This window comes from Somniosus microcephalus, chromosome 2, assembly GCF_052327205.1.
Source record: "Somniosus microcephalus isolate GS21.2 chromosome 2, FLI_Smic_1.0, whole genome shotgun sequence".
Classification (NCBI taxonomy): Eukaryota; Metazoa; Chordata; class Chondrichthyes; order Squaliformes; family Somniosidae; genus Somniosus; species Somniosus microcephalus.
In genome coordinates, this window is record NC_140988.1 from 130161193 (window position 1) to 130233281 (window position 72089).

The following is a 72089-nucleotide window of genomic DNA, read 5'->3' on the forward strand; positions in this document are numbered from 1 at the left end:
CCCACACGACCCCAACCCACCAGTTTCTTTGGGTTAAAATCCCCCCCAGCAGGATTGGACTCTGGCCTTGATATTAATCCCTCCCCGCCCATGACAGGCGGGAGAGAGTCAGGGGTTAAAAAAATGAGAAAATGGGGAACACATCCCCAACCTACCGTGTATGCGCCCATTACTGTTTTTATTGCGGCGGGTTTCGAGATGGACGAAATATTTAAATCCGGCTCCCACAGTGCAATTGGGAGCCCAATTTAAATTTTACAGTTGCCCTGCCTGTTTCCAAGGGGTTGGGAAACCCGGCAGTGAAAAGAGGCAGCAGTTGTCAGCTCCACAAGGTAAGTGCCTTTTCAAGCACCCCTGTGGCCCAGGAGGAGCTGGAGTGCCCTCCCCAGCCCCTCAAGGAAACCTCTGGCCTCCCCTCTGCCGATTGCTGTCTCTCTCTTCACCCCTGCTGTGACTGGCAACTTCCCCCTCCAGCCCCAATGCCTCGTTCTCTATGCCGCGATTGTGGTTGACCTCCCCACCCAAGCCCTGAACACCGATCTTCCCCTCCTCCCACTTCCGATTTTCTGAGTACCGTCCCAAAGGGTCCCCGGCTGCGGCTTTCTGCCGCTGGTTTTTCTGCATGGCAGCCAGCCAGGCTGTCAATTTGGCTGGCAGCCTGGAGGGAAACGGGAAAAAAAATGATAATGAGGTCCTGTCATTAAATTCGGCAGGACCTCAGAGTCCCCAGTTTTACCAGGTTCTTCAGCCACTTTCAGCCTATCCCCCAACCTCCCTGCCTCTCCATAAATATCAGGGCCAAGCTGTCAACCGTAGCTCAATGGTAGGACACTCGCCTCAGTCATGGATCCCCTGCACAAAAGTATATAGAACAATAAGGTACTTTCCCATATGGTATTGTCAATATTCCATGTTAATAATGCTGATAAACCAGGTGTAAAACTGCAAGACTCCAGGCCGATAATCTCTTTATACTGTGTCTCCTTGTTAAGTCATGGGATCCCAGCTGTACCCTCAAATCGGCCAGGTTTTGATTTCCCAGGAGCCGGAGTCAGAAGGTTGTAGGTTTAAGTCGCACTCCAGAAACTTGAACAGAAAATCTAGGCAGACACTCCAATGCAGTACTGAGGGTGTGCTGCACTGTCAGATGTGCCATCTGTGGATGGGACGTCAAAACAAGGCCCCATCTACCCTCTCTGGTGGATTTCCCTCCATGGGAGGAGAGACTCGAAAAGACTTCCACCATGTCCCCAACCATCTTTCAGGTTCAGGGCTCATTGGGGTGAATTTTAACTCCCAGTGCCCAGCGAAAACCAGGAGGAACCGGAAAATTAAGGCAGTACACTTACCGCTCTGATTCCCCCTTTTTTGCCCCATTGTTTTCCTGAGTGTTTCAGACACTTGCCTGACTCAGGCGATCTCCTCATTAATATATGCAAATCAGGATACTTCACTTTGATCGCACACCAAAACCATTTAAACAGCTGAGTGGAGTATCCATGGATACTCGGCTCAGGCCAAGCAGTCTGACATGAATTGGAGGGACCAAAAGGGAAGTACAAGATGAATCTTTGTGGGGCCAGGAGGAGCAGGAGTGTTAATCCGAGGCCTACCAAGCAAGTTTAAGCTTTGCACCCTGATGTGCCAAATAACTGCCTGAATCCATGAGGTTACAACTTAAAACTAAAGGCTTTTATTAAGTAAGAATCTTGGCATCAAGTTAACACAGGGCAACTATCATTCATCACCGACCCAGCCCTTATGAGTAAAACCCAGCTCTTATAAATAAGACTCACACCAATCAGGAGGATTCATAAAGGCAGAGCTAGGGAAGAACATTAGTGGTTACACCTGTAAAACATTTACAGACATTAACAAGTACAACAACAGACAATCCAGAACACAGAGTTATTTCATCACATTCACCCCCTGCTATAGATTCAATCTGTCAGGAGGTCTGATAGTCCTCTGGGAACGACGTAACTCTTGCCGAGGCTCCTCCCGGAGTACCAACTCCAGTTCATCCGAATTCCCAGAATCATCAGTGTTTTCCACACTGAGGGTTTGTGTCTCTGAAGGTCCAATACCACGATTAAAAACTCTACTCTCAGAGTCGAACTCTTTTCGAGCTCCAGCAGGTGCAAGATCTTTAATAGAGACCGTATCCTCTCGCCCATCCGGATATTGAATGTATGCATACTGGGGATTAGCATGAAGGAGTTGTACTTCCTCCACCAGTGGATCAGTCTTGTGGCCTCTCACATGTATGCGCAACAGCACAGGGCCCATGGTCGTCAACCATGTGGGTAATGATACTCCATTAGTAGCTTTTCTTGGAAAGCTAAACATCCTATAAGGGGTGGCATTCGTCACTGTACACAAAAGAGACCTTATAGAATGTAACACGTCTGGCAGGACATCCTGCCAGCGAGAGGTCGGCAGGCCTCGCGACTTCAGAGACAATATGATAGCCTTCCACACAGTCGCATTTTCTTTCTCGACCTGCCCATTACCACGAGGGTTATAGCTGGTAGTTCTACTCATTGCAATTCCTTTCGATAGCAAAAACTGTCGCAATTCTTCGCTCATAAAGGAAGAACCCCTATCACTATGTATATAGTTAGGCATGCCAAACAAAGAAAACAGTTGGCAGAGGCATTTAATTACAACAGCACTGGTCACATCCGGACAGGGATAACAAAAGGGAACCGAGAGTACTCATCTATAATATTAAGAAAATAGACATTACGGTCGCTCGATGGAAGGGGACCTTTAAAATCGAGACTCAAACGCTCAAATGGTCGAGTTGCTTTAATAAGATGAGCTGGCTCGGACGGCTTATAGAAGCGGGGTTTGCATTCAGCACAAACACGACAGGTTCTGGTCATTGTCCGGACCTCCTCAATAGAGTAGGGTAGATTGCAGGACTTAATGAAGTGGTTCATTCTGGTAACCCCAGAGTGGCAGAGTGCATTGTGGAGATTTTGAAGCTTATCTATACCTAGACTAGCACATACTCCTCGTGACAAAGCATCCGATGACTCATTAAATACTCCAGGCCTGTACTGAATATCATAGTCATATGTTGACAGTTCTATTCGCCATCTTAAAATCTTATCATTTTTGATCTTGCCTCGCTGCTTAGTATTGATCATAAAGGCCACAGATCGCTGGTCAGTAATAAGTGTAAAACGTCGGCCAGCGAGATAATGTCGCCAATACCTGACTGCTTCGATAATCGCCTGCGCCTCCTTTTCCACTGAAGAATGTCGAACTTCTGGTCCTTGCAATGTACGAGAGAAGAAAGCTACTGGTCTACCAGCTTGGTTAAGAGTTGCTGCCAACGCAAAATCAGATGCATCACTTTCCACCTGAAAAGGGATCTTCTCATCCACGGCACATACCACTGCCTTCTCAGTGTCCCGTTTGATATTACAGAAAGCCTCCTGAGCTTCCGCTGATAGCGGAAAAGACGTCGACTTAATAAGAGGTCGGACTTTATCTGAGTAGCTAGCCACCCACTGGGCATAGTACGAAAAGAATCCCAGACACCTTCTTAAAGCTTTTACAGTATGAGGTAAAGGTAATTCCTTAAGTGGGCGTAATCTTTCAGGATCCAGCCCGATTACCCCATTCTCCACAACGCAACCAAGAATACACAAACGTGTAGTATTGAAGGTACACTTGTTTTCGTTGTAGATCAGGTTTAACCTCTTTGCCGTCTCTAGGAACTTTGCGAGATTTTGATCATGCTCCCGTTGGTCACGCCCACAGATAGTAACATTATCCAGGTACGGGAATGTTGCTTCCAGCACGTATTCATCCACCATACGATCCATCTCCCGTTGGAAGACGGATACCCCATTCGTCACTCCAAAGGGCACCCTAAGAAATTGATACAGGCGCCCATTAGCTTCGAAGGCCGTATAAGGTCGGTCTTCTATTTTGATAGGGAGTTGATGGTAGGCAGATGTGCCTAATAACTGCCTGAATCCATGAGGTTACAACTTAAAACTAAAGGCTTTTATTAAGTAAGAATCTTGGCATCAAGTTAACACAGTGCAACCATCATTCATCACCGACCCAGCCCTTATGAGTAAAACCCAGCTCTTATAAATAAGACTCACACCAATCAGGAGGATCCATAAAGGTGGAGCTAGGGAGGAACATTAGTGGTTACACCTGTAAAACATTTACAGACATTAACAAGTACAACACAATCCAGAACACAGAGTTATTTCATCACACACCCCGGGCTTCCCCTTCCCCCTCCCCACTTCTATGTACGCTGAACCCCTCCAACCCCCAAGGACTTACCTGAGTGGTCACCTGATATCATCGGCAGAATGCAGTGAGCTGCCTCTAGATGCCCGTTTTCAGCGGGCAGCTGACCTGCCGCAATGAAACGTTAAAATGGACCGGTCCTCTTACAACACCTCCCCGGAGATTGGCCCTCATGTTCTGCCAGTTTTCTACGCAGGAATTAAAATTCTATACAGAACAAATTCCCAGTGAGATCCCCACCACCAAGAAGGAGTCTGATGATACCATTTAAAAAAAAATAGGGGGCACCATGAAGACAAGAATGGCCAATTTCAGAGAGACTTGGATGGAAGTCTTTTAACCGGTCACCCACCTACCTACTAATTTGAGGATGATATGTGTTGAGAAAAAAGTGATTAAGCGAAATTAGAAAAAACACTTAAAAAAAATCATCATTAAAAAAAGAGACATGGTTTATGTTGCAAATATATTTATTACAAGCTATTAAATTGCAAATGATATTAACCAGAGAACATTAATGTTCAAATCTGTTTTCTTTTTAGAATTATTGTACTTGTGTTTTTTTTAACAGATGTGAGCAGCATTGATAATTAATAATCACTGGCCTTGTGCGTGATTCAGGCTGATTTCTTTTGGCTTCAATGCTCTACCATTTTGCAGTGCTTAACTCAAGTGCAGAAATGACAAGAGGTACTGGAAGGAGCTGAATATACCAGTGACCTTACTCGTGTCCTGAAACGTGATCTTTCAGGTTCTGTGGCATATTTGTTCTGCTAAGAGTTTATGACTTGATGTAGCTTGATGATTGATGGCAAGCAGTGATGAGATTTCGAGGAGAGCTCATTGCTTGCTTTATGAAAGAGCTGAGTAACTATGTATGATGCTGAACTTTCTGCACCCAGAAATATTGTGCAATAACAATTCAGAGGGGATGTAACAGTCCACCATCTTGTGAATAATGCTATTCTACTCCTCTAATCGATTAAATCTCTCCACAACAGACAGGAGAGGGTTGGGAATGGGGCTAAAAATTTTAAAATGCAGAACATGTCCCAACCCACTACATCTGTGGCTGCTGCCAGTTTTACAGCAGCGACAATGTTCCCTCTAATTTTTTGGGAGGGATGCATGACCCCTTTAACGGGCTGCGCGGCCCATTCAAAAATCAACGCGGGTTCCTCCGCGCTATCGCTCTCCCCCGTACCCTCCCCGACTCCCCGTAAATAATGGAGCTATGGAATTTATTCATTTTGTTATCAACAACTGCACAACCTTAATAAGGATCCAGTGTTTTACACTTCCCATGTCATCTCTCACAGTCTGAAGATCAGACCTGCCTGATTCATAAAACATTTTTGCTTCAATGTTATCTGTTTTGCTTGGTCTTCCTCACTGCACAGAAATAGTTTGAACAGAAGTCGTTTCAGACCAACTACGTTCTATTACAGGTTTCTTAATGTTCTCTGGCATTTCCAGCCTGCAAGACTTTATTTTGTTGTTGGTCAGTGACTAGAAGAAAACTTTGAGGTATTTGACGATTTGGTGCTTTTTTCATTATTTTGCTGGAAAACATTATTAATGTATTTTAAATACTTTAGAATCAACTCTTTCAGTGTAGTGACTTTGCCAATAGTATGGGTTAGATAAATGTAGTGCTAAAATGATAAAGATATAAAGGCAGTTAGGAGTGTCTGACCTTCAGTATAACTACATCATGCGACTAGCATGATTAACATGCTTTTTTTGGAGACCACTGCAGAATAATACCACTGCAGAATAATACTTAGAATATATATTAATTCTATAATGGTGACATCATTTCCTTCTGCCCCACTAATATTTTACTCCACATCTATTTGAAAGGTGACAAAAATGTCTTGGAACTGTGAAAACAGCTTGCCTGTAAATTCTCAGGACATTTGCATTGCTGTTAAGCTGTGGTTTTCTCCTATTACCACCCTATTTGGGATATATTCCACACTGATTTTGAGGAACTCTAGCTGAAATGCAAAGGCAACCAGTTGTGGTGCAATGGTCATTTTAATTGAAAGATGTTAGAAGTGAGATTTGTTTTTGTTGCTAATTTCCTGTCCATCTCAACTGGCTCCCTGTCTTCAAGTCTTTAAAATCCTCAACCTTGTCCATAAATCCCTGCATGGCCTTGCTCCACTCTATCTCTGCAACCTCCACCAGCCCTATACGCCCATCAACATTTTCCACTCCTCCAATTCTGGCCTCCTATTTGTCCCCTCCCTTTGCTTCACCATTGGTGGTAGAACATTCAGTCGCACTGGTGGTGCTCTCAGAAATGCCCTTCATCGACCAACCACCTCTCTTTCCACCTTTTAAAACTCTTCTCAAAACCCATCTCTTCAGACAAGCTTTCCACCCATTTCCTAACCTCTCTCTTCCTGGCTCTACATTCATTCCCACTGCCACCTGTGAAGTGCCTGGGATGTTTTCTATGCTAAAGACATTATATAAATGATTTGTTATTTCTTCCTGTGGGAAAAGTTATTGCAATTTGGAAGCCCATCATCTTGTTTTGATTTTTGGTGAGACTGTCATTTTCAATGTGCTGTTCCATGTTTCCCATTCCAGAATTATTCAGCACAAATCCTGTGGAGCAGGATTGTCCAGTGGGCATCGCCCATCACTCAGGATTGGCAGGGAATAGTTACATTCCCTCCCCCACCTCTATTTCCCCCTGTCTTTGGTATCTCAGTTTTCTGCCACACATTCTCAGGGATTTTTTATGTAGAAAATGTGGAATTCTGCCAGTGATCAAGGGAAGAAGTGTCATCCATGCCAGCAGTAAATCTAATTTACAATTAATAAAGACAGTCATGACTGGTGTATATTCATGAAGCTGGAGTCCTGCTTTACTGTGTAGACAATCCAACTGAGTCAAAATGGAGAACATTTAAACTGGGCTCTGTTTTGTTCTTAACATTGTACTATTGTTAAAATTCAAAATAAAGAGTGGGCATTAATTTCACCAATCCTCCCCTGATGACCATTAATCTGCCACATTCGTAATGAGCCATTAAGAACTGTGGATGCCCAGGGCAAAATGGTTATATTGGACACATGCCAATTAAACCTTTCACAAAATAATATTTGGCTGGTACAAATACCTTCAACTGGACCATCCAGCCCATAGTAATTCTTGGAACAAAGCGTTGGAAAGATTATCAAGTTACACTATAAAGAAAAGAAGTTGAACAAGTCGCATTGTAAAGGAGTTGAACAAGTCGCACTGTAAAGGAGTTGAACAAGTCGCACTGTAAAGGAATTGAACAAGTCGCACTGTAAAGGAGTTGAACAAGTCGCACTGTAAAGGAGTTGAACAAGTCGCACTGTAAAGGAGTTGAACAAGTCATACTGTAAAGGAGTTGAACAAGTCGCACTGTAAAGAAGTTGAACAAGTTGCACTGTAAAGGAGTTGAACAAGTCGCACTGTAAAGGAGTTGAACAAGTCGCACTGTAAAGAAGTTGAACAAGTCGCACTGTAAAGGAGTTGAACAAGTCGCACTGTAAAGAAGTTGAACAAGTTGCACTGTAAAGGAATTGAACAAGTCGCACTGTAAAGGAGTTGAACAAGTCGCACTGTAAAGGAGTTGAACAAGTCGCACTGTAAAGGAGTTGAACAAGTCGCACTGTAAAGTACTAGTTTGTGTAATCTCGCCTTGTAATATAACCCTTGGAGTCCAGGTGCCATTCTGGTAAACCTACACTGCACTCCCTCCCTGGCCATTATATCCTTCCTAAGGTGTAGTGCCCAGAACTGCTCACAGTACACCAGGTGTGGTCTAACCAGGGCTTTGTATAGGGCTTTCTACCCTTTGTATTGTAGTCCTTTAGATATAAAGGCCAGCATTCCATTAGTCTTTTTGATTATTTTCTGTACCTGTCCATGACATTTTAATGATCGATGTACCTGGACCCCCAAGTCTCTTTGGGCCTCCACTGTTTTTAGCTTTTCACCATTTTTATAAAGTACTCTGATAAATCCTTTTTAGGTCCAAAGTGGGTGACCTCAGATTTGCCTACATTGAAATCCATTTGCCAGTTTTGCCCATTCACTTAATCTATTACTGGCCTGGATTTTCTGGGGCCTATGATCGCGTACGCATTGTAAGTGCCCCTCAAGTTCTGGGTTTCCACACGCGATGAGCATGCGCGAAAACCCGGAACTTGCGATCTGTCAAGTTTCAGTTTGCATCCCTGGGAAATGGACATTCACTGGCGGAGAGTTGGGCTATTTGCCCAACAACTGCCCAGCGAATGCCCGTGAAACTCTTATGCCTGGTAAAAGCAGGTGTAAGGCCTTCTTTTACCAGCATAAGCGTTTAAATAAATATTAAAATAATTTAAAAAAATTATTTAAACATAAAAAAACCATTAAAATTAGTTTAGGTTATTTTTAGCTCCCTTAAAATGTTTACATTTATTTTTCAAATAATTACATTATTGCTTTAAATGTTTAATTTAATTGTATTTTAATTAATTTTGGACATGTAATGATTTTTATTTAACTGGTGTATAATTGTTTTTTAGGGATTCCTATTCATACTTATGGGGATTCTGTACGTAAATGAAATGTCCATAAGCATAATGGGGATCCCCTTTTTGATTGTTGGCCTGGCCCATGTGATCCCAGGGGCGCTTGTGAACCGCGTACTCCCTGGGATATGTGGGCCTTTACACATGTGTATGCGTAGAGGTCCAGGAGCGCAAGTGTTCGAACCTCCGGGACCATCAGGTAGGTTCGTACTTTTCTTGCGGTTCGGAGGCATTCGCCCACGGGAAGCCTCCGACTGCAAATTCAGGCCCAATAACTCTTGGTAATTTTATGCTTCCATCTACACTGCTTACAATGCCACCTATCTTTGTGTCATCGGCAAACTTGAATATGTGGCTTTCTATCCCATCATCTAAGTCATTAATAAATACAGTGAATAGTTGAGGCCCCAACACAGATCCTTGCGGGACACCACCAGTCACATCCTGCCAATTAGAGTACCTGCCCATTATCCCTAATCTCTGTCCCCTGCTGCTCAGCCAATTTCCTAACCAGGTCAATAATTTGCCATCAATTCCATGAGCTTCCACCTTAGTTAACAGTCTCTTATCATATATCTTCTGGAAGTCCATATAAATAACATTCATAGACATTCCCCTGTCCACTACTTTAGTCACCTCTTCAAAAAATTTAATCAGGTTTGTCAGACATGACCTGCCTTTCCCAAATCCTTGCTGGCTCTCTCTGATCAACTGAAAATTTTTGAAGTGTTCAATCACCCAATCCTTAATTATAGACTAATTATAGACAATTTCCCAACAACAGATGTTAGGCTAACTGGTCTATAATTCCCTGGTTTCCCTCTCTCACCTTTCTTAAATAGCAGAGTGACATGTGCAATTTTCCAATCTAAAGGAACAGTTCCTGAATCAAGAGAACTTTGGAAGATTATAGTTAGGGCATCTACAATGTTCTCATCTACTTCCTTTAAAATCTTGGGATGGAAACCATCTGGTCCTGGGGACTTGTCACTCTTTAGTGCCATTATTTTCTTCATTACTGTTATTTTGCCTACGTTAATTTTGGTGAGACTAGTGTGTGGGATGTCCCACATGCTATCCTCTTCCTCTACTGTAAATACTTACACAAAGTAATTATTTAACATATCTGTCATTTTCATATTTTCATTGACAATATCACCATTATCAATTTTCAAGGGCCCACATTGCTTCTGACCACCCTCTTTTTTCCTAATATAATTGTAAAAATCTTTTCTGTTGATTTTGATATCCCTTGCTAGTTTCTTTTCATACTCTCTTTTTGTAGTTCTTTTTATGTTTTGTGACGCTTGACAGTTCTTTGTATCTTTCCCATTCACCAGGATCTGTGCTAGTTTTTGCATTTTTGTTTGCTTTTTCTTTTATTTTAATGTTGTCCCTTACCGCTTTAGTCATCTATGGCTTTTTATTTTGACAAGTAGAGCTCTTGCCCCTTATATGGGTATAAACTGGCTCTATAACACGTTAAATTCTTTTTTGAACACCTCCCACTGATCTTCTGTCATTTTGCCCATTAACAGATTTGCCCAGTTTACTGTGAATAATCTCTGTCTCATTGCATTGAAGTCAGCCTTACCTAAATCTAGAATCTTAGTAGCTGTTTTGTATTTCTCCCTTTCAAACACTATGTCAAACTCGATCATGTTATGATCGCTATTAGATAAATGTTCATGCATTGTTAGGCTGTTAACTAAATCTGGCTCATTACTCATTACTAATCTAGGTACGGTATCATGGTGGTTATGTTACTGGACTAGTAATCCAGAGGTCGGAAATAATGATCCGGAGATGTGAGTTCAAATCATCAACACAGCAGCTGGGAAATTTGATTCAGTTAATTAAATCATTCTGGAATAAAAAGCCAGCATCAGTAATGTTGACCATGAAACTATCGGATTGTCATACAAAACCCATCTGGTTCACTAATGTCCTTTAGGATTATAATCGCTCAACCATTGGTGGCCGTGCCTTCTGTTGCCTAGGCCCTAACTTCTGGAATTCCCTACCTAAACCTCTCCGTCTCTCTCCTCCTTTAAGACACTCCTTAAAACCTACCTCTTTGACCAAGTTTTTGGTCACCTACCCGAATTTCTCCTTATGTAGCTTGGTATCAAATGTTTTGTCCTATAATACTCCTGTGAAATACCTTGGGATGTTTTACTATGTTAAAGGCGCTATATAAATACAAGTTGATGTTGTTGGAAATCTGCTGCCCCTACCTAGTCTGGCCCATATATGACTTCAGACCCAGAGCAATTTGCTTGACTCCTAACTACCCTCTGAAATGTTAGACCAAGCCGCTAAAAAAAACTATAAGAATAAAACCAGATGGACCAACCAGCATTAACCTAGGCACCGGCATCGGACACAACAACGGCACACCCAGCCCAGTCGACCCTGCAAAGTCTGCCTCAGTAACATCTGGGGACTTGTGCCAAAATTGGGAGAGCTGTCCCACAGACTAGTCAAGCAACAGCCTGACATAGATACCTTTCAGCCAATGTCCCAAACTCCTCCTTCACAATCCCTGGGTATGTTCTGTCCCACCAGCAGGACAGACCCACAAAAGGTGGCGGCACAGTGGTATACAGTCGGGGAGGAGTGACCCTGGGAGTCAGCTGATGAATCAGCACTCCTCCATGTTGAACACCACTTGGAAGATGTACTGAGGGTAGCAAGGGCACAGAATGTACTCTGGGTGGGGGACTTCAATGTCCATCACCAAGAGTGGCTCGGTAGCATCACTACTGACTGAGCTGGCCAAGTCCTGAAGGACATAGCTGCCAGACTGGGCCTGCAGTAGGTGGTGAGACAACTAACATGAGGGAAAAACCTACTTGGCATCATCCTCACCAATTAACCTGTCACAGATTCACCTGTCCATGACAGTATTGATAGCAGTGACCAATGCACAGTCCTTGTGGAGATGAGTCCCGTCTTCACACTGAGGACACCCTCCATCGTGTTGTGTGGCATTACCACCGTACTAAATGGGATAGATTCAGAACAGATCTAGCAGCTCAAAACTGGGCATCCATGTGGGGCTCTGGGTCATCATCAGCAGCAGAATTGTATTCCACCAGAATCTGTAACCTGGCATATCCCTCACTCTACCATTACCATCAAGGGACCAACCCTGGTTCAAAGATGAGTGCAAAAGCGCATGTCAGGAGCAGCACCAGGCGTACCTAAAAATGAGGTGCCAACCTGGGAAAGCTGCAACACAGGACTACATGCAAGCTAAACAGTGGAATCAGCATGCTATAGGCAGGGCTAAGCAATCCCACAACCAAAGGACCAGATCAAAGCTCTGTGGTGCTACCACATCCAGTTGTGAATGGTGGTGGATAATTAAACAATGGGAGGATGAAGGTCCATGAACATCCCCATCCTCACTGATGGTGAAGCTCAGCACGTGAGTGCAAAAGACAAAGCTGAAGCGTTTGCAATCATCTTCATCCAGAAGTGCCGAGTGGATGATCCATCTTGGCCTCCTCCTGAGGTCCCCACCATCACAGAAACCAATTTGATTCACTCCACTTGATAGCAAAAAATGGCTGAGTGCGCTAGATACAGCAAAGACTATGGGCCCCGACTACATCGCGGCTGTCGTGCTGAAGACTTGTGCTCCAGAACTCCCCATCCACCACCTTAAACATTCACTCCCTCCACCACTGGTGCACCATTGCTGCAGTGTGTACCATCTACAAGATGCACTGCAGCAACTCACCAAGGTTTCTTCAACAGCACCTCTCAAATCCGTGACCTCTACCACCTAGAAGGACAAGGGCAGCAGGCGCATGGGACCACCATCATCACCTCCAAGTTCCCTTCCAAGTTACACACCATCCTGACTTGGAAATATATCGCCGTTCCTTCATCGTCACTGGGTCAAAATCCTAGAACTCCTTCCCTAACAGCACTGTGGGAGTACCTTCACCACACAGACTGTAGCGATTCAAGAAGACGGCTCACCACCACCTTCTCAAGGGCAATTATGGATGGGCAATAAATGCTGGCCTTGCCAGCGATGTCCACATCCCAGGAATTAATTTTTTTAAATGGCCTGCCCCCTTGTTGGTTCTAGGACATATTGTTGCAGAAAACTATCCTGAATGCACTTAAGAAATTCACTACCTTTCTGAAATGAGATAGTCTGCTTATCCCAGTCTGTATGACAGTTAAAATCCCCCATTTAAACCTTTGCCTTTACTACATGCGTGTTTAATCTCTGCATTTATACATTCTAGTACTTCACAGCTGTTACCAGGGGGCCTATAAACAACTCCCACTATAGTCTTAAATCCTTTTTTATTTCTTATTTCTACCCATAAAGTATCCACTGCCTGCTTACTTCTCGTTATATCCTTGAGCAAGTTGCACTGTAAAGAAGAGTTGAACAAGTCGCACTGAAAAGGAGTTGAACAAGTCGCACTATAAAGGGGTTGAACAAGTCGCACTGTAAAGGAGTTGAACAAGTCGCACTGTAAAGGAGTTGAACAAGTCGCACTGTAAAGGGGTTGAACAAGTCATACTGTAAAGGAGTTGAACAAGTTGCACTGTAAAGGAGTTGAACAAGTTGCACTGTAAAGGAGTTGAACAAGCTGCACTGCTTACTGACATGTAAAAACACAGACAAACTGGTCCTAGTTAGAAATAACAACAGAAAACACTGGAAAAACTCAGCAGGTCAGGCAACATCCGTGGAGAGAGAAACAGAGATAACGTTTCAGGTCGAAACCCTTCTTCAGAGCTGAGGAAAAAAAAGCAGGCAATGAGACAGATTGAAAAGCGGGTTTGGGGGCTGGGAAATGGGGGAGGGGATGAAAGAACAAAAGGGAAGGTCTGAGAGGTGAAGAGACATTAAGAGATATTCAAGGCGAGATGAAACCTAGTTAGACTTAGCTTACTATTTGCTGATTGATACTGTGCTAATTTGCTCAATAGATGACAAGAACATCCCATTTAAAAAAATATAGGCCAAGCAGTATTTTCCCCAGCACTCACTGCATCAGAGCCTGTGCTGTGCATCCCCACGGGGCCTGCCCTGATTGATGCTTTTGTTTTGATTCATCTGAATTAAAAAAAAATGGAACAATTTTTCAGTAGTTGCTGACAAGTTTAAAGAATGTGCCAGGATTGAAAATGCTGTATAAAGATCTGGCATTCCTATCAAACAGTGTTTCTTCACCAAGTAAAAATGTTACAGATGTTCACTTTTCCCAAACAAGAAATCTTTCACTCATGAATTTCTGGGCGGTATGACTTTGCAAAAAATGTTTTTAAAGCGTAACAATGGTGGACAGGCTATAACGATTCAATTATTCTTAATTAAGAAAAAAATGGAAATCATAAATGTTTTATGTTATCCTAACTGTAATGAAGGGAATAAATTGTGTTCCATTTGACAGTTTGTTTCAATTAAATAGGTTAGGGCGGACCAGGGGTCATAAATTTAAGTTGTATAAGGCCAGATCTAGGTTAGATGTCAGGAGCTGGTTCTTTTCCCAGAGAATAGTGGACCGTTGGAATAGGCTGCTGTCTCGTGCGGTGGATGCTGATTCGCTGAATTCCTTCAAGCGAGAGCTGGACCTGTTTCTGGCTGGGGCGGAGATCACCTCTTACAGGAGGGAGGTACTGCAGGGAATTCAGAGCCAGAATGATCTCCTGGACTAGTTTCGATCGCCTAGATGGGTCGGAGAGGAATTTCCCAGATTTTTTTCCCCCAAATTGGCCTGGGGTTTTTAATCTATTTTTTTGCCTCTCCCAGGAGATCACATGGTTTCGGGTGGGGTGGAGTGTATATATTGTGGTACACAAGGTATCACAATTGTGTGGGACAGGCTCAATAGACCAGAGGGTCTTTACCTGTCTGTCATTGTTTGTATGTTTCCTATTTTTCGTATGTAGCACAATGATTTCATTCAGACACTCTGGATTATGATTATTATTTTGGAATTACAATTGTACAGAATGATATTTGTATGCATGTGTGATATCTGTATCTCTAAGGGGAAAACAAAAAGGGATTGCGGTGTTGTTGCATGTGGACATGGCACCAAGATGGGCTTTTAAAATCAATTCTATGATTTGAAATGCTGCTCCCAAGCAATATCAATATACAAGATGTATTCCTCATTCTTTAAAGTGCTTCCAAACTCTATACAGTTCTGCAGCTTCAATGATTGAAAATTGATTGTCAGTTCAAAAAGCACTGGCAGATTGATTTCAAACAAAGCAGGAAAGGGAATAATCTGAATGCTGACACACAAAAAAATTGATTTTCAGACAAGACTTTATCTCATACGTAACCTTGCAGGGTCAAACATTCCTTTAATACAATGAAGTTTTGCAGCTTCCATTTCCATTGGTGAATAATGGGTATGGAGGAATTATAGGGGAGATTTGAACTTTTCCTGATCGGCAGGAACAAAGTGGGGAGCAGCTAAAATGGAGTTACTCCATTTCCGGCTCTGTTCACACTGATCTGTGATTTTAACTTCACAGTTTTGGCAGCCACTGAACTCCGGCGAGAGCCTCATTAATAAATGCATATTGTGGTCCCATGAAGTACATGGCTCTTCGATGGAATTTTAACTTGCTCCTGAACGGGCTGCCCCTCCAAGTGATCCTGTCGGGACATCAGCGAGGCCCGCTGAGGTAAGCTTTAAATAAAAACTTTCCTTAGTAAGGCCTAGAGGAGCAGGGCTGCAAGGAAAGTCTGGGCTTCTGATGCCCTGGGCTCCTTCCCTCCCTAGCTGGGAGACCCTCTCAATACTTGCCAATGTAACATTGCTGCCAGCAACCTTCGGCTGATGCAGGTGGGTGATTTTTTTTTTGTCCTTCCCCATTGGCCAGCTATCGCTTTCCACCAGAAACAGCCAAGCAGTTAACTGTGGCATTCAAATGAGGCCCGGCAGTTAAAATCTGCAGTGCCTCCCACTCCCCCACGGGATTGCCATCCACTCCAGCCGGCTTCCTGCCGGGAGTTTAAATCATCCCCCTTGAAATTTTCAGAACCAGAGATAATTCATTTGCTTTGTTTCATTTATCTACTGAACACACTAATATTTTTATTTGGTGTAGAAATGCTACTAAAAATCTTATTATCATTAGGAATGTCTGTTCCTAAATTTGACCCAAATGCTAAGAAAAAATATATTTTTAAGTACACCTGAGAAGAAAGGGACATCTTGGATTTCCATTGATACGAATCTATTCATTCTTTAAAAATAAACACATATTTGCAACTGCTGCTTTAACAAGCTTTTTCACCCTGTATCTCGTTATATTTGGTGCGCTAAGTGCAGAGGGAGGCCCTGCCCTTCTGAGCAGCCCTCATTAATCTTTTACTGTTGGTCCTGTGAGGGGTACAGAGAAGCAAAAGTACCCTCTCAGATTGTACATCAATTTGTTGTTTATACATCACAAATTACTAACATTAGCACCATTTTAAAGTGTAAAGTGCCATCATAGCACTTGCTAAACTTTGTCCTTTTTTATAACTTAAATTTCTAAAGTGAACACTAACCCCAAACAGGCTTTTTGAAACGCAGTTTTGTGTTACAGATGTTACAGGCTCTGTCTCCTGCATTGTTATTAATTAGGTTATTTTCCTCTTCATCGCCATTATCCCATGGTACCCAAGCACCACCATTGAGGTTGGGGTTGCTCCTCGGGTCTTTAGGTGGGTACTTGACAGGAACAGCAGTTTTGTTATACTGAGCAAGTCTCAAAAGTAACTTCTTGACAACTTCAGGGTACTGTTGAGAAAGATCAACCCTTTCATACGGATCAGCTGTTATGTTAAAGAGCCATACTGATTTTCCTTTAGCCCATAATATTCTTTCAAGATTCCACCACTTCCCGCCAAAATTTGGGAATGTTTGAGGTGGGATCCAGTCACTGAAACCTGGATTCCCTGTCAGTAATTTCCAATCTCGAACTCGGATTGCTGCTTGGATTGCTGTGTCCCAAATTCCAAATCCATCATGAGGTGATCTGCTTTTAACACGTGTGTAAAGGGGATCAATGTTATGCAGTATATCAGTCCGTGGAGAAGGTTTACCTTCACTGATTGTCTCCCATATATCATATCCATCAAGATCCAAATTCTCCTCAAGTTCTCCCTCTGCCAGTGTCACTAGAGTAGGGTACCAGTCTGTGATGTGCATCAATCCCCGACTCACACTCCCTTTGTTTTGTATTAGAGGACTGTGCACAAAGCCAATACCACGAATTCCTCCCTCCCAGTAAGTTCCTTTCCGTCCACGAAGCGGCCAGTTGCTCCCCCCAGCCAATGGTTGCCCTCCATTATCTGAGGAGTAGATTATTACGCTATTGTTATAGTAACCGTATTTTTTTAATGCCTTTGTAATGTTATTTACTGCTTCATCCAAACACGTTACCATAGCAGCATATCTCCGCCGGCCTATATTGTCAATTGACATGTACCGGCCCAGGTACTTTTCGGGTACCTGCAGAGGTGTGTGAACAGCTTGGAAAGCAATGTACAGAAAGATTGGCTCCTTAGGATTGTGAGATGCTAAAATTTCCACTGCTTTTTGAGTATACAGGAAAGTGGAATAAGAGTGTGCCCTGTACTCCCAAGCCACATTTTCGTCCTTATGTAAGTCATAGCCACAAGTCTTAGGTCCATCGCAGATTTCATGGGTGTAATAATCACCACTGCCTGTAAGTGACCCAAAAAATGTATCAAATCCTTTTCGTGTAGGCAGACACTCCTTTTTATAAAATCCTAGATGCCACTTTCCAATCATGTGCGTTGAATAGCCAGCTTCTTGAAGTTTTTGAGGTAGTGTTACATTAGCAAGGGGTATACAGTTAGGCTGCCCAGCCCTTATAATAGAGTGCTGAAGTCCTGTGTGTATCTGGTATCTACAAAACAAAACAAAAATAATCTATCAATTAGTTTCATTGTGTAATACAATAACTTCAATTTATTTACACTAAGGGCCAGATTTGCTGTGAGCGTTGAATGATCGGCACTATGGGGTTTTGCACGGCATTTTCCTGTCAGCCAAACATCCAAACCACACAGTGCCCTCTACAGGGCATCTGGGATCTGTGTGAGCAGGGGAGGCAACTGTGTATCTCCTTAACCAATCAGATTGATTAATAAGCAGCGCAGAGTCTGAACCAGGAAATGTAAGTTAGAATAGTTAATTCAATGTCAAATCAGGTACAGAAAGTGAAATAAAGAGAGGTAAAGATTGGATTAAGAGAGAAAGATAAAAGCGAAAGAAAAAGTTACAATAAAAGTATATAATTGTTTTAAAAATTTCCAATAAGAATTAAAAGCTGAAGGAATGAGATGCCACACTTGTAAAAGTTAATTTTCAGTGCCAGAGAGGTTGTTTGGCAGTAATTAAGACTGACCACACAGTTAAAAAGGTACTTAGAATGGAATGGACAAGCCTGAACTTTCTATGGTGAGCTTAGTCCATATCTACGATGTCAGTACAGGAACTTCACGCCGTTCGATACATTTGAATAGGGAGCCAGACGGCGAGATGTCATTTTCGCATAGCTTACGAAGGAGCGGTGCATCTCGGACACCAACTTCTGGATTTTTGTGATTAATTGCTGTCGGAGTATGGTTCAAGATGCATATAGTCAAGTATCCCATCAGGCGCTGCTCCGCCTGTGCTTGCATAAGAATGGGAGCTGAGCTAACTAAGTTCAGGAGAACAGTAACTGTCTGACGAGCTAAGATAAAGATGGTGTTGCCACAATCATGTTGACTAAGCACATTCAACCCTTACTGCCAATAAACAGGACAGTTGGATAAAATAATTACAGGGTCAGAACATGTTGAGAGAAGAAGTTGCCAAATCAGGGTGACTAAATTAGCTTGCTGAAATGTGTGGAATGAGACAGCCAAAAGGAGGGCTCAGGTCACTTCGAGCTAAAGCAGCTCTTGGGCGACTGTCGGACGTCTACAGCCTACAAAGGCTAAACCTGATCACCTTGGGCCTGCGGGGAAACCAGGTTGTATATGTTCTTACTATATAACCATAATAGTTATTACGCTGTTGGCGTCTATGTAAAAAAACAATGTTCAACAACACACTCGCGCCTGAACTGTGCGAGGAATCATTTGTCTAAAGTCATAGATTCCTTACAACTGCACATGTGTGCTTGTTGTCTGATTTGCACATAAATGACACTGAGCACTGTAGCCTCACCATTATTTGCACAGCAAAATCCAGCCCATTGTGATCTGAGATGCTTAATCCAGTAAGAAACCTCCACTTGAATTGAATCTATGAGGGATTCAATTCTTCATTCCTGTTTCTTAGGATAGATATTTATAAACCATTGTGGCATTTCAGACCAGTTAGGAGTAACACAATTTTACAATTTCAGAAAATATTCTCAACGGACATAGGGAAGCCAGAAATTCATATTCTCAAGCAGGTGGTGTTCTGTTGCTTTAGCAACTCAGACCTAAATTCTCCACGTTAATAATTTTCAAGTCTAGAGCATAGGCGGAAGCTTTAAGAAAGTATTCTCAGCATGGAGGTATGCAGTTCTGTTCACAGTTATAAAATCATATGACATTTCTGTACTTGATCTGCATAAAATGGAAAGGAGCAAGATCAGGTAAACACAAATGGACTGACTGCCAAATGGATTTACAGGAAACTAATAAAGACTGCAATTTGGACTTTCATTTACTTCATATAGTTATTTTCAAAAATAAATCTGTGGTGTAGTACAGTCTTTCAAATGTTGATACTGAGGACATTAACCTCCTGCAGTCTCTAAACTCAGGCAGAATGCAACAGAGTTCTTGGAACAGTAAAAAATCTGTTCCAAGGGATGACATGAGGGATTTTCTTCATTTTACTGGCAATATTTCCTGTCTTCACCTCTGGGATTACATGTATGTGCTCAAAAGTAACAGTGGAGTCCTGCAGAGGTCAGCACTGGATGCCCTGGTATTTATGCACAAATGATACTTGGAGGGTATTTCTGGTGATATTAAATTTGTTGCTGACACCAAGCATTATGGCCAAATGATGAATATAATGAAATCTGACAGGGTTAAGCAGATGAGTGAGTGGATGGTGTTTATCCAGGCGGTGTGTCATTTCAGATGGCAACAAATAGAGTTGAAGTCCACCCCCAGATTGAAGCAAAGTGGGAGGGGTAACCCAGCCCACATTGCTGTCAAGTGGCTTCCAAGAACCAGTTATAGTGGAACTCTGGCTGGTTTTACATCCATCCCCTTTCTCAAGAAATTCTAACCTTGAAATTGTGCTGTGTGAATATTAGCTTTTGAACGTTTAATGCATATATACAAAATTATTTTGTAAATATACAGGTTAACACTTCCATTAAAATTGCAGACAAAACAATTTGATAGAAGCATACTTAGAATTTGTATGCTAATATTCACATAGCATAATTTTAATGACTATAGCCACGATTTTGACCCCCTTTGCCTTACAGGAACAGGGCCGCGGGGGGTTGAAATAGGGGCCGATTACTCCCCGTTCAAGTCAGGCTCCCGCTGGCTGATATTTTTACTCTCAGGTTTCGGGAGGTGTGTGAGGACCTCTCCGTATGCAGGTGAGGGCCTTGTAAATATTCAAAAGTCAGGATCCAATGATGTAATTTGAACCCGGACGCGAATTTAACTCCAGGCCATGCAGCGCTCGATGAGTGTTGAACCCGCCCAGGAAAACTGGCGGTGGATGGTCCCAGGGTCAGAAGAGGCCCATCAAGGTCGTTTACATTTAAAAAAAATTGCTTTCTTTATGGGTCAGGAGGAGCAAGAGTGCTTCTCTGGGCTTCAAAAAGAAGCCTTGGACCTCCCCTGCCTGGGTTTTCCCCTCCTCCCCTGACTGTGATTGCCATCCGACCCTCCCACCCCCATGACTTACCTTAGTGCCTGCAACCATTCTCTTCGGTCCCCAGTGGCAGCCCAAAATCTAGCTCCCGCCTGTCGACCTCTACATTATTGCTTCATGGTTCGGGCAGGAGTCAGTGTTCCAAAATATAAATGAGGCCCAAGAATAAAATGGCCTGTGCTTCACGTTGGCACGGCCACGCGAGCCCGTCGCTCACTTCAACCCCTGCATGCTGCACTTACGTCCCCAGTTAAAATTGGGACTTATATTTGTTGCTTAAGAATGTAGATGAATAAAACCTGAATAAAATCTAATTGAAAAGATCATAACAGACTTACACATTTGGATTAATAGTTTTAAAACATATGCTGAACTATAGAACTTCTGGCTTCTTAACAATGGAGTCTGGTGTTACTGTATTTAACCAAACTATCACTTTGTGACATTCAAGATGGTGCCAGCCTCAGCCTCTTCTGAAATAGTGCTGTCACTGAAGAATTTCAGATGTGCTATCGTCATGTAAACTCTTCAGAAACAGCATTCCTGATAACACTGCACAGGGTTGTTAAGTTATGTTTCTGCGAGAAGCAGAGATAAGACAACTACAAGCTGTTACCATAATTGTTCTCCTTCTTCATGTCCCTAATGAGATAACAATGCCCCTTTAAAGTATCCAGTTACTAGCCGTATTTATTACGTGTACAGTCAGAACACAAACTATTTGGAATCATTCTCATTCTAAACTGGAACACTTAGTAGATTGAAAAGAATGTAGTTAAATGCAAGCTGTATGAAAAGAATCAGCTGACTTTGTTCGGTGTATTTGATTCTTTCTGACATTTCTGCACATTTGAAAGCTAAAACCCATTCTACACTTTCTGGTTTAACTAATGATGCTGTAATACATGTGGAATTTTACTGGCAGTGATTCAAAATGTGTTCCCTATTATGGGCCTCAAAGAAACAGGGTAGGCAGCAAAAACTTATTTAAAAAACACCTAAATAATGATAGTCTGCAACATATTAAGATCTGAAAAGGAAATTAATGTTCCAGAGGAAACAGATCTAAATTATTACTTCTTAAAATTTTATTTGGTAATGTCTGTATGCCAGATAATAGCCAGATATAATCAAAAGAAAGAAAGTCTTGCATTTTCTGTTTTTATTTTAGATTTCCAGCATCTGCAGTATTTTGCTTTTGAGTCCACAAACTTTCATCTTTCTCAGTACCTTCTAGGAATTAGTCTTTGGTGGTATTTTTTATCTAATGGCCGTTCAGAGTTTCTATTCCATTCTTCTTTAAAAAGCTAGGTGAAATAGAAAACTAAAAACCACGGCCGCGATTTCACCACCCGAGGCAGGGCCGGGGCGGCTGGGGTCGGTGTCGCGGTCCCAGCCCGCTGCCTGCTCCAGCCCGCACTCTCCAAGCGATTTTTCGTTGATTGGGCTTGTTAAGCCTGCCCTGTGACGTTCCCAGCCAATTAATAGGAAGCAGGTCTGATGACATCATTTGATGACACGTCATCAGCAGGTTTCCTTAAAGTGGCCATGTCCAAATTGATCTTGACAGTTCTGCTGTCAGTGTTCTACAGCATTGAGGTGCTCCAAACACTGACAAGCACTGCACAAAGGTGCATGGCTGCACCCAGGCTCTCTCATGACTCCCTCCATATGCTTCTCTTCCCTTCCCATGGGCAGAAGAGACCTCCCCAGGAGATTAACACAGCCTGGTTGCACATTGCACAGGAGGGCATAAGCAAGATGTCGTCAGGAGGACCAGGCTGCAGTGGTGCAAGCCTTCCAATGATCTGAGTAGATCACGAAATGTTACTGCCAAGCCACACTCAACCTCATCCTGCTGTGCCACTCATCACATCCCCATCACTCTGCCTTCCCTACCCTACTCCTGCACATCCTTACTTACACCAACTTACCTTCTACCTTCACTCATCCCTCTCTATCTACATTATCACTTCCCCATCTCACTAGCCACCCCTCACACTCACTCTCATCCTAGTGCAATCATACCAACTAACTACACACAAGGGTAGGCACTTGGGTGTTTTATGCAATGTTCATGTAAAGTTTCTGTTAATGTGTTGTCAAACATTGAAATCTTGATTTTCAACACTTTACCTTATTGGACAGATCTGTGCTCACCTTTGGAAGTGTCTTAGTGAGTTCCAGTGAATGTTGAGACATAACTCCCCACCCCCCCCCCCCGCCTCACCACCACCCAATGGTGATGAGTGTGAAAGGAATGGCTTCGACATTGTAGGGATGCTTTATGGTGCTGGTGTGGGGTGGTGTCAACCTGGCGCATCATGTGGCAGCCAGGGTGTACAGCGTCAAGTGAAGTAAAGCAGCAATGTTGTCGGGTGCTGATGCCCTGTGTCCTGTGCAGCATCAGGTGATTGCGGGGAAGATTGGTATTGTTGTTGGTGTGCCTGGTGATGTTGGCGTTGGGGCTAATCGTGGAGGGATTCAGAGGACCAATGTGAGATTTTTTTCAAGGGCACCGATGTTGCTGGAATAGATGCAGTTCAAGTTGAGATGACAGAAGCGATCTGTCAATGGTGAGAGAGCTTGCTCCAAGGAGGTGACAGTGATAGAGAGTTTACTTCCAAATTGCATACAGCTCAAAAATGTCTTCCAAGTCCTGAAGGCTCAAGCTTCTGACATTGGAAAGTGAACAGATGTGAAATGCTAGCTTTCATATCACTTTTGCAGCTGTCACCTATTCACAGCAATGGGGAGGCATAGGGCTGGATTTTCTCAGCCCCGAGGAGGCGGGTATGGAGGCGGAACTGCCAGGAAAGTTGCAGAATTTGGGGGAGGGTGGCAAACCCACCCCCAACCCGCCTCCATGCCCTCTTGCCAGGAGACGGGAAGCTGTCCTGCCCCGGGTCCTGTCTCCTTGGAGGCGGGAAGGGATTAAAGCCTATAAACTGCCTGTTAACAGGTAGTTAACAGGCAGAAAATAGGATTATCCCCATTTTTCGTCCTGAAGTGCGGACTTCCCGACCTGGGGGTGTAGGAGATGAATAGGAGGTCTGTGGGGGTTGGACGGGTCTGAAAGTGCAATGTAGAGGTGAGTGATGGGTGCAAGTGTAGAGTGGTAAGTATGTGAGGTGAGTGTAAAGTGTTAGAAAATGTTAGCCTACCTTTGTTTCTACCTACAGCCTTCAGCCGCTGTGGAGCCAGAGTCCCCGACATCTCCATTGCAGAGATCACAGACTGGCTGTTGCATCCTCCGATCCAACAGCCAGCTGATTTCTGCAAAGTAGAAAGGTTTGATGAGTCCTGAACACAAGGGCTCATCAAACTACACAGAATGTCAGTGTTTGACAGCTGCACAGAGCTGTCAAGCGATGACATTTCTTCTTTCAAAAGTTCTTGACAGATGGCACGTCATACATTGACGTGCCCTGTCACTGACTTCCCCATAATTGGCCTGCTAAGCCTGCCGGGTGGGCTTAACAAGGTCAATCAGGGGAAAATCCCGCTGGTTGGCCAGAAGCTGATGGAGGCGGGACTGAAACCCGACAAGTGGGAGTCCCACCTCCAAAAGCTTCCCATTCAGAAAATCCAGCCCATAGAGAACCCGACCTACTTACCTGACGTGATCTCTGAACGAGGTGAACCCCGTTAAAAAAGTGGTAAAATAGAAATAGGCTGGCAAAATAGTAGTTAACAAGCATTTAACTATCTTAAATGCCTCCCCCGCCGCTTGGTGCGAGTCTGTTCTGAAATTGCAGACTCGACACTTTGGGAACTTACATGGAGGCGGATTCGGAGCGGGCTCCCAACCCACTGTCAATCATTTTGATTTTGACAGCGGATCCGCCTCTGAACCAGCCCTCTGAGCACCGGCAAAATCGCAGCCCACAAGAGGGGTCCTGTGTTATCATGGTATTCTATCGTTGATCTAAAAATAGATTCTTTGAAGATTTGTCGTTAACAGCAAACAATGCATTAATTAAAAGACAAGGCAGAATTGTTTGCAAGTGGCTTCAGCTAAAAGTGCTGAGTGGACATTCTACTCATCCTCCACCCAAGATACCCACCATCTTAGATGCCAGCGTCCAGCCAATCCGATTGACTTCATGCAACATTAATAAGTGGCTAGGTGTACTGGTTACAGTGACGGCTTTGAGTTCTGACAACATTTCTTTTTTTATTCATTCTCAGGATGTGAGCTGAGAATGAATAATGATGCTGGTAAGGCCGACGTTTATTGTCCATCCCTAATTGCCCTGGGAATGTGGTGTGGAATCGATGGAAGTGAAACTCGGGAGAGATGTAAAATGAACTGCCGATTCGCTAACACCCATTTTACATTATTGCATAAAGTCAAAATTTGTTTCTTTTTTTGGAACTGTCTCCACTAGACCCTTTAAGGACTGCTGGTTAGGCTGCTTTACTTTCAGTTCCATTGAGTGGAGCAGGCATGAGTGTGGCCATTTATTTCAAGGCCCCCTCCAAAATTGTATTGGGTGCTAAGACATTTTTTGAAATTTTCACCTCACTGCCAAAAAACAGTTTGGTAGTAAAGTGAAAATTCAGCCTCATTGTTTCATTCAGATTTACATGGGGTGGGGGGGGCGGGGGTGAATTGAATGGAGCTTTTCCAAGACGGAGGAGATGGTGAAATCCAGAGCCTGCATGACCCCAGTATGAATATTCCTGACACATCCTTTTATTGGTACCATAGTCTCCTGCAGGATGGACACAGCCGCAGCAGCTATTGAGGTAACGATGCTCAGCCTATCGATGCCATGCTCTGAAATCCACACAAGCTGGTAGTGCACTCCACATGATATGTCAATATGCTGCCAAAGGTCCCTGGTCCAATGCATTGAGTAATTGTTAGAGCATAGGTTGGAGCCCCTTAAGTCTGTATCTCTGTCCTCTTAAGCAGGGCTAGGACACAAGCTTGCCCTCCAACGAACTGTTTCCTGAACTGTCTTTTTCACCTGCACCTACTCACTTGTGCTCGGTGAACCACCCTGTTCAGACGCCTATAACTGACTATCAGTGCCACCCGGGATGCCAATTTCTGTGCTGGCCAGAAACGGTAATGGCACATCATTGGGAGGATTCTCACCTTCAGTCTGTGTGACACCAAGGCCCGATTTATCTGATTGACATAAGAAAAGAGGAGAGGGGCAAGGTTTAGCACGTTGTTGCAAGGGTAACAGTAGCAGATGAGCAGATAGAGAATGATGGTGTGGTCGACCATGTCAATGACTGCAGAGAGGTGGAGAAGGAAGAGGATGGAGTGTGCACCAAAGTCACAGTCACAGAGGATGCCATTTGTGACTTTGATTAGGACTGTTTCAGCGTTGTGTTAGGGGCAGAAACCAAATTGGAGAGATTCAAACATGGCGTTGCAGGAAAAATGGCACAGATTTGGGAGGCAACAACATATTCCAGGACATTGGAGAGGAAAAGGAGGTTGGAGATGAGGTGGTAGTTTGAAAAGACAAAAGAGTGAACCAGGATATTGTCCATCTACTTTAGATTGAAGTTTCTGAATAGCTTATTTCATCAAGCAGATACAGTCCACACCAGTGAAACGTTTTCATTGCTTCAAGATCTGGGAATAGATCACTGAATGACTACTGTTATGGTTCAGGCTTTCTTCCATCACTTTGCCCTCTATTCATGGCAGAAATGCAGTTTCTATAAGCTGGCTGAGTTTCTTATAAATAGAAACCTGTACTCTTATGTGTGCTGCGAATGGCATAGCATGCCGTGAGACTGACAATTACTCCTTAGCTACAGCATATTCCTCAAGAGAACATATGAGGTGCCCTCCAAGATCTCCTCTCTGCTCCAAGAAGTGGTAAATACCACTGTCGGACCTACATGGAGGCTAAACCTAATAGTCAGATTTATTTACAAGTGAGAGAATGACATAGAAGCAGAAAGACACAGGCCTAGAAATTAGGTTTGCCACCGCCAGGGCTTTTGCGCCCGAAATTTTGCGCCAGCGATAATTGCCGCTGCGCCCGCCAAAAATTCAGCTGCCCCGCGCCCAGACGGCTGCGGGCGCTAATGGAGGGTTTCAGCGCCTCGCTATGGGCGCTGAATGCAGGTTTGCGGCGCTAATCCCCCGCTGCGGCACCCGATGCGGTGCGGCAGGCTGGGGTACTGCAGGCCTCCTCCTTCTGTTAAGGAGGAGCTGCCTGCAGCCGACCGCTGACCGGTCGATTCGCCCGACAAATGAGCCCGGCACCTCGGAGAAGTGCCGGGCTCGCGGGCCACGCACATCAGTGCCACGGGGGGGTGGTGGAGGAGTCCGGGGAGGGAGGTGCGGGCAGGCGGCCGCCGGGAAAGCGGCCGGCCGCCGCTCCACCTTAATGCGCCGGCGCTACGTGCTGCAACATCCCGTTGAACAATCGTTGGTTGCGGCTGCCACGGGCGAGGCGGCCGCAACTGAATTTGGGCGTCCGGCCGCGTTACCACGGCAACCGGGACGCTGCGCACACCGATGACGTCATCGGTGCCGGCGCAGCGCTACTGGCTAACGCCGATGGTAGGGCCCAACGCAATTTCGATCGCGGCTATAATTCCGGCGCAAGGCCCTCTAACGCCTCTAATTGGGCGCTAACCCCACCGAATTTCTAGGCCACAGGATAGTGATGGTACAAACACTAAGAAAACAACAAAGAGAATAATTTCACTAGGGCTTAACATGTTCCTTTTGGCACATATTTGTTGCATGGTCTGATAATCTGCAAAGCTTTTGGATGAAACAAGCTCTTGTTGACTTCCTGATACAATGGTTGTATTTGGGTGGTGCAAAATTCCTGTCTACTGCATGGAGCTCAGCTGTCAATTAGACAGAACTAAAATTGAGAAGCTTCAAGCAAAAACAAGCCTTTCATTTCACCGGTCTTAACATTGAACCATTTCTCTCTCTCAAGCATGTTCCTAGTCTGTAGACTGACATACATTAGCATTTTCAAGAAAAATTGCCGAACTACCAAATTTTGACCTAATCAGTTTCTGAGTACAGGCAGGGGCACTAACAACAATGGATATTATGATGGCTGCCTCTTGTGGAAATTTTGAACATGTATGGACCATTTTCTACTTTGGCAATTTTCCCAACACAGGGACAATGGAATTATTTTTTCAGTACAGGTAGCTGTAGTCAATTTTTAAAATACATTTGTCCTGTCTTTCTGATATATATATATACCTTTTGCTAAAGGTAAAAAAACTCAGCTTTTATCACAGCTATGTCTCTCGTATTCAGTCTGACAGGATAAGTGAATGACCGCTGATAATTCCACAGTTTCTACTACCATCCTCTGTACCTTGCCAACACCCGGAACTGAACATAAAGTGCAGTTTTAAGGTAAGCATCTCAGTTTGACTGAGGCATTAGATATAACACTAAGTTAATCTAAATTGCCTGATGGGAGCCCAAATGTCAATGTCAGCCAAGACTGGGAATCAGATCCAAGTTTCCTAGTCCAATTACTCATTGTATTTTTATTCCACTTCTTAAGTCTTAAGCAACACATACAATTCCCAGGGTGAGAAATTCTACTTCCAATCCTCTGCTGAAACTGCTCCATGATCAGCTTCTGACTTGGTCAGCTATTTTTCTTGTGTCCCTGCATGACTGCTTGGCAGCCTGTGTCATATCATGGACAAGAAATCAGGAACTTGCTGTCTGAGAGGCGTGCAGCGGTGATCCTGCATCCTACCAATTCAAACAAGCTTGCAAGCAGCATCTTGCTGCATCACTGCAATGCCATGAGAGATTTTTTTTAAATCTTAAATTACTGGGAAATAATATGAATGTGTATAGTTAAAGACATTCTGTACACTTTGACTATAAATTCAGGTTTAACGGGCTATATTGTCGTGGAAAAATAATTCACTGCATAAGTCGGGGTGTACAGAATTTTGCATGAATTTAGAAGTGGGGAAAATACAGATTATTCAAAACTAGACATGGATTTAAAAATATCCTTACTTGGTCTATTAGAATTTTATCTTGCAGTACTAATTGCATAGATACAATATTGGTACTTTATAATCTCAAATCTGATGACAGAATTAACTCAGTCAGTAGATACCAATTAGAACAGCAGCCAGAAGTCACTATTCTGCAGTAAGAAGAACACTAGTCCACCAAAACTAAAACCATACCTGGCACATACAGGCGTTTGTTGAGGTTGTTTGCAAAAGGGCATCTTGCGTGTGAGGGACCACAGTTCAAAGTGTATGTATTATCAGTGGAATGGATTCATTATGCCATCAAACCTGATACACTCCTCCTCATCACTAGACGGTTCCTAAAATTTTTTTGAATTATTGTTTTCTGTTTAGTGATCCCAGTTTTTTCAGTCGTAAGATTTTGTACTATTTTTTTCCTGTGGTTTCCAATTGCACAGGAACCTCTTTATCTACGATAAAGTTTTATCAGGATATTACCCATTTACTGGACGCTGGTAAAATTTTGCCGCATGTTGCATTCTACCATGATCAGGAGAGAAAAATCTCAGCAAGCCCCCATCTCCCCCCTTCCTCATATATACTGCAAGAATACACCTTCCTGATTGTGCGTTTTGAACTGATGCATCGATAAGTGCTCAGGATTTAGCATGTTGTAGGGAATGAAGCTGGGCAGGTGGAAGGGGTATCGGTGGGAGACCATTTTGGTGGTACTGATCATAATTCAGTTAGATTTAGTGTAGTTATGGAAAAGGACAAAGATAGACCATGAGTAAAACTTCTCAATTGGGGAAAGGCCAATTTTACTAAGCTGAGATGGGATTCAGCCAAAGTGGACAGGAAACAGCTACTTGAAGGTAAATCAGTGTCAAAGCAGTGGGAGGCATTTGAGGAAGAGATAGTGAGGGTACAAAGCAAATATGTTCCCACAAAGAAAAAGGGTGGGACTCTCAAATCTAGAGCCCCCTGGATGTCAAGAGGTATACAAGGTAGGATAAGGCAGAAAAGGGAAGATTATGTCAAATATGGACAGCTAAATAGAGCCTGGAGGAGTATAGAAAGTGCAGGGGTGAAATTTAAAGGGAAATTAGGAAAGCAAAGAGAGGACATGAAAGAATATTGGCAAGGAAAATCCAAAGATATTTTATAAATACATAAAGAGTAGGGCCTATTAGAGACCAAAAGGGTAACGTGTGTGTGGGTATGGTTGTTAATTAATACTTTGCATCTGTCTTCACAAAAGAGAGGGCAATGCAGACATTGTAGTTAAGGAGGAGGAGAGTGAAATATTAGATGAGATAAATATAATGAGGGAGGAATTATTAAGGGGTTTAGCATTCTTGAAAGTAGATATAGCGCCAGGCCCAGATGGAATGTATCCCAGGCTGTTAAGAGAAGCAAGGGAAGAAATAGTGGAGGCTCTGACCTTTATTTTCTAATCCTCTCTGGCTACAGGTGTGGTGCCGGAGGACTGGAGAATTGCTAACATTGTATCGTTGTTTAAAAAGGGAGCAAGGGATTGACCAAGTAATTACAGGCCAGTTAGCCTAACCTTGGTGGTGGGGAAATTATTGGAAAAAATTCTGAAGGACAGTATAAATCATCATTTAGAAAGGCACAGATTAATCAAGGACAGTCAGTGCAAATTTGTTAAGGGCAGGTTGTGTCTGACTAATTTGAATTTTTTGAGGAGGTAACAAGGAGGGTCGATGAGGGTAGCACGTTTGATGTAGTCTACATGGATTTTATCAAGGCTTTTGACAAGATCCCACATGGCAGACAGGTCAGAAAAGTAAAAGCCCATGGGATCCAAAGGAAAGTGGCAAGTTGGGTCCAAAATTGGCTCAGTGGCAGGGAGCAAAGGGTAATGGTCGGCGGGTGTTTTTCTGACTGGAAGGCTGTTTCCAGTGGGGTTCCGCAGGGCTCAGTACTATGTTCCTTGATTTTTGTGGTATATATCAATGATTTAGACTTCAACGTAGGTGGCATGATTAAGAAGTTTGCAGATGATACAAAAATTGGCCGTGGGTTGGATAGTGAGGAAGAAAGCTGTATACTGCAGGAAGATATCAATGAGGCAGGGCATTTAGAAACATAGAAACATAGAAGATAGGAGCAGGAGTAGGCCATTCGGCCCCTCGAGCCTGATCCGCCATTCAATGCAATCATGGTTGATCATCCAAGTTCAGTACCCAGTACCTGCTTTCTCCCCATACCCCTTGATCCCTTTAGCCTTAAGTAATATATCCAACTCCTTCTTGAATATATTTAACTAGCTGGGGTGAGCCCGGCGTTGCCGAGGCTTTTTCGAGGGCATGTTGTTGTTGGAAGAGAGAGAGAGAGCGACTGGGGGGGTGGGGGGGGCGGCAGAGAGAGACTGGGGGGGGGGAACAGAGAGAGACTGGGGGGGGAACAGAGAGAGACTGGGGGGAGGGGGGAACAGAGAGAGACGGGGGGAACAGAGAGAGACTGGGGGGGAAGAGAGAGAGACTGGGGGGGGAACAGAGAGAGACTGGGGGGAGGGGGGAACAGAGAGAGACGGGGGGGAACAGAGAGAGACTGGGGGGAGGGGGGAACAGAGAGAGACGGGGGGGAACAGAGAGAGACTGGGGGGGAAGAGAGAGAGACTGGGGGGGGAACAGAGAGAGACTGGGGGGAGGGGGGAACAGAGACGGGGGGGAACAGAGAGAGACTTGGGGGGGGGACAGAGAAGCTCTCCCCCCCCCCGCGATTTCCCGAGGCTCTCCCCCCCACCGCGATTTCCCGAGGCTCTCCCCCCCCCCGCGATTTCCCGAGGCTCTCCCCCCCCCCGCGATTTCCCGAGGCTCTCCCCCCCCCGCGATTTCCCGAGGCTCTCCCCCCCCCGCGATTTCCCGAGGCTCTCCCCCCCCGCGATTTCCCGAGGCTCGCCCCCCCCCCGCGATCTCCCGAGGCTGTGTGCTGGCGTCACGGGGGCCGTGCGCATGCGTGCCGGCATCAAGGCGGCTGCGCAACTGGCGGCCTCTTCATTTTTTTTAAACTGATGCGTGCTGGCGTCACGGGGTGGCGGGCCGTGCGCATGCGTGGTTTCATGACCGCCGGCGTGCCCCGTTGCCGGGGTAACGGGGGCCGTGCGAATGCGTGCCGTTGTCAAGGCGGCCGCGCAACTGGCGGCCTCTTCTTTTTTTTTTAAACTCATCTTTCGCTGAGTAAGAGGAGATTAAATAAATAGAGAGCAGCAAAAGAGGAGGAGGGAGTAGGAGTCACTCGGTAGGCCCATGCAAGAAGGACGGTAGATGTGAATAGGAGGCAGGGCTCGGCTGCCGGTTAACTAAGTGGCCCCTCGGGTCGGACGCAGGCCTGGTCTCGAACGAGGAGCCAACTGCCCCGCCCACCGCGTGCGCATTTGCTAAACACAATGTAAAACTGAAATAAATTGTTAATTAATTCCCTAACACATAATTCAAATATTTACCTTAGTTCCTTAACACACAGAAAGTGTGGGGGAAAAAATCGTGAAAAATCAAGATGGCGGCCACTCACCTCGGTTCAGAAGGATAAGGCCCGCCCACACACGCACCGATTGGTCGACCGGTCAGGTCACCGAAGCGTAGGATTGGTCAATCGTCGAGTCACTCGACACTCAACTGTAGGATGGCACGCGCCAGGAACCCGCCGTCCGATTGGTCGACCTCGACATCACACGGTCGCTAATGAGATGCTAATGAGCGGAACGCTGAACGTTTTTCGGATACCGCGGGCGCGGTTTTTGTCCGGCCGAAACGAAAATATGCCTATGACCGGTCCGGAATGGCAAGCTTTCTTTTGAGGCGACGTGCGCGTCGGTACGCTCTGTAACTTTCAAACGTATAGAACACGGACAGACAGACAGACATCGGGACAGACAGAAGAGCCGCTTTATATATATAGATGAATTGGCCTCTACTGCCTTCTGTGGTAGAGAATTCCACAGGTTCACCACTCTCTGGGTGAAGAAATTCCTCCTCATTTCTGTCCTAGAAGGCCTACCCCTTATCCTTTATTATTTAGAAAAGTTCAAAATAATCAGGCAGAGTCAACATGGTTTTGTGCAAGGGAAATCATGTTTATCCAATTTATTGGAGTTTTTTGAGGAAGTAACATGTGCTGTGGATAAAGGGGAACCGGTGGATGTACTGTACTTAGATTTCCAGAGGGCATTTGATAAGGTGCCACATCAAAGGTTATTGCGGAAAATAAAAGCTCATGGTGTAGGGGGTAACATATTGGCATGGATAGAAGATTGGCTAGCTAACAGGAAACAGAGATTAGGCATAAATGGTTCATTTTCTGATTGGCAAGATGTAACGAGTGGTGTGCCACAGGGATCAGTGCTGGGGCCTCAACTTTTTACAATTTATATAAATAACTTGGATGAAGGGACCAAAGGTATGGTTGCTAAATTTGCTGATGACACAAAGATAGGTAGGAAAGTAAATTGTGAAGAGGACACAAGGAGGCTACAAAAGGATATAGATAAGTTAAGTGAGTGGACAAGGATCTGGCAGATGGAGTATAATGTGGGAAAATGTGAAGTTGTCCATTTTGGCAGGAAGAATAAAAAATAAGCATATTATGTAAATGGTGAGAGATTGCAGAGCTCTGAGATGCAGAGGGATCTGGGTGTCCTAGTGCATGAATCACAAAAGGTTACTATGCAGGTACAGCAAGTAATTAGGAAAGCTAATAGAATGTTATTGTTTATTGCGAGGGGACTTGAATACAAAAGTAGGGAGGTTATGCTTCAGTTGTACAGGGCATTGGTGAGACCACATCTGGAGTACTGTGTACAGTATTGGTCTCCTTATTTAAGGAAGGATGTAAATGCGTTGGAGGCAGTTCAGAGAAGGTTTACCAGACTAATACCTGGAATGGGCGGGTTGTCTTAAGAGGAAAGGTTGGACAGGCTAGGCTTGTATCCGCTGGAGTTTAGAAGAGTAAGAGGTGACTTGATTGAAACCCTGAGGGGTCTGGACAGGGTGGATGTGGAGAGGATGTTTCCTCTTGTGGGAGAATCTAGAAGTAGGGGTTACTGTTTAAAAATAAGGGGTCGCCTATTTAAGACAGAGATGAGGAGAAATGTTTTCTCACAGAGGGTCGTGAGTCTTTGGAACTCTCTTCCTCAGAGGGCGGTGGAAGCGGAGTCTTTGAATATTTTTAAGGCAGAGGTAGATAGATTCTTGGTAAGCAAGGGGGTGAAAAGTTATCGGGGGTAGGCGGGAATGTGGAGTAATCAGATCAGCCATGATCTTATTGAATGGCGGAGCAGGCTCGAATGGCCGAGTGGCCTACTCCTGCTCGTAATTCATATGTCCGTATGAACTGGTCAGGTGGGCTGAAACGTGGCAAATGGAATTCAATCTGGAGAAGTGTGAGGTAATGCATTTGGGGAGGGCTAACAAGCAAGGGAATGCACAATAAATGGTTGGATATTGAGAAATGTAAAGGAACAGAGGGACCTTGCAGTGCATGTCTACAAATCCCTGATGGTAGCAGGACAGGTAGATAAGGTGGTTGAGAAGGCATACAGGATACTTTCCTTTATTAGCCGAGGCATAGAATATAAGAGCAAGGAGGTTATGCTTGAACTGTATAAAACACTAGTTAAGCCACAGCTAGGGTACTATGTACAGTTCTGGTCACCACATTACAGAAAAGATGTGATTGCACTAGAGAGAGATTTACAGAGGAAATTTACGAGGATGTTGTCAGGACTGGAGAATTTTAGCTATGAAGAAAGATTGGATAAGCTGGGGTTGTTTTCTTTGGAACAGAGGAGGCTGAGGGGAGACTTAATTGAGGTGTATAAAATTATGAGTAGCCTAGATACAGTGGATAGGATTGACCTATTTCCCTTAGCAGAGTGGTCAATAACTAGGGGGCATAGATTTAAAGTAATTGGTAGAAGGATTAAGGGAAGTTGAGGAGAAACTTTTTCACCCAGAGGGTAGTGGGGGTCTGGAACTCACTGCCTGTGAGGGTGGTAGAGGCAGAAACCCTCATTACATTTAAAAAGTGCTTGGATATGCACTTGAAGTGCTGTAACCTACAAGGCTATGGGCCAAGAGCTGGAAAGTGGGATGAGGCTAGATAGATCTTTTTTGGCCGGCACAGACACAATGGGCCAAATGGCCTCCTTCTGTGCCGTAAATTTCTATGCTTCTATGTTAATCAAGGCTGTGAAAAATACAACAACTTTCATTTACATAGCATCTTAATGTAGAGAATTGCCCAAGGTACTTCACAGAAGTATAAGAAAATAAATGGACACCAAGTCAAAGAAGGAGATATTAGGAGAGGTGACTAAAAGCTTGGTGAAAGAGTGGATTTTGAGGACTGTCTTAACAGATGAGGGCGATGGTGAGACAGAAGGGTTTGGAGTAAAAATTCCAGAGGGTGTCACCTAGGCAACTGAGTTTGTGGCAGAGTTTGTAACAGGGACAAAAGGGCTTTGGTCTTTCCAGTGTTTAACTGGAGGAAACTGCAGCTTATCCAAGATTGGATGTCAGACTGGTCTCTAATTTCTCTGACAAAGAAATCCATAAACTCCTCACACTTGTTAGAGCTGAGGGTAGATGGTTCAAGGGAAAGGGGTTTAAATCAAACGTGGCCACAGTAAACAATAATTCTAATAGGTCTAAGAGCGTTAAAAAAACAAGCCTGAAGGCTTTGTGTCTTAATGCGAGGAGCATTTGTAATAAGGTGGATGAATTGGCTGCGCAAATAGAGGTAAACAAATATGATTTGGTTGGGATTATGGAAACGTGGCTCAAGGATGGCCAAGACTGGGAACTCAACATCCAGGGGTATTCAATATTCAGGAAAGAGAGGCAAAAAGGAAAGGGAGGTGGGGTAGCATTACTGATTAAAGAAGGGATTAATACAATTGTAATGAAGGATATTAGCTCTGATGATGTGGAATCTGTATGGGTAGAATTGAGAAATACTAAGGGGAAAAAAACATTAGTGGGAGTGGTATATAGACCTCCAAACAGTAAGGCGGAGGTTGGGGATGGCATTAAAAGGGAAATTAAAGAAGCGTGCAATAAGGGCACAGCAGTCATCATGGGTGACTTTAATCTACATATAGATTGGGCCAACCAAATTAGTAACAATACTGTGGAGGAGGAATTCCTGGAGTGTTTACGGGATGGTTTCCTGGACCAATATGTCGAGGAACCAACCAGAGATCAGGCCATCTTAGACTGGGTATTATGTAATGAGAAAGGATTAATTAGCAATCTTGTTGTACGAGGCCCCTTGGGTCGGAGCGATCATAATATGATCGAATTCTTCATTAAGATGGAGAATGAAGTAGTTGACTCGGAGACCAGGGTCCTCAATTTAAATAAAGGAAACTACAATGGTCTGAGGAGCGAGTTGGGTAGGATTGATTGGGGAATGGCACTCAAAGGGTTGACGGTGGATGGGCAATGGCAAACATTCAAAGACCCAATGGATGAGCTACAGAATTTGTTCATCCCAGTTTGGCATAAAAATAAAACAAAAAAGGTGACTCAACCGTGGCTAACAAGGGAAATTAGGGATAGAATAAGATCCAAGGAGAGGACATATAAATTGGCTAGAAAAAGCAATAATCCTGAGGATTGGGAGCAGTTTAGGAGTCAACAAAGGAGGACAAAGGGATTAATTAAGAAAGGGAAAATAGAATATGAGCGTAAGCTTGTAGGGAACATAAAAACTGACTGTAAAAGCTTTTATACATATGTGAAGAGAAAAAGATTGGTGAAGTCAAGCGTAGGTCCCTTACAGTCAGAATCAGGGGAATTTCTAATGGGAAACAAGGAAATGGCAGACCAACTAAATACATACTTTGGTTCTGTCTTCACAAAGGAGGACACAAATAACCTCCCAGAGATGCCGGGGAACATAGGGTCTGATGAAAGGGAGGAACTGAAAGAAATCAGTATTTGTAGGGAAATGGTGTTAGGAAAATTGATGGGACTGAAGGCCGATGAATCCCCAGGGCCTGATGGTCTACATCCCAGGGTACTTAAGGAAGTGGCCCTAGAGATAGTAGATGCATTGCTGGTCATCTTCCAAAATTCGATAGACTCTGGAACAGTACCCATGGATTGGAGGGTAGCTAATGTTACCCCACTATTCAAAAAAGGTGGCAGAGAAAAAGCGGGGAATTATAGACCGGTAAGCCTGACATCAGTAGTGGGGAAAATGCTAGAGTCTATTATAAAAGATGTACTAGCAGAGCACTTGGAAAGCAGTGACAGGATCGGACAAAGTCAACAAAGTCATGCTTGACTGATCTACTGGAATTTTTTGAGGGTGTAACTGGTAAAATAGATAAGGGAGAACCAGTGGATGTGGTGTATTTGGACTTTCAGAAGGCTTTCGATAAGGTCCCACATAAGAGATTAGCATGCAAAATTAAGGCACATGGGATTGGGGGCAAGGTATTGACTTGGATAGAGAACTGGTTGGCGGACAGAAAGCAAAGAGTTGGAATAAACGGGTCGTTTTCCGAGTGGCAGGCAGTGACTAGTGGGGTACCGCAAGGATCGGTCCTAGGACCCCAGCTGTTCACAATATATATTAATGATCTGGACGAGGGAATTGGATGTAATATCTCCAAATTTGCAGTTGACACAAAGCTGGGTGGGAGGGTAAGCTGTGAGGAGGATGTCGTGAAACTCCAGTACGATTTGGACAGATTGGGTGATTGGGCAGAAACATCGCAAATGCACTGTAATGTGGATAAATGTGAGGTTATCCACTTTGGTGGCAAAAACAGGAAGGCAGATTATTATTTGAATGGCAATAGATTGGGAGAAGGGGAAGTGCAAAGAGACCTGGGTGTTATTGTGCACCAGTCGCTGAAGGTAAGCATGCAGGTGCAGTAGGCGGTTAAGAAGGCAAATGGTATGTTGGCCTTCGTAGCAAGAGGGTCCGAGTACAGGAACAAGGATGTCTTGCTACAGTTGTACAGGGCCCTGGTGAGACCGCACCTTGAGTATTGTGTGCAGTTTTGGTCACCTTACCTGAGGAAGGACGTTCTTGCCATGGAGGGAGTGCAGCGAAGATTCACCAGGCTGATACCTGGGATGGCAGGAATGACGTATGAGGAGAGATTGTGTCGATTGGCCTTATACTCACTGGAGTTTAGAAGATTGAGAGGGGATCTCATCGAAACCTATAAAATTTTGTCAGGTCTGGACAGACTAGATGCAGGAAGGATGTTTCTGATGGCCGGGGAGTCCAGAACCAGGGGTCATAGTCTAAGGATAAGAGGTAAGCCATTTAGGACTGAAATGAGGAGGAATTTCTTCACCCAGAGAGTGGTGAACCTGTGGAATTCTCTGCCACAGAGGGCGTTGGAGGCCAGTTCATTAAATATATTCAAGAAAGAGTTGGATATATTTCTTGAGGCTAAAGGGATCAAGGGATATGGGGAGAAGGCAGGGACAGGGTACTGAATTTGGATGATCAGCCATGATCTCATTGAATGGCGGAGCAGGCTCGAAGGGCCGGGTGCTCCGGTTTCCTCCCACAGTCCAAAGATGTGTGGGTTAGGTTGATTGGCTATGATAAATTGACCCTTAGTGTTAGGGGGATTAAATACGTGGGGTTACGGGGATAGGGTGGGATATGTGTTGGTGTAGGGGTTACAGGGATCGGGTGGGATATGTGTCGGTGCAGGCTCGATGGGCCGAAATGGCCTCTATCTGCACTGGGTGGTTTCTGTGATTCTGTGATTCTGTGATTTTTTGAGGATGTAACTGGTAAAATAGATAAGGGAGAACCAGTGGATGTGGTGAATTTGGACTTTCAGAAGGCTTTCGATAAGGTCCCGCATAAGAGATTAGCGTGTAAAGTTAAGGCACATGGGATTGGAGGCAAGGTATTGACTTGGATTGAGAACTGGTTGGCAGACAGAAAGCAAAGAGTTGGAATAAACGGGTAGTGTTTGGAATAAATGGGTCTTTTGCTGAGTGGCAGGCAGTGACTAATGGGGTACCGCAGGGATCGGTCCTAAGACCCCAGCTATTCACAATATATATTAATGATCTAGACGAGGGAACTAGATGTAATATCTCCAAGTTTGCAGACGACACAAAGCTGGGTGGGCATGTGTGCTGTGAGGAGGATGCCGAGAAACTTCAGGATGATTTGGACAGGTTGGGTGATTGGGCAGAAGCATGGCAGATGCAATATAACGTGGATAATAAGGTAAGTTTAGTTTTAGACCCTTTTTATTAAAAATTTATTTTTTTCAAAAAAAAAAATTATTGTTTAAATTATTTTTTAAAACTTATTTATACTTAACTAGCTGAAGTGCCCGGCGGTGCCGAGGCTTTTTCGAGGGAATGTTGTTGTTGGAAGAGAGAGAGAGAGCGACTGGGGGGAAGAGAGAGCGACTGGGGGGAAGAGAGAGAGCGACTGGGGGGTAGAGAGAGAGCGACTGGGGGGAAGAGAGGGAGGGGAGGGGTGGGGGGAAGAGAGGGAGGGGAGGGGAGGGGGGAGGGAGGGGAGGGGGAGGGGAAGGGAGGGCGGGGGAGGGGGGAGGGGGAGGGGAGGGCGGGGAAGGGGGGAGGGCGGGGAAGGGAGGGCGGGGGGAGGAGAGGGGGGAAGGAAGGGAGGGGGGGAAGGGAGGGAGGGGGGGAAGGGAGGGCAGGGGAGGGGAAGGGAGGGCGGGGGGGAGGGGAGGGAGGGGAAGGGAGGGCGGGGGGGGAGGGGGAGGGAGGGCGGGGGAGGGGAGGGGGGGATGGAGGGCGGAGGGGAGGGAGGGCGGCGGGCGCCCCCCCGAGGGTCGCGCCCCCCCCCCCCCGGAGGTGAAGACCGCCGATTGCGCGCGCAGCAGGAGCTGAGACGCGGCGTCTCTCTCGGCCGGCGGGCCCGGTTGCCAGGGCAACCGTGACGCTGACCAAGCCAGAGAGAGAGACGCCGCGTCTCAGCTGCTCCTGCTGCACGCGCGGGCCCCCCCCCCGAGGGTCACGGCCCCCCCCCGAGGGTCGCGGCCGCCCCCCCCCTCCCCCCGAGGTGAAGACCGCCGATTGCGCCCGTTGCCAGGGTAACGCTGCACGCTCAGCAAGCCCCGGCAGAGAGAGACGTCTCAGCTCCTGCTGCACGCGCACCCTAGCGGCGCTGGGCTGAGGCTCGGCCCTCCAGCCTTCGAGTGGGGCCGGGAGGTGCCTAGCTCGGGCGTGGGTGCGGAGGAGACGCCGAGGCTTCTAGGCCTACCTGGAAAAACGGGGAAAGGTAGGAAAATTAATGAGATTAGATAAGTTAATTACTTTCTAAATCATTTTTTTAAAAAACAATATGTGTTTTAAATGCAACGTTTTTTTTTAAGACGCAGAAAGCGGGAAAAAGAAAGGAAAAGTTTGGAATCAAGATGGCGGCGACTCACCTCGGTTCAGAACGATAAAGCCCGGCCACACGCGCACCGATTGGCCCGGCGGCACACGCCAGCAACCCGGCGTACGATTGGTCGAGCTCGAGGTCACTCTGTCGCTAATGAGCGGATAATGAGATGCTAATGAGCGGAATGTTGAAGGTTTTTGGGATACCGCGGGCGCAATTTTAGCCCGGCCGAAACGTAAATACGCTTAAAACCGTCTCGGAAGTGTAAGCTTTCTTTGGAGGTAACGCGCGCATAGGTACGCCCTGTAACTTTCGAGTGCATACCCGCAACGCACACGCGATGACAGACAGATAGACAGATAGACAGATAGACAGATAGACAGACAGACAGATAGACAGATAGAAAGACAGAATGACAGAAGTACCGATTTATATATATAGATTTAATGATTGGGATGTTTTTTAAATTTTTATTTAAAGTTTAAATAGTGTTTTGGGCCCCCGTAGTTTTCATGAGTTTGACAGTTCTTACTCTCAAACTCATGAATGAACCTTCCCCTCCCCTGATTGGTTGTACAGTGCTCACCTGATCCCAGCCGGCACATCGCACTAACTACGCCGCTGGATCAGGTAAGCACTGCGTGCTGACATCTGAACCGGGCCTGTGACAGGAAATGCAAGAAGGCCCGGGCTTCAGATGTCAGCGCGTAGGGTGAGTGCAGATCGGGGGCTTGCCGCGCGGCAAGCCCCCGACACCAAGTTCTGGGCCCTTATCTGAGGAAGGATGTTCTTGCCATGGAGGGAGTGCAATGAAGATTCACCAGGCTGATACCTGGGATGGCAGGAATGACGTATGAGGAGAGATTGGGTCGATTGGGCTTATACTCGCTGGAGTTTAGAAGAATGAGAAGGGATCTCATTGAAACTTACAAAATTCTAACAGGACTAGACAGACTAGATGCAGGAAGGATGTTCCCGATGGCGGAGGAGTCCAGAACCAGGGGTCACAGTCTAGGGATAAGGGGTAAGCCATTTAGGACTGAGATGAGGAGGAATTTCTTCACCCAGAGACTGGTGAACCTGTGGAATTCTCTACCACAGAAGGCAGTAGAGGCTAATTCATTAAATATATTCAAGAAGAAGTTAGATATGTTTCTTAAGGCTAAAGGGATCAAGGGATATGGAGAGAAAGCAGGGACAGGGTACTGAATTTGGATGATCAGCCATGATCTCATTGAATGGCGGAGCGGGCTCGAGGGGCCGAATGGCCTACTCCTGCTCCTATCTTCTATGTTTCTATGTTTTGACCACTCACTAATTCTGCCTATGTCCCTTTGCAACTTCCTGCTCCCATTTGCACAACTTACTGTGCCTTGCAAGTTAATGTCATCCACAAACTTGGATATGCAACTCTCTACTCCTTTCTCTATATCATTAGTAGGAAAAGAAAGACTTGTATTTATATAGCACCTTTCATGAGCACCGGACATCTCAAAGTGCTTTCCAGCCAATGAAGTACTTTTTTGAAGTGTAGTCACTCTTGTAATGTAGGAAATGTGGCTGCCAATTTGCGCACAGCAAGCTCCCATAAACAGCAATGTTATAATGACCAGATATTCTGTTTGTTTATAGTGATGTTGATTGAGTGATAAATATTGGCAAGGACACCAGGGATAATGTAGTGTATGTACCCGTCTACCTTTAAGAGAACTATTGTATGTAACCGTCCACCTTTAAGAGAACTACTTTAGGTGTTGCACTACTTTGTTGGCTTCTGTATACTGTAATACCGACGGTGACCACACCGGTATATAAGTGCTGTGTCAGGATTTATTGGGCAGATTCGCCCTGACCTTCGAATAGTAAAGTCCTGTTTTAAGTTACTCTGGTAGTCTGTGTATTAATTAACTAAACAACCCACAGACTTTACAGTGGCGACGAGTCCGATCGTACCCTGCGGCAACAATACTTCCGAAGCAGTTAACGAGCGTCGAGAAGAGGCAACCGCCCTCGTCATTCTGCTGGGAGAAAACTTGAGTCTGCAGAGCTGGAAAAGAGGAGGAATTCAGAGACAAAGACTTCCATCAGCAACAGGCACTGACTGTCCCTTCTGCCACGGTGAGGAGTGAGCCGATCAGCACGAGAAACAAGCCGGCCACGGTGACTGTGAGTAAGGGAAAAGTAAAAAGAATAACCGGAGGATAAGGGCGGTGCACTCGACCACGGTCGAGGGGGAAAGGAGCCGGACAGAAGTCGGGCCCAGAGGCGCTGAGACTGGGGCAGCGTGGAGCAAGGAAGCCGCGGTACAGACAGGCTGGGGACGCAACGGCGTCGTGAGACAGCTAGACCGCGACCGGCGAAAAAGGCCGGGCAGCGACCGAAGCCACGAAGCGCTGCGACCGGGAGCGTAGGCGCGGGAAGATATAAAAACTCAGCCGCAGCCGGAGAGGGAAGCACCAGACTGCGAGAGGGCTGGGAGGCGCGATTGGGAGCCGAGCGAGCGGGAGAGGCAGAGCCAACCAAGGGAGACTGAGCGAGAGCCAGTCCAGCGGCTGAAACTGTTCGCCGTCAACGGGGTGTACCCAGCGCCGGTAGAGCCGAGCGAGCGGGAGAGAGACAGAGCCCGAGCAAGGGGAACTGAGCGAGAGCCAGCCCAGCGGCTGAAACTGTTCGCCGTCAATGGGGTGTACCCAGCGCCGGTTGCCCTGCCGAGAAAAGGGAAAGCACTGAAGCCGACGCGCAGGCTGTGAACCTGAAAGCCAGCGGCCGTCGCCCGTGGGGAAAGTGTACCCCTCCCGCCAGGGGAAGAAACGCGGGAAGCCGCCATTAGGCGGAGAAGAAGACAGAAGCGGGGAACCGCCATTGAAGTGGGCGGGGAGAGAAGATAAGCGCGGGAAACCGCCATTTTCGCGGGAGCCGCCATCTTGAAAGAAAAAGAAAATTTAAAGAAATAATCCGTGGTGTTATCAGGAAGAGAGGAAGATGCCTAAGCGTGGTAACATCAACGATTTTAATTCCGAGGTAGAAGACTGGGCCACGTATGTGGAACGCATTGAGATCTATGGTGAGGCCAATAAAATAGAAGAAGATGACAAAGCTATAACCTTGCTAAACTCGATGGGCGCGAAGACATACGGGCTCTTGAAGCATCTACTAGCACCAGCTAAACCGGCGGATCAGACTTTCGATGATATTGTTGCTGTCCTGAAGGATCATTTTAACCCCGCACCACTGATGTTAGTGGAACGATCCAAATTTTACGCGAGAACGCAACGGAAAGAGGAAAGCAACGCGGAGTACCTGATTGAACTGCGTAGGCTAGCGAAACACTGTCAGTTTAGGGAAAATCTGGCAGAGGCACTCAGAGACAAATTCGTGTGCGGAATGTCGAAGGAAGAAACACAAAAACGACTGCTCGAAGAGAACGATCTTACACTTGATAAGGCTGTCCTTATTGCTGCATCGAACGAAGCCGCAGCGAAAGGAACGGCGGAAATGCAGCTAAAGGCAGCGGCACTCAGTGTGCAGCAAATTACTTCGGGTACAACGAAATGCTATCGTTGTGGGAAGACAACACACGACCAGAACCAATGCTGGTTTAAAAACCAGGAATGTAGGAAATGTGGCAAGCTCGGTCACATAGCTAAGGTATGCCGGTCAGGAAAGAAGACCAACAATAATGAGTCACCACAAAAGAGGTACAGAAAGGTACATGAGGTGACTAGGAAGAGTCCGGAAGAACAGAATTCGGACTCACACTCCAACTGCAAGGAACTGGATAGTCTGAGAATTCACAATGTGAGTAATGAAGCTGACCGACAAGCTATCTGGATCACACTACAGATTGCAAAAGTCCAAGTGAAAATGGAAGTGGACACCGGATCGGCGTTGACGGTCATGAATAAGCATGATTATAAAAAGTTATTCAAGCATATTCCCCTACGGGATACGGAACTAGTATTGCAGACATACACGGGGCACAAAGTATACACCATCGGAAAGATAGAAGTCAAGGTGAGATACAAGGACAAAGATCACCAAAGGATGGACCTGTATGTGTTGCCTGAGGGAGGTCCACCACTTCTGGGATGGGAGTGGATCAAGAAAATAAAGATAGACTGGCATTCACTAAACACCATGACGGTAGATTCCGGAAAGGAAGATGTCAAACCTGAACGGTTGTCCAGAATATTGGACGAAGCTAAAGAGGTATTCCAGCAAGGACTGGGAACACTGCGAGGAATTAAAGCAAAGGTTAAGATTGCAGAACATGCAAGCCCAAAATTTTTCAAAGCCAGATCGGTACCTTACGCGATACGACCTGCTGTGGAGGCAGAACTGGAAGAACTTGAACGATCAGGGGTACTGTCAAAAGTGGACTGGAGTGAGTGGGCCACGCCCATTGTTCCCGTCATGAAGTCTTCACCAAGTAACAAGCCAGGGGGACCGGGGAAGGTCCGCATCTGCGGAGACTTCAAGATCACAGTGAATCCGGTGCTTCACACGGTACAATACCCGCTTCCGCGGATTGAAGATATCTTTGCTTCGTTGGCTGGAGGGAAACACTTCACCAAGATAGACCTGGCACAGGCATACTTACAAATGGAAGTCGAGGAAGAGTCGCGTCAGTACCTCACCATCAACACACACAGAGGCTTGTATCGTTATAATAGACTGGTTTTTGGAGTAGCTTCAGCTCCAGCAATTTGGCAGAGGGCCATGGAGCAGGTATTACAAGGAATTCCAAGCACGCAGTGTTACTTAGACGATATCCTGATTACGAGAGAAGACGAGGAAGAACACCTCACAAATTTGAAACTAGTGCTCACTAGGTTGAAGGAATATGGCCTTCGAGTTAATCGCAAGAAATGTGAGTTCTTCCAAAAACGGATCTCGTACTGCGGTCATGTCATTGACCGAGAGGGGCTACACAAGTCACCTGACAAGATAGAAGCTGTCGTGAAGGCCCCCGCTCCGGAAAACGTATCATAGTTAAGATCATTCTTGGGGTTGATTAATTATTATCACAAGTTTCTGCCGAATCTATCCACGGTGCTGCATCCGCTGAATGCTCTGTTGCGGAAAGAAGTACCATGGAAGTGGAGTGAGGAATGTAAAAAGGCCTTTCGCAGAAGCAAGGCGTTGATTACCTCTGAAGAAGTGTTGGCTCATTTCAACCCAACGTTACCTCTTCGTCTAGCTTGTGATGCTTCCCCCTATGGAATTGGAGCAGTACTTTCACACAAGTTACCAAATGGCTCGGAAAGGCCAGTGGCATTCGCGTCCCGATCATTGACCTCCGCGGAGCAAAATTATGCTCAAATAGGTAGGGAGGCCCTCAGCCTTGTGTGGGGCGTAAAGAAATTCAATCATTACCTGCAGGGCAAGAAGTTCACATTACTGACAGACCACCAGCCGTTGGTGTCCATATTCAACCCTAACAAGGCCGTTTCCACCATGACAGCGCAAAGGTTACAGAGGTGGTCCGTGTTACTTGGGGCACACCAATATGACATCGAATACAAAAGGTCCAAACAGCATGGAAATGCTGATGGGTTATCGCGCTTGCCATTGCCGATAGTAGAAGAAGCGACTACAGTGGACCCGGTAGAGATGTTCCACTCATCCATAGTGGAATGTCTACCAGTAACAAATTCGATGATCGAAAACGAAACAAGAAATGACCCGACTCTCTCACGAGTCTATGATTTAACGGTGGAGGGATGGCCAGCACAGGGCGAACCAACGCTGCCAGCATTTTCGCAGAGAAAAGAACAGCTGTCAGTGTGTCGAGGAACCCTGATGTGTGGATCTAGAGTGGTGATTCCACCCAAACTTCAACAGAAGGTGTTAAAGGAGCTGCACGAGGGACATCTGGGTGGAGTGAAAATGAAGAACCTAGCAAGAGCGTTTGTGTGGTGGCCAGGCATTGATGGGGATATAGAAGAAATCACTAAGAGCTGTCTAGGATGCCAGAAGGTCCAAAACGAGCCACCACAGGCTCCTCTGCATCCATGGGAGTGGCCCTCATCTCCTTGGCAAAGGGTACACATCGACTTTGCTGGTCCATTTATGGACTCAATGTTTCTAATAGCGGTGGATGCACACTCCAAGTGGCCGGAGGTAATAAAGATGTCCACCACCACCACGGAAAAAACCATCACAGTGTTAAGGACCATGTTTGCTAGGAATGGGCTGCCGGAACAGATCTGTTCTGATAATGGACCGCAATTTGTGTCCGAAGAATTCAAGAAATTCTTAAAGAGCAATGGGGTTAAGCACTACACGTCAGCCCCATACCATCCCGCCTCCAATGGATTGGCTGAAAGGTTTGTCCAGACCTTCAAGAAGGCCATAAAGGCCATGGGTAATGAAGCCATTAACTTACAACATAAGGTGGATAGCTTCTTGTTGGCGTACAGGAATGCAACACATGCGGTCACAAATCAAACTCCCGCCATGATGTTTTTTAATAGACGACTAAGATGCCGGCTGGATTTGCTTAAGCCAAACGTCAGAAGGGACGTAGAGAACCGGCAATTCCAGGGCATGAATGAAAGGCCAACTAGATCTTTTCAGATAGGTCAACAAGTTTTGGCCCGGGACTACCGTACCGAGAAATGGCAGCCTGGAACTATTGGAAAAAGGCTAGGGCCGTTGATGTATACGGTGGACATTGGGGACAGTATAATAAGGCGCCATGTTGACCAGATCATAGGGTCAGCCACAAATGGCCAACCTACTCCACCACCTTACACGGTTAATGTTGAGACAGAGATACCCAGAACACCTACCTCCGATCTGGTAATACTGGAATCAGATGAACCTGACACTGTCCTTCAAGCCGAATCGACCTTGCCAGAAGCACCTACTACCCCGCCGGGAGTTACGACACCACCGAGGCATTATCCGGACAGAGTCCGGAAACCTCCAGAGAGACTGAATCTGTGAACTGTCTTGCATAAAGTTGTATATATGTTATAATGTATGTTTAATGGGGAATCAGTATGTTGTAAGCTAAAAAGGGAGGATTGTAGTGTATGTACCCGTCTACCTTTAAGAGAACTATTGTATGTAACCATCCACCTTTAAGAGAACTACTTTAGGTGTTGCACTACTTTGTTGGCTTCTGTATACTGTAATACCGACGGTGACCACACCGGTATATAAGTGCTGTGTCAGGATTTATTGGGCAGATTCGCCCTGACCTTCGAATAGTAAAGTCCTGTTTTAAGTTACTCTGGTAGTCTGTGTATTAATTCACTAAACAACCCACAGACTTTACAGATAACTCCCCTGCTCTTCCTCAAAATAGTACCATGGGATCTTTTAACATCCAAGTCTTACACCTATTGGCCCAGAAATTCGGGTCTCCACGGGTGAGTATGCACGGGATACTCGCCCGTAGGCCCAATGGAAGTGCCGGTTTCCTGTATGCACTGCGCATGTGTGGGAAACCGGCACTTCCGTTCCCCTGAACGAAGGGGTTCAGAGTTCGAACGCGTGCGCAGGAGAGGCTGCGCGTGCGCATCAAACTTAGGTTTTTTTTGCAGGTTTTCCCGGGAGGGTAAGTCTGCAGAAGTTACACATTTAAAAAGCAGGCCTTACGCCTGCTTTTTACAAGGTAAGTGGTGAATTAATTAAAATTAATACACTTTTTCCACAGGTTTATTATTTTTAAAGACTTTAAAGCAAGGTAAGTTTATTTTTAGCCCCGTTAGAAAATAAAAAAAATTCAAAAATTTAAATTATTGTTTAAAATAGTTATTTCATGTAATTTATAGTTTATTTAAAAAATGTGATGTTTTTTAAAAATTTATTTGAAGATTTAGTGATGTTTTAGGGCCCGTAGTATTTATAAGGTTTGACAGGTCCTGTCAAACTTATGAATGGGCATTCCCTGCTCCGATTGGCTCCCCATGATCCCAGGGGACACATCGAACTAACTGCGCCCCTGGGATACGCAAGCACTGCACGCCGGCAGTTGGAGCAGGCCCAGGATCGGAATCCCATGCAGGCCCACAGCTCAACGGCTGGCGTGCAAGGTAAGTGCAGGTCGGGGGCTTGCACCTGCGGGAAGCCCTCAACCCGAATTTCTGGGCCATTATGTTAGCAGATGTTTAATGTCTCATTTGGAAGACAATACCTCCAACAGTGCAGCACTCCCTCAAGATTTTTATGCTCAAGTCTCTGGAGTGGGACTTGAGCCCACAACCTTTTGACTCAGAGGTGAGGGTGCTACCCACTGAGCCATGGCTTACACAGCTGTATAAATCTTGGTCAGACCCCATCTGAACTACTTCGTTCAGCTTTGGGCACTGAATTTCAGCAAAGATCTGTTGGCCTTGGAGGGGCTACAGCTCAAATTCACCAGGAATAATTCCTCTGTGCCCTATGTGTAACAAAATCAAAATCATATCTAAAGAACGGCCCAAAAATTGCAGTCTGGATGACGGTGAACTAGCAGCGTTCGTCGTCATTCTGCCCTTGAAACTGACTGTAATCTCAAGATTTGGTGCAGGCACAGGCACATGCGGAAATCCTGAAGTTGCGGTCGGACATTCACTGCTCCGACACAGGCTGCGCTGTGCCCCCCCCCCCACAGAGCCGGCAATCAGGGTAATCACTTAAATTGGGGGAAACTGACAAAAACTTTGGCTATTACGCTGTTAAATTCCCCAATAAAAGTTAGACCCAAAGGGATTAGGTGTAACTGGGGTTTTAACAGCGTTATTACTGCTAAACAAATGTTAAGGGCCTGAAAAACGAATTTTAATTTTGTGCAGTGCGAAATTTGTCCATTTTAATAAAAATTAACATTTTTAAGAAAGGTTTTAATAAAGAAATGTAAATTAAAAAAAAAAGTTTGTCCATCTTTATTTCAGGTTTGCCATTTCCCCATGTGAGAGCCCCAATCTTTGTTTGCTCTCTAACATTTTTTTAAAATTTGAATTTTAAGAGCTTACTCACTTCTTGTTTGCTGTCTGTGAGAATTCTGCATTTTGATTGGCTGCTTAGACAGCCTGTTGACATCACAGCTGCTCGCACTAGGGGATTCCCACTATACTCTGTTGATTTGAATTGAACGTCGGAAAACCCAAACTTCACAACACAGAGATCGCTAGATCTTTGTATGAAGCTTCAGGGCCAGCGGCGAACACCTTCGCTTCCCCGCTGACCACAAATTCCAGGCCAATATGTTTACATTTCTTACATATGGGGCTCGGAGGAAACCGTTCCCAAGTATTTGCTGTGAAGAATTATAGAAAGTTTTAAGTCAAGCAAATAGCATTTACCTTTTCTGCCAACACCTCATTAAAAAATACATTCATTTTTAAGAACCAATGCTCTTACCTATACACACTATACAGTTTTTACACTTAATCCAGAAGAAATATATATAACCAATACATGTCAACACATTAACAGGATTCCAGCAGGGCTTTATAACTTCACCTGCTGATTTTATTTGCATTACCTGCAGGTATTATTATGCTAACACCATAAAAGGAACACCCAGCTGCCGATTGCTACCACTTTTGGTTCCTTGTAATTCATTGCAGCAGTATACAAAAGCTAAGACAAATTAAGTGGAAATCGCCTAAAGTAGTTCTGTGCCTCGATCGGATCCTGCAAACAATCGTATAATCATTATGACTCTTTTTAATAAGATAATAAATGTTATTTTTTGGTGGGCGAGGAGAAACATGTTCAATACTTAACCGGCCTGTGATGAGTTGGCTCCTGGACGGGGAGCAGATGGGCTGGATGTAGTAGTTCTCCAATTTAACCCCTTGAGCAGCGAGTCTGTCCAGGGTAGGGGTGTGGATCTCGGATCCGTGATAACCCACATCGTGGAAGCCCTGATCGTCAGCGAGGATGAAGATGATGTGAGGTTTAGACGGATTTACGCTGTCTAGGAGCGGATCCTGTAAACCGGGGTCCTCCAGTCCAGGTTCGAGCCAATCCCAGGACAAGTAACCAAACGTCAGTAAACTCGCCACTGAAAAACCAGCCAGAGCACCGAACATGACTAGACGGGGATCTTCCCTCTCACGATTTTCCTTTGAGACATTAAAAGCTCAGTTTTCCGGAGCACTTACAACAGTGTTACAGACTCGTCGATTCAAAATGCACTCGGTGAAATGTAATCACGGTGCCTTTTTTTAAATATATATAAATATGAAAATAGTTATTTTCTTCCAAAAAGAAGATAGGCACGTTCGGATGGAACCCAGCAAACTGGCGTTGGGATCTTCGCCGGGGTTGTGTTCACCATCCTGGGCTCTTGTACTGGGATTCACTTCGTGCACGGAGAGCTGTGTGTGTGTCAGATGAGCTGCTGGCGTTTCTGCGAGAGTTGCTTTCCTTTCCCCTTCTGTCGAGCTGATCCTCGGTGTGTCCGCCCTCCGCCCACCTCGCTCATTGTTCTTTCACAAAGTCCGCAGCCTCCAGCCCACGGTGCCCGACTGATACCCAATACCTTGCCAGCACTCACAGCCTGCCCTGTAACCACTCTGTGATTGCAGCATCGCGTCTGTTCCGACGCTCAGAACCAGGGCACAGCTCCCTTATATACAGCGGACGGAAGGGGCCAACCTTCAGCTGCCCAACCCTGCTCCAGTGCTTTCATGCCAATCGGGTCACATATGAAATGCCGCACTCACATTTATCACACAAAACGCATTGTAAAATATCCTTATATAATTTAATGAGTAACAGGGTTGGAATTTGCATTTATTTTAAAGAATGCGAAATGTGTTGTAACAGAGGACTCAGTGAGCTGCAGAGTATGTCCCAGAGAAGAAGTCCCGCCAACTGTTAAGGGCGGCAGTTATGTGGGTACAGTATTTACAGTCCTTAGATTATTTACATATACCGAATAGATTCACTATCCTACCAATGTGAAATAACATCAGTTCATTACACATTTTAATAGCCACGGGTGTGTTCCTTTTAAGTTAATTTACTACTCAAGAATATGCGATCAAAATATTAAAATATATATTTTAAATCATACAAATGCACTTATATCAGTTTTTTCCCTGCTGCTTTAAGTGAAGTATTAACCTGTTAAAACAAACACCTTCTGGTCTCTGTCAAAGTAACAGGCAGAGGAACTTGATATGCACCGAGGGGAGTGAGGGCACAGAATATACTCTGGGTGGGGACTTCAATGTCCATCACCAAGAGTGGCTCAGTAGCACCACTACTGACTGAGCTGGCCGAGTCCTGAAGGATATAGCTGCCAGGCTGGGCCTGTGGCAGGTGGTGAGAAAACCAACACGAGGGAAAATTTTATTTGACCTCGTCCTTACCAATCAACCTGTCGCAGATGCATCTGTCCATGACAGTATTGGTAGCAGTGACCATCGCACAGTCATTGTGGAGACGAAGTCCCATCTTCACACTGAGAACACCCTCCATCGTGTTGTGTGGCACTACCACCGTGCTAAATGGGATAGATTCAGAACAGATCTAGCAGCTTAAAACTGGGCATCCACGTGGCGCTGTGGGCCATCAGCAGCAGAATAATTGTATTCCACTACAATCTGTAACCTCATGGCCCGGCATATCCCTCACTCTACCATTACCATCAGGGGGCCAACCCTGGTTCCATAAGGAGAGCAGAAGAGCATGCCAGGAGCAGCACCAGGCATACCTAAGAATGAGATGGCAACCTGGGGAAGTTGCAACACAGGACTACATGCATGCTAAATAGCAGAAGCAGCATGCTATAAATAGAGCTAAGCGATCCCACAATCAACAGATCAGATCAAAGTTCTGCAATCTGCCACATCCAGTCGTGAATGGTGGTGGACAATTAAACAACATACGGGAGGCAGAGGGTCCATGAATATCCCCATCCTCAATGATGGCGGAGCCCAGCATGTGAGGGAAAAAGACAAGGCTGAAGCGTTTGGAACCATCTTCAGCCAGAAGTGCCGAGTGGATGATTCACCTTGGCCTCCTCCCGCGGTCCCCACCATCACAGAAGCCAGTCTTCAGCCAATTCGATTCACTCCATGAGATATCAAGCAATAGTTGGGCGCACTGGATACAACAAAGGCTATGGGCCCTGACAACATTTTGGATGTTGTGTTGATGACTTGTGCTCCAGGACAAGCCGTGCCTCTTGCCAAGCTGTTCCAGTACAGCTACAACACTGGCATCTACCTGACCATCTATAAAATTGCCCAGGTATGTCCTGTCCACAAAAAGCAGGACAAATCCAATCCAACCAATTACCACCCCATCAGTCTACTCTCAATCATCAGCAAAATGATGGAAGGTGTCGTCGACAGTACTATCAAGTGGCACTTACTCACCAATAACCTGCTCACCGATGCTCAGTTTGGGAAGATGATTCTGGTTGTTGGAGGCCAATCATCTCAGCCCCAGGACATCGTTGCAGGAGTTCCTCAGGGCAGTGCTCTAGGCCCAACCATCTTCAGCTGCTTCATCAATGACCTTTCCTCCATCATAAGGTCAGAAGTGGGGATGTTCGCTGATGATTACATAGTGTTCAGTTCTATTCACAACTCCTCAGATAATGAAGCAGTTCATGTCCGCATGCAGCAATACCTGGATGACATTCAGGCTTGGGCTGATAAGTGGCAAGTAACATTCATGCTACACAAGTGCCAGGCAATGACTATCTCCAATAAGAAAGAAAGCAAAAGGGGTTGCATTTATACAGTGCCTTTCATGACCACCGGACATCTTAAAGCACTTTACAGCCAATGAAGTACTTTTGAAGTGGATTCACTGTTTTAATGTAGGAAAGAGAGAGTCTATCCACCGCCCCTTGACATTAACGGCATTACCATCGCCGAATCCGCCACCATAAACATCCTGGGGGTCGCCATTGACCAGAAACTTAACTGGACCAGCCACATAAATACTGTGGCTACAAGAGCAGGTCAGAGGCTGGGTTTTCTGCAGCGAGTGTCTCACCTCCTGACTCCCCAAAGCCTTTTCACCATCTACAAGGCACAAGTCAGGAGTGTGATGGAATACTCTCCACTTGCCTGGATGAGTGCAGCTCCAACAACATTCAAGAAGCTCAACACCATCCGCAACAAAGCAGCCTGCTTGATTGGCACCTCATCCACCACCTTAAACATTCACCCCCCCCCAACCACCGGTGTACCGTGGCTGTAGTGTGTACCATCTACAAGATGCATTGCAGCAACTCGCCAAGGCTTCTTCAACAGCACCTCCTAAACCCGTGACCTCTACCACCTAGAAGGACAAGAGCAGCAGGCGCATGGGAACACTATCACCTCCAAGTTCCCCTGCAAGTCACACACCATCTTGACTTGGAAATATATTGCCATTTCTTCATCGTCCCTGGGTCAATTTCTCTCCCTAACAACATCATGGGAGTACCTTCACCACAAGGACTGCAGTGGTTCAAGAAGGTGGCTCACCACCACCTCCTCAAAGACAATTAGGGATAGGCAATAAATGCTGACCTTGCCAGTGACGCCGACATCCTCAGAACTAATTAAAAAAAAATTAAGCTTTGGTACCAAAAGTACTGGACAATGTAATTTCCAGCCTATGGCTCTTAGATCAACTGCTGAGCAAAATATGAGCTTCTTATTTTGCAGACTCCCAGTGAATTTCAGTACTTTGGAGTTAAAGAAAATGTGAGCATCTTTCATAATTTGTTGATGGATGCATTCCTGTAAAATTGAACAGCTAGAGTATAACTAATCTGCTGTTTTGGATCAGATGGAGGAATATTTGACTTTTCTCCAGACGCTGTACATTGTCCAGCAGTGATGATCTCTTCTTGTCCATCCCATTTTAATGTAACAAACAATGGGAGTTCTCATTTGCATCTACTATGTGGCTAGTCCCTGATGCAACATCCACTGGTGATGATACACAGTGAAATGATTGGCACAGTAATATGTGCCCAAGGAAAGTGTTTACTTTACTTTGAAATAAAAGGTTGATAGTTTTGTTCTTTATAGTTTAACATATGTACCTAATTCTAACAACATTTTCAAAGAACAACAGAAATGCGCAGTTATGTGCAGTTTACATTAGGAACATAGGAATTGTTAGATGAAAAAGACCAAGGTCCGTCTAGTTTGCCTTCTACCCTAGTAGTCACATGGTACAATGATAATGGAGTTATTGACTAATTGTAGTAATCAATCTCTAGAATATAATTATGTTGAAGATATTGTTACAGTGGGGATTGATTAGCAAAGTGGTTTAAACACAGTCTTTTCACTTCTGGGACTACAGTTTGAATCCAATCCAAACAGATGGGATGAATACTTTTCTCCTTTCCTCTCTGTGCTGGCTGTATTGGCCTAAGCAAAACGAGTTTGCAGTTTTATCCCACCCACAAACGCAAAACACAAAAAGAAGATAATTTGCATTAATGGAACACAAGTTTGATGCTGAATTGGCATTTTCATTACACGAGGCCACATAGTGACTGATGTATGCAACTGAGAATTCACACTGATAGAGCTGAGGTGCTTTTCTGAGGCACAGTGTTGGAGCACATTGTGTTTAGCCCATGTTTTCATAACCTAGAATCATACATCACAGAAGGAGGCCATTTAACCCTTTCTCCCCATGCTAATGTTAGCTCTTCAATTGAAACTGTCAACTCCATAGATTTTCAAACTGGTTGGCAGACCAAGGTTATTGGGGGTCATAAGGACACATGGTTTTTGTCACTCAAATACCAAAATTACTGGTGCATAATATCAAAGCATCATTGACTAATTTGCCAACTCCACGTCAGCGCCCCACTAGCTATTGTAACTGTAGTGAGCATGACATTTGGTGTCTTTTATGTTCAATTTATTCAGCAATATAGTAGTGGTACTGTGCTACAGTGTAAATCTGAACATAAAAGAGCACTTCATGACAAACCTTTGTCTCAGTGAGTAGGATGAGCCTGTTTGCTAGTACTGTGATATTTATGTTGCTATGTTATATTGTTATACATTGCCGGTATAACAATGTACAGAGCATCAGCAACAAAAAGTGTCATAGGTCAAAAAGTGAGACAAGAGCACCATCAGAAATTTGGGCAGGGTGGGGACAGTTGCCTAAATAAGAGTTCTTTATGCAAATTCATGTAGAAAAAGGAATAAAGTAAACTAGTTAGAAGCACAACTGAGCTTGAAGCATGTGATGTAGTAGCCAAAACAGAGCACTAGCTACAAGTTGACTAGGAGCTAAATATTCCTGGCTATTGAAACAGGAGCATTCATAATAAGGTGGATGAATTAGCTGCGCAAATAGATGTAAACAGATATGATATAATTGGGATTATGGAGACATGGCTCCAGGGTGACCAAGACTGGGAATTCAACATCCAGGGGTATTCAATATTCAGGAAGGACAGGAAAAAGGAAAAGGAGGTGGGGTAGCATTGCTGGTTAAAGAGGAGATTAACACAATAGTAAGGAAGGATATTAGCTCTGATGACGTGGAATCTGTATGGACAGAGCTGAGAAATACAAAGGGGCAGAAAACGTTAGTGGGAGTTGTTAACAGACCCCCAAACAGTAATGCTGAGGCTGGGGATGGCATTAAATGGGAAATTAGAGAAGCGTGCAATAAGGGCATAGCAGTTATCATGGGTGACTTTAATCTACATATTGATTGGGCTAACCAAATTAGTAACAATACTGTGGAGGAGGAATTCCTAGAGTGTATACGGGATGGTTTCCTGGACCAATATGTCGAGGAGCCAACTCGAGATCAGGCCATCTTAGACTGGGTATTATGTAATGAGAAAGGATTAATTAGCAATCTTGTTGTGCGAGGCCCCTTGGGGAGGAGTGATCATAATATGATAGAATTCTTCATTAAAATGGAGAGTGAAGTAGTTGACTCAGAGACTAGTGCCTTGAATTTAAATAAAGGAAACTACGATGGTATGAGGCACGAGTTGGCTAGGATGGATTGGGGAACGTTACTTAAAGGTTGATGGTGGCAAGGCAATGGCAAACATTTAAAGATCGCATGGATGAACTACAGAATTTGTGCATCCCTGTTTGGCATAAAAATAAAACAAAAAGGTGACTCAACTGTAGCTAACAAGGGAAATTAGGGGTAGCATAAGATCCAAGGAGAGGACATATAATTTGGCCAGAAAAAGTAGCAAACCTGAGGATTGGGAGCAGTTTAGGATTCAGCAAAGGAGGACAAAGGGATTAATTAAGAGGGGGACAATAGATTATGAGAGTAAGCTTGCAGGGAACATAAAAACTGACTGTAAAAGCTTCTATAGATATGTGAAGAGAAAAAGATTGGTGAAGTCAAGCGTAGGTCCCTTGCAGTCAGAATCAGAGGAATTTATAATGGGGAACAAAGAAATGGCAGACCAATTAAATACATACTTTGGTTCTGTCTTCAGAAAGGAGGACACAAATAACCTCCCAGAGATGTCAGCGAACATAGGGCCTAATGAGAGGGAGGAATTGAATGAAATCAGTATTTGTAGGGAAATGGTGTTAGGGAAATTGATGGGATTGAAGGCCGATAAATCCCCAGGGCTTGATAATTTACATCCTAGGGTACTTAAGGAAGTGGCCCTAGAAATAGCAGATGCAGTGCTGGTCATCTTCCAAAATTCTATAGACTCTGGAACAGTTCCCATGGGTTTGAGGATAGTTAATGTAACCCCACTATTTAAAAAAGGTGGTAGAGAGAAAACGGGGAATTATAGACCGGTAAGCCTGACATCGGTAGTGGGGAAAATGCTAGAGTCCATTATAAAAGATATAATAACAGAGCACTTGGAAAACAGTGGCAGGATCGGACAAAGTCAGCATGGATTTACAAAAGGTAAATCATGCTTGACTAATCTACTGGGATTTTTTGAGGATATAACTGGTAGAATAGATAAGGGAGAACTAGTGGATGTGGTGTATTTGGTCTTTCAGAAGGCTTTTGATAAGGTCCCGCATAAGAGATTAGCGTGCAAAGTTAAAGCACATGGGATTGGGGTAAGGTACTGTCTTGGATAGAGAACTGGTTGGCAGACAGGAAGCATAGAGTTGGAATAAATGGGTCTTTTTCCGAGTGGCAGGCAGTGACTAGTGGGGTACCACAGGGATTGGTGCTAGGACCCCAGCTATTCACAATATATATTAATGATCTAGACAAGGGAACTAGATGTAATATCTCCAAGTTTGCAAATGACACAAAGCTGGGTGGGTGTGTGTGCTGTGAGGAGGATGCAGAGAAACTCCAGTATGATTTGGACAGGTTGGGTGATTGGGCAGATGCATGGCAAATGCAGTATAATGTGGATAAATGCGAGGTTATATACTTCGGTGGCAAAAACAGGAAGACAGATTGTTATCTGAATGGCAATAGATTGGGAGAAGGGGAAGTGCAAAGAGACCTGGGTGTTATTGTGCACCAGTCGCTGAAGGTAAGCATGCAGGTGCAGTAGGCGGTTAAGAAGGCAAATGGTATGTTGGCCTTCGTAGCAAGAGGGTTCGAGTACAGGAACAAGGATGTCTTGCTACAGTTGTACAGGGCCCTGGTGAGACCGCACCTTGAGTATTGTGTGCAGTTTTGGTCACCTTACCTGAGGAAGGACGTTCTTGCCATGGAGGGAGTGCAGCGAAGATTCACCAGGCTGATACCTGGGATGGCAGGAATGACGTATGAGGAGAGATTGGGTCGATTAGGCTTATATTCGCTAGAGTTTAGAAGAATGAGAGGGGATCTCATTGAAACTTATAAAATTCTAACAGGACTAGACAGACTTGATGCAGGAAGGATGTTCCCGATGGCGGGGGAGTCCAGAACCAGGGGCCATAGTCTAAAGATAAGGGGTAAGCCATTTAGGACTAAGATGAGGAGGAATTTCTTCACCCCGAGAGTGGTGAACCTGTGGAATTCTCTACCACACACGGCAGTTGAGGCCAATTCATTAAATATATTGAAGAAGTAGTTCGATATATTTCTTAAGGCTAAAGGGATCAAGGGATATGGGGAGAAAGCAGGGACAGGGTACTAAATTTGGATGATCAGCCATGATCTCATTAAATGGCGGAACAGGCTTGAGGGGCCGAATGGCCTACTCCTGCTCCTATCTTCTATGTTTCTATAAGAACTTTAGAAAGGGCAGGGAAAGGGGGCGGATTAGTAATATTGATAAAAGACACAACTACAGCAGTAGAAATGAGGGATTTCAGTTAGGGTGATCAGACAGTGGAAACACTTTGGGTTGAACTAAGGAACAGCAAAGGATGGAACAGTTTGTGGGAGTTGTCTACAGACTTCCTGATACTAGTGATGTGATGGCGGGATGTATAAATACGGAGATCAGAGAAGCATGTAGCAAAAACTGTACTGTATGTGCCTTTAAGTCAGAACTACTTTTACAGCTCCTGTATACTGTAGTACCGGCAGTGACCACACCGGTATATAAGCTTTGCGCATGCCTCTGTACCCCCAGTCTTGAGACTACCCTCCTCCAGTAAAGACCTGTTTATTGTTAATGTACAGCATCCGTGTGATTATTTAATAACAACATATCCTCTGAATCACGGATCCAACAGTGGTGACGAGTGTCGATTCGAATCTACCTGCAACATAAAAAAAAAAAATAGTCGAGGCCAGGAACACGGGCGTCGACCACGAGCAACCGCCCAGCCATCAGGCAGAGATTGAACTTCGCAGGGGAGGCTGAGGAGAGTCGGGCTTGGTTCCCCAGCCACGACGAGCAGCAAGAGACCGACGACAGGTCCAGCGCAGACCCTTCCCGAGCAGCAGCGGCTAGAGCCGACCGACGGCAGAGAGAAAGCCGAGCAGCGTCGACGGGGTAAGACAGAGGGTGAAGAGCGCAGGGCGCAGCCGGGGGTTAAACACTGAGCGGCGTCGAGAAAAAGAAAACAAACCGGAGAGAGAGAGGGTAAAGAAACAGCCGGGTTCTAGACTGAGCGGCGTCGAAAAATATAAAAAGAAGAATGCGCAGAGCACAGCCAGGGCTCACGGGCTGAACAGGGTCCGCGGGGCGAAGAAAGGAAAGCGTGGGAGACGCCATTGAGCCGCGGAGAAGAAGGAAGAGCGCGGGAGATGCCATTTTTAGAAGCCGCAGCGGAGAAGAAGGGCGAGCGCGGGAAGGAAGGAAAGCACGGGTGACGCCATTTTGTGCCAGCGGAGAAGAAGGGGAAGCGCGGGAGGCGCCATTTTTGACAGTTAACTCACACCCAAGGATGCCGAAGAGTGGCAGTATCTCTACGTTCGACAATGAAGTCGACGATTGGGCGACATATGTGGAATGTATTGAGCTGTGCTGCAGGGCGAATGAAGTGCCAGATGCTAATAAAGCACTGGTTCTGTTAAATTCCATGGGTGCAAAAACTTATGGGTTACTGCGAAATCTAATAACCCCAGAGAAGCCGGTAAACAAGAATTTTGAAAGCATAGTAGAAATCCTACAGGACCACTTAAACCCCACACCGCTGCTGATAGCAGAACGATTTAAGTTCCATAAAAGGAACCAACACAAAGACGAAAGCAATGCTGAGTACCTAACGGAACTGCGCAAGCTATCGAAACACTGCCAGTTTGGAGCGGGACTAGCAGATACGTTAAGGGACAAGTTTGTGTGTGGGCTACAAAGTGAAGGAACCCAGAAACGGCTTCTATCAGAAAAGGATCTTACGCTGGACAAAGCTTTCAGTATGGCAGTATCACACGAAGCAGCTGCAAGGGGCGCTGCAGAGATACAACGGAGACCGCAAGAATATGGCACCAATGAAATGTCCTATGGAACAGGGAAGTGCTATCGCTGCGGCAGAACAACACATGACCAGAAAGATTGTTGGTTCAAGGACCAAGTGTGCAGACAGTGTGGGAAAGCAGGAGACATAGCAAGAGTCTGCAGGTCTGGGAAGAAAACCAACAGTAAGAAATCGCCACAGGAGAAGTACAAAAAGGTACACCAGGTGATGGACAGTGGTTCAGACGAACAGAAAAGTGACACAGACTCCGGAAGCAAGGAGCTGGGTTGTCTGAAACTACATAAGGTAACCGAAATGGAGGATCACCAGGCTATCTGGGTTACACTCAAGATAGACGGAGTCCAAGTGAAAATAAAATTGGACACAGGGTCAGCTCTAACAGTCATAAATCAAAGAGACTACAAGCGGCTATTTTCACACATACCCTTGAAAGCTACAGAGATTGTCTTGAAGACGTATACGGGGCAAAAAGTCTACCCCAAAGGAAAAATAAGGGTGAAAGTGACATATAAAGGCCAGGAAATACCTAAAATGGATATATATGTATTGCCAGATGGAGGACCACCACTGCTAGGACGTGAATGGATCCGGAAGATACAATTAGATTGGCATTGCTTACAGGCACTGAAGGTTGAGGCCAAAAAGGATGACGACGTCACACCTGGATGACTGTCAAAAATGCTAACTGATGCAAAAGAAGTGTTCCAGGAGGGACTAGGAACACTAAAAGGAATAACAGCAACGATTAAAATAGAGGAAAATGCAAGCCCAAAGTTTCTGAAGGCCAGACCAGTGCCTTATGCGATCAAACCAGCTGTTGAAGCAGAGCTGGAAGGGTTGGAACGTTCAGGAGTACTGTCCAAAGTGGACTGGAGCGAGTGGGCTACACCCATTGTTCCTGTAATGAAGAGGTCGTTGAGTAATACACCTGGGGAACCAAAGAAGGTCCGCATCCGTGGGGATTTTAAGGTGACAGTGAACCCAGTCCTTCACACGGTACAATATCCGCTTCCACGAATTGAGGATATTTTCGCCTCGTTATCTGGAGGTAAACGCTTCACCAAAATTGATCTAGCCCAGGCGTACTTGCAAATGGAGGTAGAAGAAGCTTCGAAACAATACCTTACGATTAACACTCATAAAGGTCTCTATCAATACAACCGGCTGGTGTTTGGAGTAGCCTCGGCTCTGGCTATCTGGCAAAGGGCGATGGATCAGGTCCTGCAAGGGATTCCAGGGACCCAGTGTTATTTGGACGACATCTTGGTCACGGGTGAAAATGACGGTGATCACCTCGCCAACTTGGAGCAGGTGCTCACCAGATTAAAGGAGTATGGGCTACGAGCTAATCGCCACAAGTGCGAGTTTTTCCAGAAACAGATCTCGTATTGTGGCCACGTCATCGATGAAGAGGGGTTACATAAGTCCCCTGACAAGATTGAGGCAGTAGTCAAGGCTCCAGCACTGGAAAATGTGTCACAACTGAGGTCGTTCCTCGGGCTGGTAAACTACTACCACAAGTTCTTACCAAATTTGTCTACGGTATTACACCCACTGAACACCCTACTGCAAACAGGGGTACCATGGAAGTGGGATGACGAACGTAGACGAGCTTTCCAGAAGTGTAAGGAATTGATCACATCAAAAGAGGTGTTGGCCCATTTCAACCCAGCACTACCAATTCGTTTGGCATGTGATGCATCACCCTATGGTATTGGAGCGGTGCTGTCGCACAACTTTCCAGACGGGTTGGAGAGGCCAGTAGCCTTTGCGTCTCGGTCACTAACCTCAGCCGAGCGCAACTATGCCCAGATTGACAGGGAGGCCCTCAGCCTAGTATGGGGAGTAAAAAAATTCAACCACTATCTGCATGGGCAGAAGTTCACCTTGCTGACTGACCACCAACCACTTGTCTCCATCTTTAATCCTAAGAAGGGCGTTCCAGTGATGGCTGCACAGTGGTTACAAAGATGGTCCCTGTTTCTAGGGGCGAATCAATATGAAATAGAATATAAAGGCATGGGAACGCTGATGGGCTATCGTGCCTGCCACTGCCTACTGTGGAGGAAGCACCAGCAGTGGACCCTATCGAGATATTTTATTCGTCAATAATTGAACGATTGCCAGTAACAAACGCGGATATAGAGAAGGAGACCCGAAATGATCCGACGCTGTCGCGGGTATATGAATTGATGGTGAGGGGATGGCCAACACATGGTGACTCACTGTTGCCAGCATTCTCATCCAGAAGAGAACAGCTGTCAGTATGCCAGGGGACAGTGATGTGTGGATCCAGAGTGGTGATTCCACCCAAGTTAAGGGAGAGAGTGCTAAATGAGCTACATGAAGGTCATCTGGGGGGAGTGAAAATGAAAAGCCTTGCTAGGGCTTATGTGTGGTGGCCGGAATCGATCAACAAATCGAAGACCTAACTAAGAGCTGCTTAGGATGCCAGAAGGTCCAAAATGCACCACCACATGCCCCTCTACACCCATGGGAGTGGCCCTCCTCTCCATGGCAACGGGTGCATATTGATTTCGCTGGTCCATTCATGGACTCAATGTTCTTAATAGCAGTGGATGCTCATTCAAAGTGGCCTGAGGTGATAATAATGTCTGCAACCACTGCAGAGAAAACGATTGCAGTCCTATGGACCATATTTGCCAGAATCGGTTTGCCAGAGCAGATTTGCTGTGATAATGGACCACAGTTTGTGTCCGACGAGTTCCAAAAATTTATGAGAAGGAATGGGGTAAGGCATTACACATCCGCCCCGTATCATCCAGCCACAAATGGATTGGCTGAGAGGTTTGTACAAACCTTTAAGAAGGCGATAAAGGCCATGTGCGATGATAAAATTCCACTACAGCATAAGATGGAGAATTTCTTATTAGCCTACCGAAACGCGACACATGCAGTTACCAACCAGACCCCGGCCATGATGTTCTTTAACCGAAGGTTGAGATCTCGTCTGGACTTGCTCAGACCAAATGTGCGAAGAAATGTTGAGGACAAACAATTCCAGCACATCAATGAGAAGCCGACAAGGAGCTTCAATGTAGGGCAACCAGTCTTGGCCTGTGACTATCGAACAGAGAAATGGCAACCCGGAACGATATGTACAAGGCAGGGGCCATTAATGTACACAGTGGATGTCGGGGAGAACATTGTGAGACGCCACGTCGATCAGATCTTAGCGTCACAGGAACGCGTCAACCCCATGTCTCGAGTACCTGGGGATGAACCCGACATACCGGTAGCATCTACTTCAGACCCAGTAGCAGTGGAACCCGATGAACTACCCGATGAAAAGGGGTCAGAATCGCCTCTGCACCAAGAACAAGAACCTCCGGAAAGGCGCTATCCCGAAAGGGTCAGGAAGCCGCCCCAAAGACTGAATCTATGAATGGACTTTTGTTGTTTAATGTACATGTTGAAATGTTAATTGTTATTTGAATATTAGGGGTACTACTAATCTAAAAGGGGAGGAATTGTAGTGTATGTGCCTTTAATTCAGAACTACTTTTACAGCTCCTGTATACTGTAGTACCGGCAGTGACCACACCGGTATATAAGCTTTGCGCATGCCTCTGTACCCCCAGTCTTGAGACTACCGTCCTCCAGTAAAGACCTGTTTATTGTTAATGTACAGCATCCGTGTGATTATTTAATAACAACATATCCTCTGAATCACGGATCCAACAAAACAATGCCGTTTTAATGGGAAATTTTAATTTTCACATGGACTGAGAAGCAGAACAGCTCAAGTCATAAAAGCTACAAATATTTGGAGTGTATTTGGGACAATTTTCTAGAACAGTGGCCTATAATTTGGGGTCAGCGGTGAAGTGACGGCGACCGCTGCTGACCTTGAAGAAAGCTGCCATGACGAGAATTTTAGCTTACCTCGACGTGAAATTGATTGTTGCACTGTGAAAAAGGGAACTCCACCGAACAGCAGCAGTGATGTAATCTAGCTGTCTAAGCAGCCAATCACATTGAAGAATTCTCACAGACAGCAAACCAGGAAATAAAAAGCACTGATTATCTGCCCTTTTTAAAAATGTTACAGAGAGTGAAATAAAGATTGGGACTTACACATGGGGTTAAAGTAGAAGCTGAAATACCATGAACAATTTTTTTTTTAAATCTAGTAATTTTTATCATAATGGAGAAATTTGACATTCCACAAATATAAAATTAGTTTTTCATGGCCAGAACAGTTGTTTAGCAGTCAATACACTGCTAAAACCCCAGTTACATCTATTCCAACAAGGCTTAATATTTAATGGGGTTTTTAAAAGCGATATTAGCACAGAAAACTTAAGTTTTTGTCAGTTCCACTGATTTCACTAATTGCCGGCTATGGGGGTGGGGTTCCACAGCGCAGCCTGTAGTGGAGCAGTGAATGACTGACCACAACTTTAGGAATTCCGCATTTCGCTGTGCATGTGCTAAATCCTGAAGTTACGATCAGTTTCGGATGGTAATGATGGCGAACGCTGACAGCTCAGCATCATTACCACCGCAAAATCCGGGCCAGTATATTTTAGAACTGACAAGGGAACAGGCCATACTTGAGTTAGTGATGAATAACGAATCAGCATTAGCTAACAATTTGATGGTAAAGGAACAGTGGCTATAATATGTTTGAATTTGATATTAGGTTTGAGAGGACAAAGAGAGTCACAAACCAAGGTTTTAAATTTAAGCAAGGCAAACATTGAAGGGATGAGGCATAAACTGACCACAGTAAACTGGGACGAACCTACAGACAAACAATGGGAAGCATTCAAAGAAGTATTTGGTATAATACAAAACGAGTACATACCCAAAAAGGCAAAAGCTCCACTTGTTCAGTTAAACAACTATGGTCAACAAATGAGGTAAGATACAGTATCAAGCTAAAATAAAATGCTGCACAAATGCAAGGACAAGTCAAACAAAAAGCAACAAAGTGATACAAAGAAAGGATTAAGAAGTGCAAAAAGGTAATATGAAAAATAACTAGCAAGGGATATCAAAGCTTATAATAAAAGTTTTTATAAATACAAGAGCAAGAGAGTGATAAAGGGAATGTGGGCCCATTAAAGACAGATGCAGGTGATGCTATAATCGGCAATAAGTTTATGGCAGACTGCTTAAATGAATACTTTGTACATGTTTGCACAGTAGAGGAAGAGGACAAAATATCAGCGGCACAAGGGAAACAAAGTAAATCAAGGGGAGGAACTTATTGAATTTAATATAAGTTAAAAAATGGTAATGAAGAAAATAATTACTAATGCTGGTTTCCATGCCAGGGTATTAAAAGAAGTAGGTGAGGAAATTACAGATGCATTAGTCATAATTTTCCAAAGCTCTCTTGATTTGGGAATTGTGCCATTAGATTGGAAAATTGCAAATGCTACTCCATTATTTAAGAAGGGAGGGAATGTGAAACCAGGAAGCCACAGACCTGTGGTAAAGTTGCTGGAATCTGCCATTCTGGACAGAGTGACTGAGCACATGGACGAGTATGAATCAATAAAAGTGAGTCAGCATCGATTTGTGAAGGGTAGCTCATATCTGACTTATCTAATTGAATTTTTTGAGGATATCACTAACATGGTGGATTAGGGTAGACGTAGAGAAGATGTTTCCACTTGTGGAGAGACCAAAACCAGGGGACATAAATATAAGTTAGTCACTAATAAATCTAATAGGGAATTCAGGAGAAACGTCTTTACCCAGAGAGTGGTTAGAATGTGGAACTCGCTACCACAAGGAATAGTTGTGGCAAATAGTATAGATGCATTTAAGGGAAAGTTAGATAAACACATGATGGAAAAAGGAATAAAAGGTTATGCTGATAGGGTTAGATGAAGAGGGGTGGAAGTAACCTCATGTGGAGCATAAACACTGGCATGGACTCGTTGGACTGAATGGCCTGTTTCTGTGCTGTACATTCTAAGTAGTTGTAGGTAGTGTAGTTTTATCTATATGGATTTTCAGAAGAACATAAGAACATAAGAAATAGGAGCAGGAGTAGGCCATATGGCCCCTCGGGCCTGCTCCGCCATTCAATAGGATCATGGCTGATCTGAATCTAGACTCACGTTCACTTCCCTGCCCTCTCCCCGTAACCCCTAATTCCCTTATCTGCTAGGAAAATGTCTATCTCCATTTTAAATTTATTTAATGTTGCAGCTTCCACAGCTCTCTGGGGTAGCAAATTCCATAGATTTACTACACTCTGAGTGAAGAAGTTTCTCCTCATCTCAGTTTTGAAAGGGCAGCCCCTTATTCTAAGATTATGCCCCCTAGTTCTAGTCTCACCCATCAGTGGAAACATCCTCACCGCATCCACCCGATCAAGCCCCCTCACAATCTTATATGTTTCGATAAGATCACCTCTCATTCTTCTGAACTCCAATGAGTAGAGTCCCAGCCTACTCAACCTTTCCTCATACGTCAACCCCCTCATCTCTGGAATCAACCGAGTGAACCTTCTCTGAACCGCCTCGAGAGCAAGTATATCTTTTCTTAAATATGGAAACCAAAACTGCACGCAGTATTCCAGGTGTGGCCTCACCAATGCCCTGTATAACTGCAGCAAGACTTCCCTGTTTTTATACTCCATCCCCCTTGCAATAAAAGCCAAGATTCCATTGGCCTTCCTGATCACCTGCTGCACCTGCATATTAACTTTTAGTGTTTCATGTAGCAGGACCCCCAGATCCCTTTGTACTGTAGCACTTTGCAGTTTCTCTCCATTTAGATAATAACTTGCTCTTTGATTTTTTCTGCCAAAGTGCATAACCTCACACTTTCCAACATTATATTGCATCTGCCAAATCTCTGCCCACTCACTTAGCCTGTCTATGTCCTTTTGCAGGTTTTTTATGTCCTCCTCACTCACTGCTTTCCCTCCCATCTTTGTATCGTCGGCAAACTTGGATATGTTGCACTCGGTCCCTTCCTCCAAATCGTTAATATAGATTGTAAAGAGTTGGGGTCCCAGCACTGACCCCTGCGGAACACCACTAGTTACTGATTGCCAGCCCGAGAACGAACCATTTATCCCAACTCTTTGTTTTCTGTTAGATAGCCAATCTTCCACCCATGCCAGTATATTACCCCCAATCCTGTGATTTTTTATCTTGATCAGTAATCTTTTGTGTGGAACCTTGTCAAATGCCTTTTGGAAGTCCAAATACACTACATCCACTGGTTCCCCTTTATCCACCCTGTATGTTACATCCTCAAAGAACTCGAGCAAATTTGTCAAACATGACTTCCCCTTCGTAAAACCATGCTGACTCTGTCCTATTAAATTATGTTTATCCAAATGCTCTGTTACTGTTTCCTTAATAATGGACTCCAACATTTTGCCAACCACAGATGTTAGGCTAACTGGTCTATAGTTTCCAGCTTTTTGTCTACTTCTCTTCTTAAATAAGGGTGTTACATTAGTCGTTTTCCAATCTGCTGGGACCTTTCCTGAGTCCAAGGAGTTCTGGAAAATGATCACCAATGCATCCACAATCCCTACCGCCACTTCTCTCAAGACCCTAGGATGTAGGCCATTAGGTCCGGGGGATTTATCCGACTTAAGTCCCATTAATTTACTGAGTACCATCTCCTTAGTGATTTTAATCGTGTTTAGCTCCTCCCCCCCATTGCCCCCTGTTTGTCCAGTGTTGGGATATTTTTAGTGTCCTCTACTGTAAAGACTGATACAAAATATTTGTTCAGTGTCTTTGCCATCTCCATGTTCCCCACCACTAGTTTCCCGGTCCCATCCTCTAAGGGACTAACGTTCACTTTAGCCACCCTTTTTCTTTTTATATAGCTGTAGAAACTCTTGCTATCTGTTTTTATATTTTTTGCTAGTATACTTTCATAATCTATCTTCCCTTTCTTAATTAACCTTTTAGTTATTGTTTGCTGGCTTTTAAATGCTTCCCAATCTTCTATCCTCCCACTAGATTAATTAAAAATGTCCTAGTAAAGGATCCCCTTGGAATGAGTGACCATAACATGGTTGAATTCCATATTCAATTAGAGGGTGAGAAGGTTGGATCTCAAACAAGCGTGCTAAGCTTGAATAAAGGAGACTATGAAGGTATGAGAGCGGAATTGAGTAGAGTGGATTGGGAAAATAGATTAAAGGGTAAGACGATACATGATCAGTGGTGTACATTTAAGGAGTTATTTTACAACTTCCAAAAAATATATATTCCACTGACAAGAAAAGGGTGTAAAAGAAAAGACAGCCATCCGTGGCTAAGTAAAGAAATTAAGGATAGTATTCGACTAAAAACAAGGGCATATAAGGTAGCCAAATCTAGTGGGAGGATAAAGGATTGGGAAAACTTTAAAAGACAGCAAAAAATAACAAAAAGATTGATTAAGAAAGGGAAGATAGATTATGAAAGTTAAATTAGCAAAAAATATAAAAACAGATAGTAAGAGTTTTTATAGTTATATAAAAAGAAAAAGGGTGGCTAAAGTAAATGTTGGTCCCTTAGATGATGAGACTGGGAAATTAATGGTGGGAAATATGGAGATGGCAAAAACACTGAATGAATATTTTGTATCAGTCTTTACAGTAGAGGACACTAAGAATATCCCAACACTGGACAAACAGGGGGCTAAAGGGGGGGAGGAGCTAAACACGATCAAAATCACTAAGGAAGTGGTATTCGGTAAAATAATGGGACTCAAGGCGGATAAATCACCTGGACCTGATGGCTTACATCCTAGGGTCTTGAGGGAAGTGGCGGTAGGGATTGTGGATGCATTGGTAATAATTTTCCAAAACTCCCTGGACTCAGCAAAGGTCCCGGCAGACTGGAAAACTGCTAATGTAACACCCTTATTTAAAAAGGGCAGTAGACAGAAGGCTGGAAACTATAGACCGGTTAGCCTAACATCTGTGGTAGGTAAAATTTTGGAGTCCATTATTAAGGAGACAGTAACAGGACATTTGGATAATCATAATTTAATAGGACAAAGTCAGCATGGTTTTATGAAGGGGAAGTCATGTTTGACAAATTTGCTGGAGTTCTTTGAGGAAGTAACATATAGGGTGGATAAAGGGGAACCAGTGGACGTAGTGTATTTAGACTTCCAAAAGGCATTTGACAAGGTGCCACACAAAAGATTATTGCTTAAGATAAAAAATCACAGGATTGGGGGTAGTATTCTGGCATGGATAGAGGATTGGCTATCTAACAGAAGGCAGAGAGTTGGGATAAATGGTTCATTCTCAGATTGGCAATCAGTATCTAGTGGTGTTCCGCAGGGGTCAGTGCTGGGTCCCCAACTCTTTACAATCTATATTAACGATTTGGAGGAGGGGACCGAGTGTAACATATCAAAGTTTGCAGATGATACAAAGATGGGAGGGAAAGTAGTGAGTGAGGAGGACATAAAAAACCTTCAAGGGGACATAGACAGGCTAAGTAAGTGGGCAGAGATTTGGCAGATGGAATACAATACTGGAAAGTGTGAGGTTATGCATTTTGGCAGGAAAAATCCGAGAGCAAGTTATTATCTTAATGGCAAGAAACTGGAAAGTACTGAAGTACAAAGGGATCTGGGGGTCCTGGTGCACGAAACTCAAAAGGTTAGTATGCAGGTGCAGCAAGTGATTAAGAAGGCCAATGGAATGTTGGCTTTCATTGCTAGGGGGATAGAATATAAAAATAGGGAGGTATTGCTTCAGTTGTACAAGGTATTGGTGAGACCGCACCTGGAATACTGCATACAGTTTTGGTGTCCATACTTAAGAAAAGACATACTTGCTCTCGAGTCAGTACAAAGAAGGTTCAGTCGGTTAATCCCGGGGATGAGGGGATGGACATATGAGGAGAGGTTGAGTAGATTGGGACTCTACTCATTGGAGTTCAGAAGAATGAGAGGCGATCTTATTGAAACATATAAGATTGTGAAGGGGTTGGTTCGGGTGGATGCAGGGAGGATGTTCCCGATGATGGGTGAAACTAGAACTAGGGGGCATAGTCTTAGAATAAGGGGCTGCTCTTTCAAAACTGAGATGAAGAGGAACTACTTCACTCAGAGGGTGGTAGGTCCATGGAATATGCTGCCCCAAAAAGCTGTAGAAGCGACATCATTACATAAATTTAAAACAGAAATAGACAGTTTCCTAGAAGTAAAGGGAATTAAGGGTCACGGGGAGCGGGCAGGAATTTGGACATGAGTCTAGGTTCAGATCGGTCATGGCCCTGTGGGTAGCGGAGCGGGCCCAGGGGCCGTGTAGCCTGATCCTGCTCCTATTTCGTGTGTCTAATTCTGTTAGATTGAGGAGATGGTTCTGTGATAGTGTATTGGCGGTTAGGATCAGATCAGCCATGATCTTATTGAATGGCGGAGCAGGCGCGAGGGGCCAATTGGCCTACTCCTGCTCCTATTTCTTATGTTCTTAAGTTCTTATGTTCTTTGATTTGGCTACTTTATATGCCGTGGTTTTCAGTCGAATACTATCCTTTATTACTTTACTAAGCCACGGATGGCTGTCTTTTCTTTTACTCCCCTTTTTCCTCAGTGGAATATATTTATCTTGAAAGATGTGAAATATCTCCTTGAATGTAGACCACTGCTCTTGTACCGTCTTACACTTTAATCTGTTTTCCCAGTCCACTTTAGTCAATTCTACTCTCATACCTTCATAGTCTCCTTTATTTAAGCTTAGTACGCTGGTTTGAGATCCAACTCTCTCACCCTCAAACTGAATTTGGAATTCAACCATATTATGGTCACTCATTCCAAGGGGATCCTTTACTAGGACATTTTTTATTAATCCTGTCTCATTACACAGGACCAGATCTAAGGTTGCCTGCCCCCTGGTTGGTTCAGTTACATACTGCTCAAGGAACCCATCCCTAATACACTCGATGAACTCTTCCTCAATGCTGCCATGCCCAATTTGATTAGTCCAGTCAATATGAAAGTTAAAATCCCCCATGATTATAGCTGTTCCCTTATTACAAGCCCCAACTATTTCCTGATTTATACTCCGACCAACAGAGTTGCAACTGTTAGGAGGCCTATAGACTACGCCCACTAGTGACCTTTTCCCCTTATTATTCCTTATCTCCACCTAAACTGTTTCACTATCCTGATCCTTTGACCCAATATCATTTCTGACTATTGCAGTGATTCCATCCTTGATTAACATAGCAACCCCACCTCCCTTTCCTTCCTGTCTGTCCTTCCTAATTGTCAAATACCCTTGTATGTTTAGTTCCCATTCATGATTATATTGTAGCCATGTTTCCGTAATGGCCACCAGATCATACCCATGTGTAGTTATTTGTACCGTCAACTCGTCAATTTTGTTACGAATGCTGCGTGCATTCAGATAAAGAACTTTCAAATATGTTTTCTGACAATTTATTCCTGCTTTTACCCCTTTTACTACTTTACCTTTATCATTATACATTCTGTCCCTTCCTGATAAGGTTCCACACAAGAGATTGTTAGCAAAAATGAGAACGTGTGGAATTGGAGGCAACCTTGAGGCATGGGTTGTAAATTGTTTGGGAGGTAGGAAACAGAGAATAGGAATAAAGAGATTGTATTCTGATTGTTGGGGTGCGACAGTGGTGGTTCCTAGGGATTTGTACGGGGGCCTCAGCTTTCCACCATATATATCAATGAATTGGATGAAGGCATAGAGATTTGTATATCCAAGTTTGCAGATGACACTAAGTGAAGAGGAACAGTAAGTTGTGCAGATGGGAGCAGGAAGTTACTAAGACATGGACCGGTTAAATGAGGGGGCAAGATTGTGGCAAATGTAGTTCACTGTGGGAAGTGTGAGGTGATCCACTTTGGATCTGAGAAAGACAAATCGGAATATTTTCTTAATGGTGAGAAACTAGGAGCTGTGGAGGAGCAAAGAGATTTAGGTGGCAATGTACACAAATCAAAAGCTAGTGCACAGGTACAAAAAGTAATAAAATGGCTAAGAGAATGTTAGCCTTTATCCCAAGGGTGCTGGCAGACAAAGGGGAGGAGGTTATGCTTCAGTCTTACAGAAGCTTGGTCAGACCCTATCTGCAATACTGCTTCCAGTTTCGGGCATGTAACCCAGGAATGATATATTGGCCTTAGAGCAGGGTACAGCACAGATTCACCAGAATGATACTGAGGCTTAAATGGTTAAATTATGAGGACAGGTTGCATAAACTTAGCTAGTATTCCCTTGAGTTTAGAAGGTTGAGGGATGATCTCATTGAAGTTTTGA

General features: G+C 44.7%; 1 protein-coding gene across 1 annotated transcript; it reads right to left on the minus strand.

The window, feature by feature from the left end:
- Window positions 1–15077: 15077 nt before the first annotated feature.
- arsj (arylsulfatase family, member J) lies at window positions 15078–50647 on the minus strand. Its single transcript, XM_085962614.1, has 2 exons — window positions 49806–50647; window positions 15078–17766 (listed from the first exon to the last, which is right to left on the minus strand). Exons 1-2 carry the CDS (start codon window positions 50111–50113, stop codon window positions 16395–16397), a joined length of 1680 nt encoding a protein of 559 aa, XP_085818740.1. The 5' UTR covers window positions 50114–50647; the 3' UTR covers window positions 15078–16394.
- Between the last annotated feature and the right edge of the window lie 21442 nt (window positions 50648–72089).

Excerpts from the sequence above, each read along its gene's own strand:
- arsj (XM_085962614.1), bottom strand. The coding sequence starts at position 50,113 with ATGTTCGGTGCTCTGGCTGGTTTTTCAGTGGCGAGTTTACTGACGTTT. Across the intron at positions 17,767-49,805 it reads AGCCAACTCATCACAGGCCG|ATACCAGATACACACAGGAC; the intron begins GTTAAGTATTGA and ends TTTGTTTTGTAG.